General features: G+C 31.6%; 2 protein-coding genes across 2 annotated transcripts in view; both read right to left on the bottom strand.

Annotated features, from left to right (window-relative positions):
- Positions 1-8,943: 8,943 nt before the first annotated feature.
- Positions 8,944-50,837, bottom strand: LOC129957285 (cytochrome P450 2C44-like). The gene is made up of 12 exons (XM_056069547.1): positions 50,698-50,837; positions 48,564-48,914; positions 44,846-45,173; positions 42,420-42,613; positions 39,983-40,246; positions 39,468-39,647; positions 29,739-30,086; positions 22,933-23,260; positions 21,308-21,501; positions 16,490-16,753; positions 12,652-12,831; positions 8,944-9,716 (listed from the first exon to the last, which is right to left on the bottom strand). Exons 2-12 carry the CDS (start codon positions 48,907-48,909, stop codon positions 9,586-9,588), a joined length of 2,757 nt encoding a protein of 918 aa, XP_055925522.1. The 5' UTR covers positions 48,910-48,914; positions 50,698-50,837; the 3' UTR covers positions 8,944-9,585.
- Positions 50,838-52,945: 2,108 nt separating this feature from the next.
- LOC129957106 (isatin hydrolase-like) overlaps positions 52,946-60,948 on the bottom strand; it is a 10,963-nt gene continuing 2,960 nt past the window's right edge. Inside the window, exons 2-3 of the mRNA XM_056069255.1 lie at positions 58,851-59,050; positions 52,946-53,677 (exon numbers count right to left, since the gene is read on the bottom strand). Of these exons, the coding sequence (XP_055925230.1) occupies positions 53,062-53,677; positions 58,851-59,035 (801 nt within the window). The 5' untranslated portion in view covers positions 59,036-59,050 and the 3' untranslated portion in view covers positions 52,946-53,061. The remainder of the gene's footprint in view (positions 53,678-58,850; positions 59,051-60,948) is intronic.

Below are 60,948 nucleotides of genomic sequence, written 5' to 3'. Positions count from 1 at the left end.
AACGAAAAAAACTTTATTTGTAGCATCCTAAATTAGAATAAATCGATGAAATATCAACAAATAAATAAAAAAACTAAATCTGTAGAGCTTCATTAATTAAAATGCTTTTTTTGCAGCCTCAAACCATAAAATAACTTAATTGTTGTTTTAAATTCATGAAATTTTTATTTTGACTCATACTAGCGCCGAAGTTAAACTATTATTTGTCATTTAACAAAAAGTAAAATCTTTTTTCAGTCATGTCAAAATTTTAAAAGATAGTAAATTCATCACAATTAACTAATGATTAAATTTAAAGGATTAAATCATGATAAATAAAATACATTCAGTAGTAAAACCATTTGAAAATCGTTGCATTAATGCTTTTTCTGTAAGTTGGCAAATGTTGATATTGTGACTTTTATTCTATTTCGAATACTTATTGTCCAAAGACATCAAAAACTTGTGTTTTAAAGGAAGATATACAGTTTGCTCATGGCACGATTTACTGAAGTTGAAAATTAAATTTTTGAAACCATTCCCTCCATTTTATTCTTCTTCTTGATCCAATTTAAGCCCTGCTAAAATTCTCGCTACATTTATAAAGTTTTCCTAGTAAGGATGCTTCTTAGTTTACTCAAAGTTGAGATAATGATAATGAAAATTATAATGTCCGAAATAAGATATAAAAAAGCCCATCAAAAAAAATGAAAAAATGAAAAAAAAAAAAAAAACCCAGTAACTACATTGAAAGAAAACGACAATTTTAAACTAAAAAAAGAACAGATTTATTTCTTAAACTTAAAAGTTATAATAAATTATGAATTATTAATCCATAAACAATCGCTCCATTTGACACTGAAAGTAATAATAACTACTGTTGTGAAAAAAAAATCAAGCAATTTTAATCGATATTCAGTATACAATAATTACAGGAAATCAAAGATTAAAAAAATAAGGAATTTCTAATTTCTTTCTTTAAGAGAATCTATTAAATAGCATTAATGCTATTGAGTAAATTAACAATTTTAAAAGATGGTTCGATGTACACGGAACAAAAAAAAAAAAAAGAAAAAAAGTAACAGAAATAAATTCGAATGACGGACGATATTTTATGTCACTAAAGAATAAAAGAACAGAGAAGAAATAAAATGTATGAAATTTACTATAAATGAAAAATAATAATAATAAAATACATTTGAAAATTAGAAGATCCATTTATTTTGATAATTAATATTTGTATTGAAAGAAATTGCGGGGCCAATCTGATGCAATTAAATGAATCCACCGCTTATAATTAAAAAGGGCAAAAAAATATGTTTATTTATCTTATTATCACTCCTCAGGCCATTGATGTTATCACTCATAACTGTAAACTGTTTTCGATCTGTTAATAGCCTGCTTTGCAATACTTCGTAGCTGCGATTTTATCTCAAGGTTTGAAGGTAACAATAATGACGTCACAGTGCGAGCTGTCACATTGTGAATATATTGACCTTCAAAGGGAAAACACTTGCTGGTTCGTATCCCACAGCTTCGAAAATAAGAATCATTTCGAATATTTAAATTCGAATTAATGGTAGGTGTTGGAAACTGTTCCAACACCTACCATTCAAACTGATCTTATTTGAAAGAGCTTTATATGAAACTTTAATATTCATTACCTTTTGATAAACAGCGGGAGTAGTCTTTCCAAAACTTTCTCGCAAATTCTCTATCAAAAATCAATTTGCGTTTCAAATGTTTTTTTCCCCAACCGATTGAAGTCAAAATTTGACACAGAACTACAGTTACAGTTTCAAAATCATTTCCCAAATTTGATACATTTCAGACATTTCGGTTTTAAATGAGAGGGTTTACGGGTTTTTGAAAACACAGACCGACAGACATTCAATTCCTTGTTGGACTTTTCACTGCTCAAATTTGATCAAGCTCAAAAGTTGATAGGTTTCTGCATTATTGATATCAAATCTGTGTATCTAATTTTATTCATCTAATTCCCTTCGCTTTGTAGTTATCGTGCAAATTTATATCCGAATAATTAATGAGAGAGACGGGCTCTGAATACACTTTGCTTAAAATTTGATAGAAATCTATATATATATATATATATGGATTAAGGACCGTATGCCGAATTTCGTCTATACAGCTTAAAGCGTTTTTGAGTTATCTTTGTCATAGACATACGGACAGATAATCATTTTCCAAAATGTGTCTTCCGAACTCAGAGAGATCTAAAACGTGGAGATTCTTCAAAATTTAGAGTTCGAATGCTTTGATGAATACCCTATTTTCTCCATACAAGAAAATATAAAAAGGCAGCGAATTTTTTTAAAGGTATTACAAAGTGAGTTATGAAATCAAATATTATTCTTTTATCAAAAATCCGGGAGTCAAAAGAAAGGCGTAAAGTAGTGAAGGTCCATAGAAATACTTAAAATGAATTGACTAACATTGTGCTCGGGGAATCATTCTATGCTGCATTACAGATTTAGTTAGAAGTAAATACAACAAACATTTCCTGCTGGGCACCAAACATGAATAGGCAGAAATGAATAAAAGATATTTTGTAGCGTTTGCATCGTAATTGTTTTAGATTGGGCGGAATTGTCAAAACCGCGGGTTTTTTTTATTTGTTTCTGAAAATGTTCGAATTTGTAGACGATTTAAGTCTTTTTTTTCTTTCCTCTTCGCATATGGGACAGTAGGAGTAACTCGAGTCATCAGCCGTGAATTTTTTTTTCCTGGCTCGGAAGTTTTGTTTTGTGCTGTTGATAGAAAATTTCAAAATATTTTACTAGACAAAATTAAACTAAAATATTTCTCCTAGTTATTATTCCTGGTTTATCTCAAAGCAATAAAGTTCATTGAAATTTGAGCACTGAATATTCAGTCATCAGCTCAAACACCGAATGTGTCTGTTGAGTAGGGAAGGAGATAGAAAGACAAGTTGTCCGCAGCGAGATTCGAAAAAAAAAAAAGACAATTCCCATATGCAATACAAAACTTATTGTCTATTCATGTTTGTATACAAATGGGAAACATGCAAAGTGTCTGAAGTTTTCAGGGTTTTTTTCTTTTTTCTGGAATGGTCTGCAAAACGCGATTTAAAAACTGCGCATGTTGTAGACTTTCTCACATTTACAGAGGCGATTCAAACGATTAGAATTCGTATGCTTAACGTTTTAATTGTAAATCTTCTTTCAATCCTTTTAAAAGTTAATGAAATTGTTTTTACATTTTAGAATTGTAACGGTAAAATGAAGGTTACTTCCAGCTTGTGAATGGGAATCACTATTCTTAACTAATAGCCCTGAAACAGTTTCGTTTGATAGTGTTGAAGGTCAGATCCATCTTCACAGCGCATCGAAGAAAAAATTAGAATGAAAGTGTTTCATTGAATCGGCAACTTCCTTATTATGACCCGATAGTTACAATGCGAACAATTCACGGAACGATTTCTGGTAGAATCCGGTTGGCAAATGGGAGTCAATTTGCTTTACAAAACCGACATGGATAGCAATAAAAAAAAATCAAAAATCAAACTGAAATTTCACAGTATGAAAATGAGATGCTAAAAAAATAGAAGAGTTACATGGTATTTATAAAACAGCTCAGTTTTGTTTTTTACTTTCTCGTACAGGAAGTTTATAAAAAGAAATATTTTATCTCTCAAAAAGTTCGATCTCCAGATTTCGATGAATCTCCGTCTTTTAAATGGCTAGAATGAGCGCCACTAAAAATACTTTTCAGTTCAAACAGTGTGTCATGTCCTTTTAGAAATATTCCTGCATATAGGAATACCAGAAATAATTTATAGCAAGTTTCACTCGTTAAAACAATTTTAGATAGATTAGAGGCAAGAACCCGTTTTTCTTTTCTCTCATACCGCACGTCGAATGTTTAATGGAAAAAGAGAACAGGGTTTTCAAACAGATGTTAGAACCATATGTTCTCTTCATACCCTGCTGACTGGGATAAACATATTCATATTTACTTTTTGGATATCGGACATGCTTAATCTTGGCATTGGATTATTCACATTTTGAATTATATATGGATACCATTCTCTATCCACTTTAATATCATTTTTTGTTCCGGTGAGATACCCTTGGGGGAGAGTTGGGAAAATATTGCCTACTTAAAGGAGTTTTTAGCAATACCATTAATAATAATTTTTATAGACCAATCTTCAAAATACATTAAATGCGACTATTAAGTGTTAAGTGAGAGTAATTATTTTCCATGTAACCAATTAGTTTTTTTTTAAAGTTCATTTATGTGGTATAACTCAATGGCGAGTATTTTCTCGCATTGACAGAAGGAATATCGTAACTGTGACTTCGAGCTGAAATTTTAAAATTTCTGCTCGAATTCAGTACTTAAAGAAGTAAAAGCATTTTTTTTATGAATATAACTATAAAGTATTAATATAATTTTTTTAATCTGAAATTCGCATGTTTTACAAAAATAAAAAACAAATTATTTAAAAAATAAAAATTACTAAAACAAATTGAGGATAAGAAAGTTGAAGTTCACACAGCTTTCGCAAGTTGAGTTCCAACACAGCAAATTGAGAAACTAGTCTGATTATGATTTTTGTTTCAAAAATTAGATTTCTACAACATTGAATGAAGTGTAGCTTCTGTCGCATGTAGAGATTGCAATACCGGACCAAAATTTCAATACCGGTATTCAGTATTTTTTAAATCTTAATACGGGGATACCGGTTTCAATACCGGTATTAGAAATTTTCGAAAAAGAAAGAAAACACAGGCGTTTCTTTGTTTTATTTGCCAGTTTTGTTAGAGAGTGTAAATATCACAAAAAATAATTTGTAACTTATAAATTATAACAGTATATAATCACAAAAAGTAAAAAAACATCTTATTTATTTAAATCACAAAAAAAAGTGTAAATATCACTATTCAGTCTGTGGCACTATTACAAATTTTTGAAATGCGATCTTAAAAAACATAATGCATGAATTGTACTGTCATTAAGCCTGAAAAGTAATTTTGTGTAAAAATTACAAGCTGTCGAAAACGCTCTTTCGGCATCTACGCTAGTTGGTGGTACTGTTAGCAATGCGCGATATATTTTTTCCAAGTATTTACCTCTAAATCCCTCATCTTCAAATAAATCGATTTCTCATCGGATGGTTTTGGATATAGCTGATTTCTGTATTGTATTTTGGTTCGTTGAAATTTTGTTATATATCGCTAATTCTAATTTTTGTTCAAGAGGCAATTCCTTTTCACTATCGACAGTAGTGACATCATAATCTTCGATAATTGAACCGAATTCTGAATTTGGATAGGTTTGTGGGAAAAAAAATTTAAGAAACTTTACTCTAATTTAATCAGATTTGAATTGGTCATTTTCTTTTCATTTTCATTTTAAAAATCATTAGAATTATGTAAATACCATAAGACATTTTCTATTTCTGTATGCCTTTCTTCTGTGCGAGTTTTCAATGTAATATATAATTCTTCAGATACTAATGTGTGCTGTTCTTTCAGTGACTGCAACATGAAATTTATTGTTGCATTAGCTGTTAATAAATTAGAATCTCTCCGACATAACGCCTCAATCGTCAGTTTTAGTGGAAGTAGAGCTGATATAGTTCTGGATATTAAGTCGAATTCACTATCTGAAAAATTAATTTACAGGATTAAGTCGATTATTGCTTTTCGGATTGGATTTTTCAATTTCAAAAATCGTTCCATCATTAGGAGTAAACTGTTCCAACGTGTTTTAGAATCTAATATTAACATATATTCTGTTTTATTTTCAGTTAGTATATATTTTAGTAATATATCCTTTTTATAGGGGAACGTTTAAATATTTTAACAATTTTTCGAACTTTATAAATTATAGGAAGCAATTCTTGATAGGTTAATATTTCATCCTCATTAGTAATATCTTCTTCAACACTTACATTGTCATTATCTTCGTTGTCAAAATCACTCTCACTCTTACTCTTTTCAAAGTTGGAATCCGAAGTTTCTGTATCCACAGTATTTGGATTCTTCTGTTCTTTATATTTTTGGTATAATACATCTATTACTCCTAATTGAAATTCCATGTGCATAGCACAACTGCTGATTTGCACCAATCAACTTTCCAACTTTTTTCATAATTGTTGCTCCATTAGTCGTTATGGATACAATATTTTCTTTCAGTCATAATCCATGTTTCGCTAATTTAGATTTAAGCAATCAATTAAGCCATTTATTAGTTAATTAATTTCGCCCGTTAGGGAGACATAAAAACAAAAACGTATACTATTTTGCTATGTTTGCGATACCTGAACATATAGTGGAGACAATTTTAAAAATTTCTGTTAAATACCGAAATATCGGTATTTAAACTTGTGAATACCGGCATTACAAAATTGTACAAATGGCTCAAAATACCTTTATTCGGTATCCCGGTATACCGGTATTGCAATCCCTAGTCGCATGGATTTACTGCGCCATTATAAAATGGCAATACTAAGTTACCACGGAATCCAAAAATAATAATAATAAATTAATAAATAAATAAAAAAATACAAGCGATGTTTATTCTCTTTTTGGTTTCGAATATTCTGTAAGTATAAAGTATTTGAAATAAGTGTAAATAAAATAATGTAAGTAAAAAATAATAATTTTGTTAGAATTGGAGAAATAATTTGTTAGAATTGGAGAAGTATTATTACATACTTCGCAGAGATGCTTCATTGAAAGCACATGCCTCTATGGCATTCCAGGTTTTTAGGGTTCTCAACTGTTATGTCTCTTTTTTGTCTCAATACTTTCGCAGAATTTCAGAACTTTGGGATTCATCCACATTGTAGCTCAATCTATTTGTATTTTTCAAAAATTGCTCTTAAGTTTATTCCGGGTGGTAGTTTTTGACTTCATTTTAATTGAAACCCTCGATACTCTTTACGCCTATTGGGTTTTTGTTAACGATATGGTCATTTATAGGAAATAACGCCAATCAATCCAAATCGATAATTTTTATTGATTCATTGAAATCTGTTTGAGTGGGTTGAGCAAAATTGTACTCCAGTTTTGGAATGTTAAAAAAAATAGCCTACTTAGCTTCAGAGTGTTTTCAGAGGGTTCTTATTCTCGGGAAATGGAAAAATCCGGTTTATTTTCAAAAGATTTGATTGTACAAATTATCCCATATAAGACAGATTCAGATATTTCAAAGCATCACTCTACTTCCTTGATTTTGAGCCTTCTTTTTAAAATACCTTCAATAGATGTGGAGCTTGGCTCCGGAATTCTCTCTTGGTATTTCGTGAATTATTTCAAGACATTTATAAAATAAAGTATCCATTAGGTAAAACGTTTTTAGTACGCTGTAATAAATACCGCCCACTCGTTTTCATACGAGATAACACCAAGTATCATATTATATAAAATTATTTCATGTTTCAATTAAAATTCGGTAAATTGATTTAAAAAATGTTCTTTTATGCTGAAAAAGGCTTGGTCTTAAATATTTACGGCTGATTGTTCTTTTTATTGCCCGCAAAAAAATCTTACCTTAAAAACTGGAGTTCTGAAAATTATTAAGAAAATGTTTATTTCTTTCAGTATCCAAATACTCTCTAATAAAAACAAGAAATTCTGAAGGCATGTCGACAGGGGATTCTAAATCATTTCCTGTGGTTTTTACTAACGAAAACAACTGTTCACGGAATTGTTCTCAACTTCTTCAACTCCCCCTCTCTCTTTTGGACAAAAAAAACCCTGTAAAATTTAAAATCACAAAAGAACTTGCCAATGTCTGGCAATGCAGTTGGGAAGAATATGACTTGGAATCAGGAAGAAGCTTCAGGATATACGTATCTTGCACGGGCACTCATTTTCAATTAATAATACATATTTTTAAAAAATTTCTTTCATTGACAAAACACGGTTTATTCCCATGTTATCTATGCAGATTCTTTATAAAAAATTAGATTTACCTTTATGCCCATGCAATCCATCGGGGATGTTGATTATTATGCGTTTCAATGCCCACCTGCTAAAACGTTTCATTTGAAAGAGCGTAAACTTGACACTGTGTCGACTCATTTACAAACTTACAGTGATACATTGTATATCTAGAATGCCCGGAGAAAACTTGTACATTTTATAAGGGTCTATATAACCAGATCCAGTTCTTTTCATTCTTATATTTCTGCCTGGGCCGGTGTGATTTGGATATTTTTTGGAGTGGTTTTGTTGTTGTTTTGCGGAGTTTTCTTGTACTGGTTGGAAGGGGATGCTCTTTTACTATTTTTTTTTATATATTTAGGCATTTAAAATGTTTTTTCTTTTATACAGCTCTTCTGGATTTGTTTCATATGAAATCCTTTTTATTGAATTAAGGTAATTTATATTTACTTTTAATACATTTTCCAAATTTTATATTTTATACAATTTATATTGTAAAAATGTTGGTGATGATCGTCTTGAATGTTTCAAAGGTGTTTTAATAATTCAAAATATTTTTTAATAAATTTAAATATTTTAAAATAATTTTGTGACAAGCACTGTTATCTGCACTTTTATTTATGTAAATGTTTCGTTGAATGTCTTGAATCGCTGCATATGTAATCATATAATTTAAATAATGCTTTGTTTTTGCAATTATTACCTTTGTTTTACCTTTGCTTTGCATGTATACTTTTGTGTATAATTTCCCCACTGCCGCACTATAGGTCTTACACCAAATCGGTTAGGTTGGATCTGAGTGGTTGTTAAAAATTTTTAAAAATCATATAAGTTGTAGAAAAAAAACTTGGCATGGTAGAAAAGAAGTAACTGCAAGTTTCAAATCAGCATGAATATTAAACTCTGAAATGCTCAAAACTCGAACAGAAACTGGGTTGCAAATCGTTCCCCCCCCCCGTATCCTTTTAGAGTATTGAAACTAATTTATGTGCTTTAGTAGAAGGGAAAAAAAAACAAGTTTTGAGGAACAGCTCACTTTATTTTTCATTCAAAAGGTAAAATTTCACTTAAAATGATATTTTGAATTTTAGGAATAAATGAAATGATAGAAGCAAACTATTTCTCTAGTAGAAAAACAAATTTTGACTTACCCTTTCGTGAGGCAAGCTTATCAATACAAAAACAAGAACACATAAATGTCAATCGAACAGCAAATATCACATTATATACATCTGTATTTTAACTTTACAATGGATACTAAACATTGGTATTTAAATCTTACATGGGTATCATTTACAGTTTTGTGTTTGTAAAATTAATTCAGAATTATAATGCCATACTTAATAATGAAATACATTATTCGCGACATTTTTTTTCTAGATCTTATAAAAAAAATCTTGTATAATGAAGCAAGTCATTCATTTTGAGAGTACATGAAAAGGTTAATTGACTATAGATAATTGATTCATTAAATAAAATTAAAGAGAATTGTATATTTTTAATAAATTAAATATTAAAATTAAAATTCAAGTTTAAAAAATTATTTTCCCAAATTCATTTTACAGTAATTTACTTAAACTTAAATTACTGAGAAGGAAAAAAAAATCCGAGCCTAGTGCGATTGAAGAATGTATGTAAATTTCTAAGCTGCATTCAAAATTTGGATTCAGTCTCTTGGTACGACTCGCAAGCTGTCGATGTCTTCCGCATAAGGTAGAGTGAAGCTTTGCAGCAAACTACCAATCAGAAGAAAGATTTCCACTTGTGCCAATGATTCTCCGATGCAGGATCTTTTTCCTACAATAAATAAGTGTTTTTTAAAGCATCTTTTAATCATGTATTAGCATTTGGGTATACAAAGCAAAGATGTTAAAAACAGACAATAAATAAAATACAAACACCAAAATTCCAACCAAATAAAACCACTGCAAAATCATATGACGCTAAGATCGTTCTATTTTATTTTCCTCATATGATGAGGAAGCTTATGTTGAGCTTTGCGCGCAGGAAAAGTATAACAGTCGAATGGAATGAGTTCAAATTTTCTTTTAGGAAATGTGTGCATTCAACTGGTATATTTTTCTTTGCTTGATATTTGATTTATTCCCAATGATGATTTTTGAATTTGTTGTTTGGTCTTTTTTTTGTGGTTTGACTTGATATGATTTTGCTGTGGTTGGAATTTTGAAATAATTTTGGGTTTGATTGTGTATTTTGTTTATTGTTTTGATTTAAATGTCTTTTCGTTGTGTCCATTGATTAAAAAAAATCTTCTATTGCTTCAGATTTTCCGGTCACGAAGGGTTAACACTTGGACGAAAGTCAGACTCCACACAGAAAAAATCCCAGGTTTGAATCCCTGCTTCAAAGTGACCCATGATAAAATCGGATTAATTTTTTCCTTCATTTTTTTTACAATTTAAACTTAAAGTTTCGCTAATTTGATTCATTCTGAAGATATTATAATAGTGAACCATCGACAATATAAAAGGACAAACAATTTCAAATTTACCATCGTTTCAATCTTTCATCGGGGGAGGGAAAACTCGAAAGAGAAATTCCGCGAAGAAGCATGGAAACAGGAATGATGTTAAATGATAAGAATATGTAGAGATTCAAGCAGATTTATTAGTATATAAAAGAAAATAAATATTTTACCAAAATATTTTGACTCAACTAAAAAATTGCATGCTGCCGATTGACTCAAAATATAAGTAAGAGGATGGGTAAAAAAGTGTCCGGCCTAACAAAAAAAAAATCTGTTTAATGATTGCTTTATTTTTCAACATAGTCCCCTACCAAAGATATACACTTGCTACAGTGCTGCGACAATGTTTGAATCTCCACCCTGCAAAACCTTTCGTCTAAAGCCTCAAAGTAGGCATTCGTCGCTGAGATGACTTCGGTATCAAAAAAGAACTTCCTTCCAGTCAGAAACTTTTTCTAGTTGAAGAAGTGGCTGTAGTTCGAAAGGGCCATATCAGGGGAATATGGTGCATGCGGAAGAATTTCAAACTTCAACTCGTGAAGATTTGCCATCACAAAGATAGCTTTGTGGACGATGGCATTGTACTGGTGAAACAGGACCTTCTTCTTTTTCAAACCTGGTCTTTTGTCTTTGATTTTGGAATGAAATTTATCCAAAAGATTATCATAATGTTCAGCACCGATTGATGGTGCTGCCTTTTTTAAGATAATCCAATTATAAAATTCCCTAAGAGTCTCAAAAAGCTGTTGTCATAATCTTTCCAGTAGATGGCACACTTCTTGATTTTTTTTCTGTGCTGATTCGACCTTCGCTGTCCATTGTTTTGATTGCTGCTTGATCTCTAGAGTATAGTGATAGATCCATGCCTCATCCACAGATACGAAACGTCACAAAAAATCAGTTGGCTTTGAATTGTACAGCTTCAAACATTGTTTCGATATCGTCATACGCTGCAGTTTTTGATTCAAGGTGACCAAACGTGGCCAGCATCTTGATGACAACTTTCTCATTTCCAAAATAACGGTTAAAATATGATGTGCTCATTCTATGGATATTCCAACAGACTCAGCATCCTCTGCCAATTTCTGTCGGTGATCATTCATAATGTTTTTGTGGATTTCTCTAATGATTTCATCTGCAGCGGCTGATTTCGGTCTTCTAGAATGCTCCGAAGCCAGAGTTCTTGTGCGAACACGTTTAAAATATGCAACTCATGTTTTAACATTTGTAAACGGATGGGAAGATTCCCCCAGTGCAGCATCTAGTTCAGTTTTAATATCCGTTGGGGATATGCCTTTTATAAAAAAACATTTTATCACATCTCGCACTTTAGTTATCTCCATACTCGGCTACAAATAGAAGAGGAAATTTTTAAAATAGCACAGTATAAAAACAATCAATCACAAATCTTTTGAAATGCACAAGAAGTATTAAACAAAGATGGCACATTGAAATGTCCAAGTCAAAGTAACTCTGGGAGTGCCCCCTCTAGGTGAGGCTTAAAACTTTTCATCCCATCCTCGTAGGAAAATGTTTTTGGTATTTTTTGAAATAAAAAACAGGTGGTCAAAGCAAAAATCATAAAAGATTGAGGTACAGATAGAAATGTTCTATGTGAATCGTCATTTTTATCGCATTAATATCTGCTTGAAAGTTCATTAAGTATTTTTCTACCTTATTATATTCATTTAGACTTAACGTTGCTATCAACTATTTTCAGTGTCTTATGCTTTTATGAATTTGTTTTATATTTGTCATATAATGATATTTTCTAAAAATTATCATTTACAAGGTATTTAGTGCAGTTCTACTCTTTACTTTTATGAATGCGACAAAAAAAATCATATTCGTGGAACTTATGACGTAGTTTATTTTATTCATCGAGTAAATGAATTGCAACTGTTTTATTATCACTTTTCTGACATGTTGTCAGACTGCAATCTTTCTAGCAGCACATCAGAAAGTTTTTTAGTGTTATCAAGAGTGTGGTTTCTTGTCTGACAGCTAAATTTCTTACTGAAAAGATAGAAAATTGAACATCTGCAAGTCGTTGCTCCAACATAAGTCTTAGTTTATGTATGCTATACCAACAAATGCAGATACATCTGGTGGTATAAAATGAAAATTATGGGGATCAATAAATAATGATATTATGACAAAAGGTTGCCAGATTTAATTCACGTTCCTCTTTCGCGTGATATTTATTTTTCAAATTGCTCATTTGAAAAAACACCGGATATTTACCCAATCCAAACAGGTAGGGTCCTCCTTCCACTTTGATCCGCTTCCCCTCGCTGTTGAGGAATCTCCCGGGATCGAACTTGTCAGGATTCGGGAAGAGTTTCGGATCGAAGTGGATGCTGTACAGGTTGGATACAATGGCAGTCCTTTCGGGTATCCTGTATCCCTCGATCGTAGTTTCCTCTGCAAAGAAGTGGACAATGAATGCACAATCACTTTAAACTGTTGACAAATCAGAACAGTTTAATGTAATCGAATTCACTTCACTTGGTTTTCATTAGAATTAGTTTAGTACTATTATAGAACATTATTTCTATGTATCTATGATATTTTCCCCCAAAAAGTATTGTGAAATTATTGATATATAAATGAGCCTACAGATTTCCTTCGTAAAAAGGTATATAAATTAAATAATAAAGAGTAGTACAATAAAGAGATTAAAAAAAGATCGAAAAGTTGTTTGCAAAATAATAATAAAATCATAGCATTTGATCATATATTATTCATAGTTTCTATTCCAAAAATCTCCTTTCCTCATTTGGAGCAAGATTTTTACTACGATTTAAATTTTGAGTTTAAGATTTCTAACTATGGGCGTGGCTTCTAAACGGCAAACTATAGTGATACATAAAGAAATATAGTTTAATAGAAGATGTAAAACATGAGATAAAAAAAAGCAAAAAAAAAAAAAAATGAAATTTCGATAAATGTTATATACACAATCTTAAAATCTTTCTCTAAACAATTTTTAATTTATTTCCATGTTGAACATTTTAAGTAAAAGAGACTTGGCATCATCATAGATTATACGTTCATTTGCTCTTAAAAGTCCCACTGTGTACAAAAATCTGCTTATTTCTATTTTTTTTTTTACTTTCCATTTTTTTGTAATTCCGTTTTATACATAGAGGATTATCATTTATACAACAGCTTGCAAAAAAAAAACCCCATTAAATACCTTTCCAACAACCGTAATCATTTTCATATTTAATCTGAAGTAACTTGCATGTTTCTACGTTGCGTTCATTCAGTTTTGAGTTTTTTCTTCTTTATAATTACAATAATACTTGAGTAGGAAATTCTTTTTCTGGTACAGGAGAGAAAAATGAGGACCTGATTTTGATCGAATTATTTATACTGAATCGGAATCTGTAAGTCATTTGAATGAATGATGAAATAATGAACGTATAACGATTTTTTCCCAATGTTTAAATGATTTGCTTTTCATGATATAATAATATTTTTCTTATAATAATATCTCTATGTTCCATTCGCACAAAACACAACAACATTTAATATATCTCAGTTGCAAATCCATTAACAATACAAATATTTCAACGTCGCAATATATGGACCAAAATCACTTGGAAAATTGAATTTTAGCCTCTCCCATTTTCATAGATTTTATTCATTATAATTGTGTGAGCTGTCGAAATGGGTAAAGGTTTTCGGCCGTTGCACTAGTACCTCCACAAACTAATTTTTGATGAATTTAGAAAAAGTCTCCATTCTTTTGGTAGTACTCCATTCTTTTGGTAGATAGTAGTTTGTGAGTACTCTCTAAGAAAAAATATTGTTTGCGATAACTTAAATCCTTTTTCTCAGAAAAGAACCTTTTTCTCTCGGTGTTCACGAAAACAACATACTTTATTATCTTTTCGAAGGAGACTCTAGAATTGCAGCCTAAAATCAAAATCTCGATCGTTGGGATTGAATCTTGTATTAGTCAAGACTAACATGAACCGATACTTGCTTCAAATAATATTGCTTTCGGATAATATTAAACGCGTGCCAGGAATGAATCGCCTCGAACGATGGATGACACAACAGATTCAGTAAAAAGGCTATATTCAAGCCACAGGTTAATATTTCGTAACTATGGTACGCCAGTGCCATGCAAGGCATTCTCTGCGTTAAGGTGTATGTACACACTAGAAGATTTTTTAAAAATTTTAAATTTAAAAATTCAGTTTTTTCACAGTAGGTCATTAATATATGTTTAAACTCATTTCAGTGAGAAAACACCATATTACACTAATTATTAATTAATTAAATAATATTTAATGAGCTAATTAGTATATTTTTTGAAACATGATATCTTAAATTCTAATTTGTACAGACACACAATTCTAGTTTGAAATTATGCCTAATATTAGTCTTCATGTTGTCTGCCTCAATCAAATTATAAAAATATATAGTTTTTTTTTTTACAATTTTTTCATCAACAATGAACAGAAAAAGCGAGACTTTTTCTGTCATTTTAACTTTTAAATAGCTATTAAAAATTTATTTCTATAAATATAAACTTGATTTATATTTATATTTATCTGCTATTTCATACAAATTATTTTGATATATAAATGACTGTATTTGGTTAATTTCTTGTTAAGTTATGATTGTTTGAATGAAGCAACCTAGTGGAAAAATATCATTATTCATAAAACGAGGTTTTAAAAAGCCGTAGCTAGAGTTTTTAATGGAAGCACCTCAAGCAAAATAATTATAACTCGAGAAATATTTCGAATATTGACAACATCCTGGTATCATTTGAAAGCTAAAGGATAAGAGAATATTATTAAGCAATAAAAAAATATTCGATATTTTGAACGATTTTCGAAGTTTTGAGTGTGTACATACACCTTAACACCTTTATTAGAGAGAATGCGAGAGAATTTTGAGGAGACCACCCCAGCTGTGTTTACTTCAAAGTATAGCTTCGTGATTCGTGCCGCACAAAAAGAATGGAAGAGCTCGTGAAATTTCAAGAGCCCTTATTCTAGTTCATCAAATAACTAACTCAAAATATTCAGCTGAAATGAGAACCCGCTTTACACCCAAAATAGAGTTGATAACTTTTTCTTTAATCAGGGAATTTATGATTTGACGTTGCTTCTTATGTAATGCTTCCCCATATATAATGAAAGTTATCTGGGAGAAAAGGGGAGGAGATTTTCACACTTTCTTGATATATTTAATCCCTATCTAACACAAATTATGTGGAATCCAGATATACAATAGGTTAACCAGAGTAAAACCGCTGTGGTAAGTTCCATAAGAACTGCTAGCTTATTTATATTGAAGCGGATTGTCTGAGATCAACAGACGTCTGACGAGACATGGTGATGAATGAATAGTTTGTTCTGTCGGCATTTAGTTTTAGTAATATCAGATCATATTTTTATAAGTTAAATACCTCGTTTCTTAAACGCAATAAACATGATGCAAAAGCTGTATGCTGGAGAGTCATTTTGGTTATATTTTTGAATTCGTGGAATTTCAGCTTAAAAAGTAACAGTAAAAGCATAACTTGGAGTTAACCTAAATTCGCTCCTTTAATTTCGTAAATAGACAATTATGTAAATGTTAAGTGGCAATTAAACAGATAAAATTATCAGAGGCGATCTTCACACATTCAGCTCGATAATGATCGTCCGAAAGAAATATCAAATAAACCGTGAAAAGAAAAGTATTTTTTATGTTTATTCCTAGTAGTTAGCTATTAGGTTTAAAAGTAATGAGGCTTCATGTTAAATCATCATTTAGAAGAAAAGGAACCAAGTCATCAGCGTCATTAATTCTGATGAGAATGGCCTGAATATTCTGCAAAAGTAATTCGAACTGCAATGCGCTAAAACTAGAGTAAGGCAACAAATGGAATGAACCTAATCCTTAATGTATTTGTAATGAATGTCGAGCTTTTAAGTTTAGTATTTTATTTTTTCATTTACTTCTATTATTTTCTTGGAAAGTTTTTATTTAGGATTTGGGAAATTTAGCAGGAATCGGAATATTGCACGACGATGAAAAGAATAAATAATAAAATCCAGAAACTGAAACTCACTAAAATTTGAATACATTGTAGTAACGAGAAATAACGCCGCTATACGGGACAACTCTTGTATAGTTGCGTCCAGGTAGGGCAGATCCGGTTTGTCTATCCAGGATGGGAGTCTCTCCCTTCCAATGATGCTGTCCAGCTCTTCCTGTATCTTCATCTGTACATCCGGGTGCCTGCTCAGTTCCACCAATAATTTAGCAACAGTGGAGCTCACGGATTCTGTGCCCTCGAAGAACAAGTTGAAAGCATTCGCCCTCAGTCTCTCGTCTAGAAAGGAAAGAAATAACGTGTCAGTGCTTAAACCGGTGATTATTCACAATCAGATACAAGTTTACATTGGGTGATTATGAATAGTCATCGGTAAGTCACCGAATTATTCACATTTACCATAACGTATGCATTGTTGTAATAAATGCAATAAACAATTTTTTAATTAATTAAATGGAAGTCAAAAACGTTTCAGTGTTTTCATAATGAAGTAGAAATGAATATGTGTGAAATTAAGATTAAATACTTCTTTGCAATTAAAATAGTTCACAAGAGGCAACATGTATATGAATACAATGAAAAGCACTTATTTGATTTAAGCCCCAATCACCGATCAATGAAGTTATAGATACCTCAACTAATGTGAGATACCCTACTTTTGTTTTATTTTGACATCCAAGGTCATTTGAAGGAAAATCGTATCGATATGAACAAAAAAAAAAAAAAAAAAAAAAAAAAAACTAAGAATGGTGTCGTAGAGTTTATCTCTAGTTTCAACTTCTTCCGAAGGAGGTTTGTCCGAATAATCGCAATGAATATTCTCGAATTCCAAATTCTTATTATATTTCAGGGGCTCTCAAGACCTGCTTACTTTTCCGGGGACTTCTCATCTATGAATTCCTCTAATGAAGTTACATATAAAACTTAGAAAACTGCATAACTATTTAACAACAGATTGCAATTAAAAAAAGTACTTTACTCTTCATTTGCCTAAAAGCTTTAATTTCAAAATCACATGTAATTTTATTATATTTCAGCATTTAAATAACCAGTATATGGAATAAATTCCTTTTAGTTTTTTCAATAGAAAATGACGTAAAAGTTAAGAGACAATTAAAAATTATCATAGCCTATTTTCCCACATTTAGGACGATAATGCTTTAATAAAGGTGAATATCAAATAATCTGTGTAATAAATCATCTACAGCGTTCATCATTTTTTTGTTTATCGTAATTAAAAATGATTGATTTTCCATAAAAGTTCTCATCTAAATTCCATTTTGGAAAACGGCCCACGTGCCTTTTTAACCTCCAACGAAAGAAAAGGAATATTCAAATATAATAAGAAACGAGATAAGAACAAAAGAAAAGGAATATAACTCAAAAATACTTAAAGAGAGGGGGAAAAAAAAAGAAACGAGAGAAAGAAAGCAAACTTTCTATGTTTGGTTTTTCTAATAAAATAATCAACTCCTCTAGTCGGGTTCTTTCTGATTGCAGCTCTAACGCTTCTAATTTCAAAGATAAAGAAATTATCGCTTTTTTCTTCAAATCAAACAATCCATTTCTATGGGATGCTATGCGAAAATTCAGTCCTGCGTTTCTCTTGCTTGTTAGTAGTTCCTTTCCAGTTCGCTCTTCACATTTTTCATTGGTTTTTTTTAATGCATTTGGTTGGTTATCAAACTCCCAAAATGAAAAAGTAAATCTAGAAATTCTCAGAATTAAGAAGTAAGGAAATTCAATTAAATTTCATTTAAAAAATAATTTCAGGAAATGATATATATTTCTGCAACCCTCATGAACTTGCCTCCACTGTTTACACATGCAGGATATTTCGATATTCCACACACAGGCTTCTAAGGGTGCTGGTCCATATCAAGACTAAAGACTTTTGCAGTAAAACAGATTCGCGTATGCAAAAATGGATTGCTAAAAGAATGTCGCTTCTAGTGAATCAGTTAAAGAAAAACGTTATACCACATACACGTATAAGGAAATACAAATTCCCAAAAAATGCATATGGGCATACGAAGCTTGCATCGTTCTCTCCCTTGATTCTTACTTTCAGTTACCCTCAAGACTGCCGTCCCTGCCATCGGATCAGTTATGCAACATACGATTTTTACTGTTGGCTTTTCTTCGTCAAATATGAGGATTTGGAAATTTGTACTCCATTAAATCTGTGTTTAGCTTTGTCAAGTACACGGTTGATTTGATTTAATTCACTTATATAAGGATTGGCGTTCTAAATTTGTTTTTGAAATCTCATGCTTTATTGCAAAATGTGTGTATTAGTATTTTGGATTATCTTTAGAAAATTCTTCAGCAATTTCTTACTCACTTAAAAATTCACTGATTTTTTCCCCTGTGAATCAACAGGAGGCAAAGTTGAAACTAAATAATCTTTTCTCTCACTAAACTATATTACAAATCATGCTTTATTATGTAAATAACAAAACGCTTAGGGGAAAATTTTCTTCCCCTGTATATCTTTTAAAAATGAAGTTATGATTCTTTAAATCATTCTTGATAGATGTTTTATGAAATGAATATTACCATAAAATTCAATACTCTCTTTGTATTCTCAATAATATTTGCAGCTTTGTAACTGTTTGGATCGATTTGTTTCTAATGTTGGGCTTACACATTTTTCAATTAAATGTTTGCTAAGAATATCGTTAGCTGTATGTTGTAAAGAACACGCTCTAAAATGACGATTTAATATTTCTAAGCAATTATCGCATCCTTTTGCGATATTCGTCATTAAACGAAATCCCAATCTATCAAGCTAACATGCTGGCGATGTACTATCTTGACATTAACACTTATTATTAAGGAAGCAATCGGTAATCTATCCATATGCATAGACTTTATGGGTGTGTCCGCGATTCGACTAAAGGAAAAGAATTTATTTTGCTCATTATGAACACAACATTAAAATAGCATGTTGAAAATAATTTCTTAGACGCAGAATTTTGTGTTTGCATAAGGGATGCCCAAATGAGAAAGGGTCCTTTGGTGCAGTGATATTTTTTCTAATTACAATACGTTAATGTTCTTGTCTATAAAGCAAGAAGTTACCAATAATATCTCCCAACATGGGAAATATTTTTTTGATCGATCTCTAAATCATAAGGGATATGGGAGAAATCGAGCTGTATAAATGATTCTGTTTAATGTTTGATTCGTCTATTTTCAGAACTATTTTTAAACAATTTATTTCATTATAACAAGAATAGCATGATACGAAATGTGTATTTTATACAGTCATAAAATACGTATATATAAATTCAGAAACTAAAATAATGAATGGTATTAGAGTAAAATAAAATATATTTAATAATAGGTTGAATATTTATTATGATAAGAGAATACTCTACAGAAACAAATTTAATATCACTGATAAGATAACTTTTGCAATTTTAAAGTATTGCCAGAATGGTATTTGTGTGTAATAGATTCCAAAATTTTTAGGAGCTTTAAATCTTTTATCTTTAAAATTTCGATTTACTTTTAATTAAAAATGTAATTGAAATTTTGAAAACCCTTTTTAGTGAACACCAGGAAGTAATAACGTGCTACGTTTAGTAGCTCTAAATCGAATGATTCACCCAGTAAAAGCGTTCTGCACCATTCCATCAAAAATAAAAGCTCAGTTAAGGTCTTCAAAGAGATGGTGCAACTCTAGATTCGTCTCTCTCTAAATCACTTGTGGAGAAGAATAACCTCAACTTATAGAAGAAATTTTAATGGAAAATCTTTAAGCATCTTCCATGTACAAATGAAATGACTTCGCATCTTTAAATTCTTAAAGTAATCAGTGGAAGGACAGTCATAGAACGTATGACGGAGAAGATAATGACAATAGAATAACTGGATCCACCCAGAATCTAGTCGTTTCTAAACTGAATCGATGAATTATTTTTCCGAATATGGCAAAGAGATGGCCAGGATCAGTGCATCGGAGTCAGTTATGTGCACGCGTCGTGTCACACGTGAAATGCAGTTCAAATGTTTCGGATAAATATAACTGAATTAAGTATGAATATCAGCGCCTTTTTATTTGGGTACCCTGTGCCCCACCCCCGCATCTAGACTCATTGAGAGTCGTTATTACTATGCGGGAGGATTCATATTGAATGGCATAAAGAGAATAGCATAATACGAATTTCTGCAACTGTTTTACTTAGCTGACAACACAAATTTCTTCTAATACTGCAGTTATATGAGATTTAGCTGGGAACAATGAACATTCTTCCAGTAATGAATTCATGGTTAGAAAAAAGCATTCGCGACATCATTATCAAAATGGCGGTGTCTGAGCGAGAGAAGCATTCTGTGCATTGGAATGTGCCAAAGCATCTTCCTTTATTATCATCCAAAGTGACTTTATCACAACATGTTAAAAAAATCACTGTGTAGTTTCGGACACGGAGTGCGTATGAAAGAAAGTCAGCCCAGGACAAGCACCCTCCAAAACCGAAGTGGCTGAAAATATTCGTGAAATGTTCCCACGAAGTCCCAAAAAATTCCACCATCGAGCGAATGCAAAAAAATGGTGCAGCGGGTGTTACGGAAATATGGTGTGTGCAAACTGATGGACACATTAGAGGCGGATATTTTATCACAAGCGTGGCATGAGCTGAAACATCGCATAAATATTTGGAGAGAAACCGGAGGAGGGGTTTAAACGATTTATCAAAATAAATTAATTAACAGCGTTCACTGGTGTTCATACTTTATTTCTGCCCCATTCAATAAGAATCACCTCGTATATTAATACACATTAATAGGCTTATTTCAATAATTTTTGAACTATTTATATTTTACCTGTGAAGGAACTCTCTTGTAGTTTCCCTTTTTTCTTTAATTCGTCCATCTGTTGCAAGTAACAATCAACGTAGCTGTTCACAAAGCTTGGGTCATAGTTTTGCTTGACTTCATCAACAGCCTGATCGACAAATTTTCGTGTTTCTTTTTTTCCTTTTGGAATATCTTTATCTCCGAGAAAGTTTGTGAAGAAGCTTTAAACGAAAGTCATTTATTTTAATCTTTTCTAGCACAAATTGTTTCAATGCTTACAAAATCCAAAACAAACTATTATGTCAATGTAATCAAACAGTACTACTTTTTTTACACAATTTTAGAGTAATTCCTAGAAAACATATTGCATTGGTTCACAGTAAAGTGATGTAAAATTCACTCAAAGAGAAACAGATGAGGATGAAGGGCTGTGAACTTGGCGAAAATGAAAATAACAAGCAAACTACTACGCTTTATCTTACTTCGGATACTTTATAAAGCATTAAATCATTCCAGTATCTTATTTTAATGACAAAATTATTCGCTCACCATGTTTACAGTCTCGTATACAAAAAATAGAGAAAGTATTGTAAACGTCAAAAAGTTCGAACTCGAGATTTTGACTCATCTCCACGATTTAATCCTCCATGAGTTCGAAAAACACATTTTTTTGTTTTATGTCTGTCTGCCTATGACAAAGATAATTAAAAAATGCTTTGAATTAGACCGATGAAATTTGGTATAGTCATTCAATTTGAATATGTATTCCAAATTTTGATTAAAATCTATTCAGAGGAAGTCTGACCGGCTGTCTGAATATAAGCTGACGAGCTAACTACAAAATGAAAAAAGAAATAATAACGATGTATGAAATTCGGTACATAGATTTAACATCTTTAGTGTTGACACCTACCGAATTTTGAATCAGTTCCAACAAGGGGTTTAACATCTGTTGATCTGTTGATTCCAGAAGCTCTCTAATCCAAAAATGCAGTGACTTAATATGTAAAATGTGGAGTGCGACTTTGTGACTACCGTCCCGTGTCAAGGTGTAGTTTCAATCAGTCAGGAAAAACATCTCTGAAACAGAAATGCGATATTCGGATACTATAAGCCGCATGTTAGGGATGGATCGCCAAAAATTTTGCCTAGAGTCACATGATAGATTCATTTAAAATGCTAAATGCATGCCTAAGAATAATACTCCGCGAATTTTTTATGCAGGGCCCTGAAATGCGTTCTTTACTTTACGCAAGGTCCACAATTTTTTGCGGGGGGGGGGGGGTAGCACCATTTTGAGAGAATATGTGAAACGTGTTTGGGTATACCACTCCCGCTATTTATTTTCTGAAGAATAAATAATGATCAAAATAATGATGAAACCATTTAAAAATACATGAGGAGATTTAATGATGCTTGCTGCATCATTCTATTTCTTTACTGGTAATGGCATCGTAATAGATGCTCTATTGCCGCTATGAATAAAGATCATTCAAAAAAAGTATTGAACTCAATATAGGGTGCATCGATTTTGTGACCGTATTGCAGTTCTATCATATATTAAATTCAGGCACATTGACGTGATATTACATTCCAAAATTTATACTTGACAAAAAAGTGGTATAGAATTTATGAAAATAAGATTGGCTTACTAAAATGGAAATCCTATGAGCATGTGAAGAACACCTGTAAATATCTGAACCATTTGATTCATGCTGACCAGGTTCCTTTTAAAGGTAACGTTCTTATCGAATTTCTTGTTGAACAAAACTTTGCTGATGATACTATTGAAGGTGTAGGCCAGATGAAAGCGTAAGTCATTTGGCTTGCCATCGAAATTTCTCAATTCTTGCAGGAGAATCTTGATTTCGTCCTGAATATGGTGCTCGAATTCTTGTTTCCCGAATCCGAAATTCTTTGCTGTTTGCAGAAAAAATCTTCTCTGCTCACTCCAGGGCTGACCTTCTTCTTGTGTAACGCCTGCAAAACAAAACATACTTAGTGGATTTTTAAAATCAGTTTTCTGGATTTGAAAAACTTTCATGGAAATCAAAAGAAAGACTTGAATCGTTTGATGGGACTAAAAGGATATCCGGAAGTATAGAAAATAACAATTCTCGTTTAGATGTTGGCTTGGTAATCTGAGGGATGGTTCGCGGAATTCTTGAACTCAAAGTTTTTAACTTCTGGATATAACAGATGATATGGGTATTGACATGGCAAAGAAATGAATTAACAAGTGGTTGCTCATTATAAAGGTGACTGGCCATTATACTGAGTAGTAAAATAAATATTGATAACATTTCATTAGGAAAAGAATACAGAATTTTATATTCTGAATTTTCGGCAAAATCGGTCAAGAATCATGTTGGTGCGGTAAACATAAAATTAGGCTTCATGTATGGATAAGGCGATGGGGTATCTTGACGTTCTTCGGAAGCTTGGGGGGGGGGAGGCGGCATGGTTCAGCTTCTTTAAAAGAGATGTTGTCACTTCTGTCCAGTTAATCAAAGAATCTTGTCGATAATATTTTTACGGTCATATAAAGAAGTCATATAAAGAAATAAGTCATATAAAGAAATAAGTCATATAAAGAAATAAATAATATTGAGATCTTTACCAATGTCATTATTTCTGACAAATTACAGCATGCCATTCATTTGCAGCTTAGATATCATTTTCCCGCTGTCTGACTTGAGGATATATGAGGAAGTGCAAACGATATGAGGCGAAGGATGGGAGTTTCGGGAATGTTCTCTTGAATGTCGTTTTCCTGCTCTGGAGTGGTATTTCACTGAGTAACCTGATCGTCTAGAGAGATCTGATTGATCAGAGTTCTTAGTAAAGACAACAATATTAATATTTCCACTAGGCTAGATTTACCCTTCCATTTTCACTACTTTTTCTTATTTTACAGTAAAATTTCCATTATTTCTCTCTAAAATTTCCTCAGTGTTTCTTCTTTCTCTTCAGCCAAGCGCAGTGAATGGACCGAAATTTCACTTAATAACATATGAATTTTGTGAGAAAAATTCGCTGTAAGCTTTTTTCTTCTCTCTTCATACTATATTCAGAGCAAGGTTGGGCGATGACCAAACTTGATTATAGCGGTATATCGTCCAACATATATCGATATTTCTAGATATATCGTCATTTCATTATTTATTTGTTGCTATTATAAATTATAAATAGCATCTTTTAATTTACTGAATAATCAAAATGACTCCAAATAAAAGGAATTTTCATTTTATATAATAAAAATAATCGTTCCTTTTTCACAAAAATAATGTCGGTAATGAGTGTCAAAATCCCTTCAATAACGTATGTTAATGTCAAGGCAATGTCTACATTTTACAATTTATCAAGTTCCGTTTTTTCAATAATGTAGTAATTTTAAAATTTTGTCTTTATTACTAATGATTTATAAAACGTCATTCTTCACAAAAGAAAGGAAAACGATATAATAATGCCTTGAACAAGTGAAATTAAGTTGTTTTAATAAAACTCGAATTCGAAATCTGAAATCTACTGTCTTCAAAAATTAATTTTGTATATGAAATACATAAATTGCATTCTTATTTTACTAGTATTATTCGCAGATTTAATTTAAATATGGACTTGAATTTCAGCAATAGGTAGAATATATAATTAAAATTAAAGAGGCTTTCAAGCAATTTACTATTTCAAAATTCAAAAAGAAACGAAAAATAATTCCGAAATGAGCAAAACGTTAATAACAAATATTATGGAGTGTAATTTTATTTACGTAAGAATGAAGTAATACACTAAAAATGTTTAGAAAAGGTCTTCCAATTATCGCTCAATTATAAAAAAACATGATCAAATTAAAAAAAATATGCCATTATATATCAAAATTAATTTAAACAAAAAAAAAACATAACCAACACTCAAATAAAACGCTATATATCTGAATATTAAAATTGTAGCTAATTATCTATCTATTATTTCTAGCTATTCTATTGTGGCATATTATAAAATTCAAAATGAAATTAAAAAAAATGAAAATTAAAATTAAATTAAAAAATTAAAAAGATTTTTTATTTAAATAAAATAAAAAAAGAATTAAATTAAAAAAACAATTAAAGATTAGAAAATTACCATTAAACTAATAGAAGTAATCTTTACCTTAAAAACAGAAAAATAATTTCACAAAAAATTTCTTAAATCATTTAAATGCAAGCTATGTTAAATCAATTCAAGATATTGTATATTTGAAAAAGAAAAGAAAACATTTTTCAATTGCGTGAAAATTTGAAAACAGCGCAATATATATTCTGTTCATATAAATTGAAATAAATCGGAAATAAACATTTATCCATTTAAAATAATCTTTGTCTTAAATACAAAATAACACATGTTAATAAAAATTATATTTTGACATTAGAAAAAAAACCTTTTTTAAAGATGCAAAATAAGGAGAAGAATTCATTTTTAGAAATATACAAGTATATAATACAGAAAAGCTTGCAGCTTAAAAAAAGAAAAAAAAATCAATATATTTTCTCTGATACACAATATAATGTCTTGATATCCAGTCGGAAAATATTACCAAGACTGATTCGCGAGTGTCATGAAAAATCGGTCATTATCAAAAGCTTGAAATTATTGAAAATTCGATTAATATAGGAAGTTCGATAGACGTTGGATGTTCTATCAAGGCCGATCGCACGAAGCAATCTATTAAGTTCGATGAGTATCAAAATTTGCATAGTTGTGAAATGAAGGTGAACCATTGTACCCTTAAAGAAAATCTTAAATACAAAATGGAATATTTTTAGAAAAAATATATTATGAAATTGAAAAAGAGCATTTTCAAATATAAAACTAGAAAAATTATGCATTTCTGAAAATATGAAAGACATGCCGATTAAAAGTTTTTTAAAAATGCCAACATACTATCTACTGATATATAAAACAATGCCTTAAAATCCGTTCATCATTACTTATTGCTATGACTAGATAGTCATGAAATGTTTGATCATTATCGAAAATTTGATATGTATCGAAAATTCAAAATGTATCGAAAAAATTCAATAAGTATTGATATTTTAATCAAGATTGATCTTGATTGAAACTAATTTTGAAAGGAGTAGGAATTTCTAAGAGTCGCTAATGGGCAGCGCTTTAGATGGGGCTAATTTTGTTTCATTGCTCATTTTTGTGTGATGATGTGTTTTGTTACCATTTATGCAAAAATCCTATGTTAGGACAAGTGTATAACATATGTACATATAAAGAAAGGATTTTATGGCTGAGGATTAAAGTTTCAAATTGATTCTTTTTGGCCTTGAAAACGCTGATATTAATCTTCCTTAAGTGTATTATTGTAGAGTGATCTGAAAGATTTTAAAGGCTATTTCATTTTTTTTTTTTTTTTACTCCAGTTCAGATATAGTTTACCAGATTTTTTTTTTACTCCAGATTATAAGATTACCTACTGATCTGCCGCCATGAAAAAAACCCTAGTAACCCTAAAAGTAGGTGTTAGTCGGCATGGGAATTGGACATTCTATTACATTTTGGGGGTGAAATAAAGTTCCGTGTTTCATTTGGCGCAAAAAGAATTGGTTAGCAGTGTCATTTTGCTTCGATGCCTGACGCTCATATTTTGTGATTTTCTGATCAATTCTATCTCTTGTGGATATTCGTTATATGTAATATACCTGTGAGAAGTGCTGTGAATGACTGGAGAGTATGTGTTATTCCAAAGATCATGATAAATATCTCGTAAGCTTTTAAAAGAGTATGAAACGAATAAATATTTGGCCTATTTATTTATATTTTAAATTTTTGCTGAATTTCGTGTTTTTATTTAAATTAAACAGTAACAGATTTATTATTAATTAAACAGTAATACTTTATATATTTTTTTCTTCACCCTAAGTTTATTATTTAAAATTCTCATTTTCATCTAATTCAAAACTTAGAAATTCCAGTGTAAAATGAAAAAAAAAAAAAAAATCTAGCTTTAAAACGAAAGCTTTCTTTTCTTAAAATCGCATGAATTGCCAAGAAAATATTAAATCATTTTGTTATTATCCAACGATTTTTATTTTATTGACGACAGCCTCAGGTTCTTAAAAAAATTCAATACAAAATCAGTAGAAGGAATGTTGTTGAAAGCTTTCTTATGCAGGATATTATTTTCAAGTTTAAATAGCAAGAAATTTGTAAGTTTATCTACAATTTAATAACAAAATTGTATTCAACTGTCATAAAAAACATCTGCATTAGCACAGGCGAAATGAATTACTCGCTTAACAAAGCGCACTTAGTTAGCCAAATGTTGTGGTCACTTTTAATGCCCGCTTCCCTCCTTTCTCGACTCGTCTACTTGCGGCAACCATATTCAGGTTTTTCTCGTGACGGTCGGTCAGTATAGCTTCATACATATATTAAATTTTTAACTCCAATGCTCTGCTAAAAATTCTAATTTTACGCTGCCACTTTTATAGTTTATATCTGGGCAAAATCATTATGTCAAAAAATGTATCTTTCGAGGAAATTCATTTAAATCGAATTTTATAAAAAGAATTTAGTCTTATGCATTACAATGTATATACGTAAGTAAATTTTTGAAATATATTGCGAAATTTAGAATTATAAAAACTCTTATAGAAAAAATTAAAAGAAAATGGAAAATGAAGGCAAAATTTGAATTAAGCATAACTGCTCTGAATTTAAATTTTAAGTAATGTATTTTTTAATTACAATAATATCTTAATTGGGCCCTGATATTTTAATGAATTACTGGGATAAATGCTATAAAATGTATTTAAAACTAAATAGTGTCTAGCATCTGTTTCCGAACAGATTTATTTGGAGTTCAGTTATTTGTATAATTTTAAATTTAACTCATGAAGTTATTAAAAATTATTTCACAATTCTTTCTCTATTATTTCTGAAATATATTTCGAATGCTTATAATAAATGAGGCACAAAATTTTTTTCTTGAATTGCGTAAATATATCTGAAAATTAAAGTTGCATAATTCTTTTGAAATTTTTAAATGAAACATTTGTGCTAATTTTGAGTTTACGGAAAAGAAAACAATTTTTTCCAAAATGACAAGCTTAAAAAGCAACTGTTTTTATGTATTAGAATATGACAGAATTTATTGAAATATTAACAAAAATTACGTACAAAAGTGGAAAACAATGAAAAGCAACAAAAACGAACGCTAATGAAAACCAAAACAAAATCGAAAAGGAATTCTGAGTACCGATATACTGCAGCGCGATTCATCGTGATTAAATATACTGACTGAAACATACATCGAAATATGCCGATAAATCGATATATTTCAAACACTAATATCTGAAAATCGATTTCTTTTCGATAAATTAAAAATTGGCGCAATCTTTATTCTGAGCCTATTTTTCAAAGAACTCAATTTTGGATATCACTATAGAGATGAACAAATGAAATATTAAATTAAAAAATATCTAAATCCTTTTATTAATGAATAAATTTATAAAAGTATCTCCTTGAAAATTATTATGTTTTAAAAATTTTTTAATATTGCCACAAATTAGACACAATACCGAATTTTTTTTTATCTCAAATAAAAGTTTTCTTTATACTTCTTTTTCACTTGGAAACTCAAATGCATTTCAAAGGTTTCAGTAATGATTCATCTATTCATTGCAATAGCAAGTAATGGCTAAATATTTACAGTTCTATCACACATCATTCATTTAATCAATCTGATAAAGTTTAAAATTTCATTTAATATACTTACAGATGATTTATTTCTGCCTTTTATTCTAGGCGGATTTGATTATTGCTATTAACATTGGAACTATGCTATTAATCTAAAAATTTATTTAATGGATAATTTTTATTACAGTCATTAATATGAATCTTCCATTTTATCCATCAGCTTCATAATTTAACGATTTCGGTTGGAAAATACTTCATCGAATCATTTTAATTTTAAATTATTAATATAAAATATACTTATTTTCTACAAATTTTAAATTTACTCGTCAATATAATTGAAAGAATATTGTAATGGAATAAATGTATTGGAAAGTAAGAACCTAAGAAGTTTCCAAAAACACACTTTGTTTAGCATATTAAATTGTAGAAAATAATTTTGAATTGAAAATCTAGAGGTTAAGATAAAATTTTGAAAGCATGATGTAGCAAAATGTAGCAAATTCATTAGTAACATGCTAATGAATAAGAATAAAAATTTAAAGAAAGAATTATCTTGAACATGCAATAAAAATTGAAAATCTGATTAACATTCTAATTTAATTTGTTAGCTTGCCATTCTTGTATGACTTTGGCTTAAACGTTTAAATGTCTGATCAAAACATAATATTTTGGCATCGAGCTCCAGATTTTTGACAAAAATATGATCTTCTACAATTTTTGTATTCTAATAATAACCTGTTTCATACGTTTTCTTTTAAATTTTGAAAACGCTTACCTATCCCATCAGACATCCAAGAAACTAAGTTCGTGCCATGTGGCCTTGCGATAAATTCTTCCGCTCTATTGATAAGAATGTCTCTGATGGTTTTGTGACCATTCAGAACAACAATTAACCTCCCTCCAACAGTCCGAAAACTGAAAACGTTGCCATATTTTTTACTAAGCCTCGTAAAATCCAAGTGAGTGGCAGTAAGAAAGGGGTAATAACCTAATATCGGCAAACCCCATGGTCCAGGAGGCAACTTGCTGTTCTTTTTCCACCAGTCCAGGAGAAAGAAAGTCAGAACCAGGATACAAACAGCAACCAGTAATGGTTGGGATAAAACCTGATCCAGAGCCATGGCTTATGTGACAGCATTCAGTCTGGACTGATTTTAATAGGTTAATAAGGAAGTGACGGCACCGCGATAGATTATCTTAGTTTAATTTTATTAGATAGAAATCGCTCTTTCAAACGTCATACCAGCCATTATCAGTTCACTCTTTGTTTAGGTCGAAGATTAAAACGTGGAACAGATTTATTTTCTGTTTGTGATAAGATCAGACTTTTTCAGATATGTTTGCGTTACTTAAATTTGAAGGACCGATATTTTTATGAAGGAATTTTCTTTCCGCGTTGGTTTATTTTGTAGCAATAAGTATATTATCTTATCCCTCTGCAATAATATTACAAATGGCAAGCGTAATATTGTGCGCACTTGCCATATTATCATTGATTTTTAAACACTTAATTTTCACTTCATTGCTTTTTATTTGTAAAAAAAAAATCTTATCGAATTTTCACTCGTTTTCTATTAAACTTATTTTTTTACATTTTGTGTTCTCTTACACTCAAGATGACCATAAAAGTATTATAGATTTTTGGAAATAAAATATCAGTAAAATAACAAATTTTCATTAATTTTTTAATTCATTCGAGCATTGTCAGTGCAATCAATGAATTTCGAATTAAATTAATAAAAGGATTCCATAGTATTACTGATAATGGATGAGGAAATATATTAAATTCTCCGACTGTCACTAAGAGAATTGATTTCTAAAGTGACCATAAGATTGCATTGCACCCGATTAATGAATTCTAGCTCATATGCACTCTATTTCTTCCCTTTTTTTTACACCCGAAACATACCATGTAATTCTAAAATATAGAATCGGCATCGAAATACTGTCCAATAGATGTAGAAACTCTGCAAAAAGAAAATTCAAAAAGAATGAAGCAAGTTTCTTCTGAAGCAAAAAATATAATTTTGAAGGAATATCAACGTGCTTTCATGAAACCTGTATGCATTTTACAATTAGAAAATTTTCTAAACTCCATTTGTGCTGGAAGAATAAACTAACTTGTCTTTAAGAAAAGAATATAAAAGAATTATGATGATGAAATCTCATCCTCCTTTTGAAATGTTTATTGAAATTTGTTAATTAATGTTGGTCAAAGCCCTTGCTGCTGAAGTGATGCTATTCAATTATCTTCTTGCTGTGAATGACTAATAAAAACGTTAATAAAGGCACAAACATTAGCAATCGACATCACTCACTCACAAAATGATAAACTTTCCAGAGAGAGAGTTATTTTCCCTGCGAGTGTCTTTATTTATATAGTCCCCAGATAGGCCTAGACAGTACATAGAATATTCGAGAAACAGCTCAGATCTCGGTTTCTAATAGAGATATGGCCATAATTTTTGCATTTTCTAAAACCTTCATTTTTATTGCCGATATTTTGTCGTCAAGGAACATTTATTACTTGAACTTCGTCTTTTATTTCCTCAATCTTCCCTTCCATACACTGGAAAGCTTTTTTTGCTTTCCAATCCTATTCTGGCTTTTCCTATCGTTCCTATGAATTTATTAAACTAATCATTAATTTCTTCAACTTGAACTACCATTCCTTCTATTTCGATTTGGATTCGAGTCTTTTTCTTCTCCAGGTAGCATTTTTCCTTACCTTTGCTCAGTTCTATCCTTCTTTCTCCAAGCCGAAAACACATGTCTACGTGACTTAGATTTCTCTAAATCGATACACTAAACAATCAAATCGAAAAATCGAACTCCCATAACCATCTTTGCTCGAGAATTCGTCTACACATTGCAGAGCCTCATTCCTGAAAACCATGTTCAGAAATCATTCGTTGGGTACAATGAAACTAGTTTTCCATGCCGAATAATGTAGAATGACTTTTTATCTCATGAATAACACAAAGCGTAAATTAAAAAAAAGAAAAACACACTCCCAAGTACGCATAAAGAGGAGCACTTGTAGAATATATCAAGACAGTAGCAACCAATAAATAGCTAATTAAATAATAACACCATCAACAATCGTCAACGTCAAACGCATTCATTTTGCAAGAGTGCGAGTGCGAGAAATCTTATTCTTCGTATAAGCGCCCCGCTGAATACACAGTTGAGTTACAATATTATGACCACCAAGCATTTTGACGTAAATACAGTTGTTTCCAATCATAGGTTAGAATGTTGTACCTCTACCTGTACCTGTTGATTGGAAGACATATAAGGTGCTTTCAGAATACGTGTTATTTTTGAAAACGCACTGTTCGAGAAATGTTTACGCAGTTCTGTAGTGCACGTGTACAATAATTGGACGAATCAAGTGTGTGAGCAGTCCAGGTTTGCGAAACATGGGGCACCACGGACCATTAATTACAGATGTGAGAGTCACTAGCGACGCCTGGTTAAAAGTGATCGATGCGCTACCGTCGATAATTATTCTTCCGAAGCTGACGTCAGATTTTTATCACCCATGTTGACAAGTTTACATTGCAAGAAACGCCGTGCGCCAACAAAATGGAGCAAACAGTGTGATAGTCTGGAACATGTTTCCTTGACGGGGTTTAGGTTCATTAATTCCTGTGGATATATGGTATTCTTCCATTCTCATGGCCACAGATGCCTGTCACCTCAGTAAATATGCGTACATATCCATCGTTGCCGAACATGTACATCCTTACATGGCAACAGCGTATCCTGCGAAGGATAGAGTGTATCAGCAGAATAGTGCTACATGGCATGCATCTAAAATTGTCCTTGAAGGGTTCGAGAACGACGTGGGGGAATTTTAGTTGCTACCCCGGCCTCCAAATACCACCCCAGGTCTTAATCCATGTGAAAATACATGAGAATGTTTCAATCGACACATCAGACAGAAAATCCCTTCACCTTGGAATCTTCACGTCATATGGTATTCTTCCATTCTCATGACCACAGATGCCTGTCACCTCTTTCAAACACACGTTGAGTCTATATCCAGCCACTTAATTGCTATTTTGATTGCAAGAAGAGACTACTCCGGCTATTAAATAGGTGATAAAAATAAATAAAGTGACTCAACTACGCATATCCATTCAGAATGTAAGGATATCTATAAAATTCATTTTTCAATTATATTAATAACGTGGAAGGGAAACAGTAACACAGCTTCAAAGCATTATTGATGCTGAATCTATTTGGTGCTAATTGATCTTAAAATTCATAGCTATTCCATTATTTAACATTTTACTAAGTGTTTGTACGGTGATGTCATTAACGCTTCCCCTAGCTCTGATCTTAAGATTTATTGAAATAACGTTGATATAAATACTTCGCTTATTGATCATCTTCAAATTCTCACATTTTAAATCATTTAGATTTAAGTTTTTCTGGGAAATTAATTCTTTTACCTTCAAATCGAAATAGAGTGATTCAATCAAATGCCGATGTCAAATCACTATCCTTTATCTTTAGACTTAATCCATTTATGAAAGTATTTGTTTTCTCGGTATTTAAAAATTGCAAAATTTCAATGAATTTTTTTATGTAATGAAAAAGTTATTTTATTCTTGTCTGGAGATTTCAAATGTAGAATATATTTTTTGGACCAAGAATGAGGATAACTTCTAGCTTATTTAAATGAATTCTTGTAGAACAAACATATTTCTCCTAGAAGCATTAGTTTTTCTCTTCAGAAAGAAATCAGCTCCTAATCACCTGATAAATATAAACAGTGGAGCGTTTCCTTTCTATTTTCTTGTGTACAAATGCAAATTGGCATGTTTTATATTTCATGTAAGGCTCATACATTTAATGACTTCAAAAATTGTACAATTAAAGGCAGTACAACACGGTATTAGCTTAAAACCTTCATAGTATTTCGGTGTAGTCACCTGCGTCGTGTGCAGTTTGTTTCTGACGGTGTGAAAGTAGTAGAAAAAGTGAAGCAATGCCAGCTTTGCTGATGACGCGAAAACCGCAATCTAGAATTTTGAAAAGCCTTGGGTTTATTTGTTTAGAATGTTTATTTGTTTAGAATGCTTGTTTGTTTATAGTTCGTCTGCATTGCATATGACTCGTTTACAGCGAAATGGAAAGCACAGAATAAAGGAAGAATGATTACTTGGTTTAAGACTATTTGGCAAATGAATACCCGCACAAGATTGTCTGATTCAGAATCCAAAATCACTGTCGATTCACGATGCTAAGGAACCAAGGCAACGACTCATAGACATGGCATATATAACTGCAATTAACGAAAATTGAAATTCCAAGTTGAATTCCGGCTCTGCTGATGCTGCGGAAAAAAAGTCCATAGCTTTAAGAGTTATTGGCACAATTTAGTAACAAACGCCACGTAATATTTTCTTCTTCTTCTTTGAAATCAAAATATAGAAGTACTTAAGTCAGAGTAAAGCAGCCTCCTCCACCCCCATTTATAGGGTGCAAACCAAATTCTGTCTCATATTGCTTTCCGACCTTTTCAAGTTTTTTTTTAATCGATGGGTTGCTTCCTTCGAGTCATCAATGGAACTAGTACTGCTATAGGTACTCTGCGACTTCCCCACTGTTGAAAATCCACTGAACAAAACGCCGCTGTTACTGCGTTGAAGGATTATATTCTTTTCGAATGAGCATTAATATGACATTCGTTGCAAATATACAGTTGCCTTTACTGAATCTACTTCCCTCACAGTATAATGAAGAAAACACAGCGCATATTTCTGATCTTTTTTTCTAGCCTATCAGCTTAACACATTCGCTGCCACTGACGCGCTGGCGCGTCGCAGATAATATATAATTGTACCAAGCCATCTATATTATTAGATGACACCTTCTCTGCTGCAGTTAAAAGATTGCAAAGAAGGGATCATCTAATTAGACAGAAGGCCCGGATATCAGGCTTGAATCGTAGCAGTGAACGTGTTAACGAAAACTTCTATCAGCTTCAGTAAAAATTTTCCAAGTTATTCTATTCCAAACTTTGATGTCGGTCTTTATTTATGATAGAGCAATACCACATTCCAAACTTCACATCTCTTGTTTGTTGGATTTTTCAGTAATCATGTTCACCCACCCCCCCGAGTAAATTGATGGAACTTTATATAAAAAAGCCTCTCTTGCTTACGATATATCTGTCTCGATTCCTGTTGCTTCCATCTGCGGCTTTGCTTCAAGTTAGATTTCCCTCCACTGCCTCAGGTCTCGACCACCTAAGCGGGAATTCTTTCTGTTATGTATGTATAAATCAGTTTGTGTAAAGGATCATTTCGAAATGTTTTATATTCATTTGTGCAAACACATGTTACATTTAATAGTTAAAACTTCATTCTGGAAGAAAGTTTCTTTTACTTTCTGGTATACGAAATATATAGAAAGTATTGTAAGCGCCAAAAATTCGACCTGCAGATTTTGACAAATCTACATTTTAGACCTCTCTGAGTTCGAAAAACACATTTTTAGCATTATGTTTATCCATCTATCTGTGGCAAAAATAATTCGAACATGCTTTGATCTGTACGGATGAAATTTGGTGTACTATATTTACACCAAATTTGTAGATTTATATTAAATTTTGAATAAAATCTGTTCAGAGAGAGTCTCTGTCTAGCTGTTCGAATATAGGTTAACATGAAACGAAGAGAACTATTTGGATAAAATTTAGTACAAAAAAAAATTTAAATCTATATTACAGACAAGTATCAAATTTTGTGCCATATCCAACAAGAAGAACGCCTGTCGGTCTTTACTTTAAGAAGCATGTAAACATGATAACCCAAAAACATGATAACTTAAATATATTAAATTTGTTGTGCAATTTTTTGACTGTAACTGTAGCTCCAAGTCAAATTTTGGTTTCAGTCTGTTGGAAATAAGCGCGAGTTTGCGGGAAAGTTTTGTCCCTCTGTTTTGACCCACAAAAGTTCTTTCGAAAAGAATTCTGTTCGTCCATGTAAAAATGTCTTGCGCAGAAGATAAGGTGGATCGGTTTTTAGAAAGTGCATTTCAAAGTTTAAAAGTTTTAGATCCCTTGCTTTACTGCTGAGGCAATGATTGAAAAATGAATCCCAAAATTCCACTTTTGGAAACACGAGACAAGTTTTAAAAAACGTATTGAAAAGAATCTACAAACTTTCACCCTGGCACTAGCGTATTGCCATTCTTTATTGACATAGCAAGATCATTAAGCGCATAATGCGTTTGGTGCAAAGTGTGATGTAGATACACCAGTTCTGATGATAAAACCACACGCTAAATTCATTTAGTCTAGTTCTTCCAATTTTTATTTATTTTCCTCACAGACTAGCTTCATTCCAGAAATGGTGTTTTCAGATTGAGGGAGATCAGAAGAAAAATAAAACAGATTCGTAACATATAGTGTTTTGCTGTGACTTTCTCTTAGGGGAAAATTAAGATGGTTTCCCCACTCCGAGAGGATAACTTGGTTAGAAAAAAATCGGAATCTGAACCCGGAAGGATAAGAAAGGCTCTAAGTCATGAGAATTAAAATGCCTCTCTTAATTTTTTCCCCTAAGGAAAGATTGCATCTATGGGAAAGTAACAACGATGTTTGATGATTATTTTATTTCTCTTAGAATACTTTATATTTGAGAAGTATTGTAATGAGTATAATGTAACGAAACTTATTCGAACTTAGCGAGGACTGAATGGCTCAGTGGTAGAATGCTATGGACTAAAAGCGACAGTTCGCAAGTTCTTATCTGACTGCAGGCGAGTTACCTAAAGATTGTTTTGTTATTGATTTACTTTCTGTTATTTATCGTTTGTTCTAGAATGTTCTTATAATTTCCGTATATTTCTAAATCTGGAAGATTCGAGTCATTTCATCTTGTGGATAAAAACAGATGTAAGATTTAATTCTTGAATAAAGTCTGGAGTCGAGAGGAGTGAGTGTTATCTTTAACTTTCGATAACACATGGTTTATTTACGCTCACTTCATCTACGTGACAGTTTGGCAGAGGCGCGGGTACGATAACAAAAACGACAGACGAGCTACTCAGAAGTCGACGATCGAAAGGAGAACCTCCAGAGTTTGGTCTATTGACTGATCCAATCAGAAGTTCGAGGAAAATGCTTGATAACAAAAAAATGGAAACAACACTATCTATTGGCACCAGTTCTTCTATTATCGCAATATTTTTTCTGACTTACAACCGATCAAGAAATCTCTGCATATTCTCCGGAGATGCCCAGCAAGATACGAGCATGTGACTGAAGAATTTTCAAAGAATTGAGATCCATAACCGTTGGGAGGATCCAATGTGCCTTGCTAATGTTATTTTCTATTTGGACGGAGCTGCTGGACATTGGTTCGACAGCAATGAGGACTTTTTCACTGATTGGACTACGTTCCAGAATTTCTTGAACAACATGTTTTGCAGAACTGATGAGATACGGTGCTAAACTGAGATTCTTTTAAATGCTGGTTCTCAGCAAAATGGTAAGACCTCTGAATCTTATATCCAAGAAGTACTCTCATTATTCAATAAAATGAATAAAAATAAAAATAAATAATAAGTTCAAATAAAAATACTCACAAAATAGTCTTTTTTAGTTTCTTTTTATTATAAATAAATAGTACAACTAAAATTTCTTTCAAACATGAAGTGTCATATTTAAAGCAATATTAAAAAAAATCAATGAAGCATTTAAAGAAGAACAAATAAAAACACAATACAGACATGCATTATTGAAAATTATGTGCGGTTTTCCGGGCGGCTCTCTGTGCATTTGAATTCATTCTCTGGGCACGACTCTTAAGCTGTCCATGTCTTTTGCGTAGGGAAGAGAAAAGCTTTGTAGCAAACTACCGATCAGAAGAAAGATTTCCACTTGTGCCAGAATTTCTCCAATGCAAGCTCTTTTTCCTGGAAAGGAAAAAAATGCATGCTAGCTTTAAAATTTAACAAATGTTTAATATTCAACATTTTGGATAACTTTAAATTCATTTATTAATTTTTAAAATGTTTTTCTAACTTTATTTCTTCAGCTAACATTTCCCCCCATTTTAATAAAACTGTTTAATAGTATTCCAGTATTTAGTTTCCGCATTCGACAGTTTTGCTAGAGCTTCTCTGCTGCAACTATTTCCTTTTATTATACGAAGAAAATAATCAGAACTTGAGCTATTGAAGTCTTAGATATTTGGTTGGACTGATAAAAAGTAAATTTATAAAGATCAGTTTCAGCTATTAACATTTGATTGCATACTGGATGAGTATAAGAGGCTTGGGAAATCTAAATGCCCGAAGAAAATCGGTATTCAGTAAATCGCAAGCATTGAGCTAAAATTTTGGTCATTCAATTAGGGAATAATGAGCTAAAATGGTGCCATTTTATAACAATTTTTCAGTTTGAGAAATGTCGAGCCAATATCAAATTTGCGTTTCTTATGGCAAATATCTCAATAACATGTCACAGCCGTGCTTCTATTCTATAGCACATCCGTAAGATACGCAGGGAATTTTTTTAAATGACGCGGCCTGTAAGAATGAATTAACTCAACTAAATGAAACAATCAGCATGATTTTAAACTGAAAAAGTCAACTCAGATGTTTTATAGAGTGAATTACGAATTAATAAATATGAATAAAAAAAATGTTTTTATCAAATTGTTCCAGAGTTCAAAATAAATCGTTCTGAGCATAAATATGCAAATTAAAATAAAATTGACTTTTCATGAGGTTTTCGTAAGTATAAACTTATATAAATGGAATGTGAAGCACTTATAAGGCTTTTCAATTTTTAATGAATGTTTAGCAAATTGTTTCAAGCAAGTTTATTTTTTCACAAATTTACGCTTAACAGCACCGCATTCTTGTAGGATTTTGTTTAGGCTTTCATATTTTTGACAAACCTTCACATATATTTATATATCATTCTTTACAATATATCTTTCCTAGATAAATTCTTTTAAATCCAAATCTGTTGATTTTTTAGTCTTTCATATATAGGATATATTTCATAATCCTTTTTTATACGAATTATAATCTCTCTCTCTCTTTCTTTCTCTCTATTTATATATAAATCTTATTGTATATATCTGTTTGGATTAGATAATAATTTTTTTAAATCTTTTTCTTTACTGCCAAATGACCTCACATGCAGAAATTCAAATTTTTATTAAAAAAAATGGCATGCATGGTAAGGTCTCGGCTTCGAAATTGGAGGATTTCAGGTTCGAGACCCGGTTCCACCGAAGAACCGTCGTGTAAGCGAGTCTAGTGCACATTAAACCCATCGGGGCCAAACATCCTCCAACTGGTGTGATGTGGGAGTTTGGAGAGAGAGGTGTCATCCTCGTCATCTGACTGCTGTTCAAAATGACAAGGTTTGTCTCAAAATAGCCCTAGTGTTACTTTAAAACGGGAAGCTAATATAACTAAGCTAAACTAAATGCATTCATCGCATTTTGAAGAATGCCCCTCCTACCCAATCCAAACAGGTAGGGTCCTCCTTCCACTTTGATGCGCTTCCCCTCGCTGTTGAGGAATCTGCCGGGATCGAACTTGTCAGGATTCGGGAAGAGTTTCGGGTCGAAGTGGATGCTGTACAGGTTGGCGATGACGATGCTTCTTTTGGGAATCCTGTAACCTTCAATGGTAGTCTCCTCTGGAAAAAAAAACAACAACAATAAATTGAAAAATCGCAATGAACGTAGTTCATATAACATCACATTTATGCGACAAATGGAGCTTTACAGAACTTTTTACTGCGATGATAGCATTTTTATTACTATCGACATTAAAATTCATTCATTAGAGACGCTTACAAAGAAACCTTATATTTAATGATGCGTTTTATGCAAGTGCCTCTTTCTAACTAAATTATTATTAATTATTATTTAATATTTTAAATGATAACATTGAAAGGGTAGTTTCTTTAATAATGTCAATGCCTTGAAATCTGCTAACAAAGACATAAAATTCCTGATTGGCAGTACTTACTGAAATTAGAGTACATTGTTAAAACAAGAAACAACGCTGCCTTCCTGTAAAGTTCTTGTATAGTTGCGTCCATGTAAGGTAGGTTCTGCTTGTCCGTCCAAGATGGGAGTCTCTCTCGCCCGACAACGCTATCCAGCTCTTCTTGCACCTTCCTCTGCACATCCGGGTGCTTGCTCAGCTCCACCAGCAGGCTTCCGATGGTAGAGGTGACGGACTCTGTGCCCTCGAAGAACAGGTTGTATGCATTGGCTTTCAGTCTATGCTCTGAAAAGAAAATTTTATTTATCTATTTATTTTCCCGCATGCAAAGTATTACATTGAAAAAGGATCGCTATCATGAAAGAACTCGACCTTTGAAATTCGGATGAATTTCTTTTTTTCAAACCTCACTTCGCCTGATAAAAAATATTTTTGTCTCTACATCTATGTGTATCTGAATGTAGTTTTCAAATCTTATGACTTGCATAAGTAACAACTGGCAATTAGTTTTTTTTTTATTTTCTCGTATACGAAGAAGTATAAGGAAAGTATTGTCCAGAAACTTGATATTGAGATTTTGACGAATCTCCGTGTTTTAGACCTTTCTGTTCACGAAAAACACATTTTTGGCATCATCTGTGACAAAGATAGCTAAAATAAAAGAAAGAAAGAAAAAACGCTTTCAGCTGTATGGATGAAATTTGTTATATGATGTTTACATCAAATTTGTAGATGTCTATGCAATTTTAAGCAAAATCTATTCAGAGGAAGTCTGACTGTCCGAATATAAATGGACACTACAGATCGAAGAAAGCTCGATGAATAAAATTCGACGCACAGATCTAGATTGCAGAAAAATATATTTTATGTTTAAATGAACACCAATGTTCCAATTTTCAGCGAAATGACACAACAATGTGAGATTTAACACCTATTGGTCTGTACTTTTTTGGGAACAAGCAAACATGATAACTGCAAACGGCAATGATTTAAATATATCAGATTCCGTATGTGATTCTGTTATAAAATTATTATAATTGTCATTTTCTATCCCATTTGGATTTATATCACTTTGGAAAGAAGCATCTATAGCCCAAATTCGATTTTCGGATGCTGTTCACCTCATATCAGGGAATTGAGATTAATTGTCAAAGATCAATTGGTAGATTCCGTAAAAACGCTAAATGAACGTCCATATTTCATAACTATTGCACGCCAATGCCTTGGAAGGCGTTCTCTGGAATATCAATTTTATTAGAGAGAATCCGAGAATTTTTTCGAGAATTCACTGCCGTTGATTTTATATCGGAATGACAGATCTGTATTTTTTCATGTTCATGTTTTATATCTATCAATCATGTCATCGGCTGCCTGTCTGTTCATGCACATATACAATGAGCTAGACGAAGCAAATTCAACATGAAGTCATTACACAAAAGTGAGAGATATGTATCAAACTTCTGACTGCACTTTCAGATAAGACTCCTCGTGCCAGCCAGTGATATGAGCAAACACGGTCGCTTAAAAAACGAAAAGCAGCTCAGAAATAAAATTTGGCGTGGAACCATCAAAAGTTTGAAATTCGATCCTTGAAAGGGAAGAAATATTTATTGTTGCTACACGACGAAATGAAGTACAAAAGCGCGACATACTATGGAAATCTATGAGCAAGTCACGGAAAAATGCATCAGAAATAAAATCTTTATAAATTCATCGTCCAAGACTCTAATATATTCTGGTAAGATTTGCCTACACTAAATGGCCTAATAAAGAGAATGAGCTCCTACGATAGAGTATCATTTCGTCGCACTTCACTTTTGATCGCAGTGTTCATTGAAAGTAAGGGGCGGGCCAAAAAAACTCGATATTAAAAGAACAAGCTCCATTCCTTAAGAAAACATGAAGTATGGGTAGAAATAGAAGTACTCCTGAAGGGCACTTGTAGGGACTTGCGAAATAAACAACCAAGAAATCACACATTCGAAAACAGCAACATTAGCTGGAGAGTTCACTCCGCGATCAACAAAAAAGAATCCATTCTGTTGTGAGCGCCTTGCCTTTTATAATCTCTCGACAGCGTATGGAATTTTTCAGGAAGAATCTCCAAAATTCAGGGCCTAATAGAGATAGTATCAAAATTCTTATATTTAATCCATTTTTTCACAGAAATTTTTAATGATCCTTTTCTAAATACATCTAATACATTTTATATAATTATACAATTAAAATGTCGAAATGTTTTAAATTACAGCTTGTTCTCTTTTTTTAAAACAAAATATGTCTTTCTCTTTCTTAATTTTACATGCTTTTATTATAATTCATTTACAATCTCCTTTGAGGCCATATTTATGGTTGTGACATCTGCGTAGAAATAGAAGACACATGATTTTTTTTTTTTTTTTTTTTGTATCTGGTTATGGTTAATTTTAGCCAACTCTAATTTTCTTTTAGTGCTTACCTGTGAACGAACTTTCTTGGAGCCTGCCTTTCTTTTTTAACTCTTCCTGTTGCTGCAAGTAAGCTTCAACGTAGCATTTGGGGTGACTTGGATCGTAACTTTGCTTGATTTCATCCACGACCCTGCCGACAAATTTCAAGATATCTTTCTTTCCTTTCACCATTTCTTTATTTCCAAAAATGTACAGAAAGAGACTGGAAACCAAAGTTTTTCAATCATTATCTGCTGAAATATTATTTCTGCTCACACAATATAACATAATTTAACAGTAAAATATATTAAATGCTTTATATCAATAAAAACTTTTTGGCAAATTTAACGAAGATAATTTTTATAACAGTGACTCTGCAGTAAAAATGCAGTTTCAAAGCTTTCAGGGATCGACCCATTCCGCGAATTGATCTCATTTAGGCCCTAAAGTTTATTTACAGGCTTATTTGAATAATGTAATTAGGTTAAACAAGGAGAGATGCGTTTTCTAGTAATATCACCATTATTCGAAAAATTAAGGTTAAAAAGCTACCGTTTTAGAGAAAATTCTTACTTTTTATAAAAAATATTTTCGCGCATGAAATTGTCCCCAAATTCCAACCTCAAATCTTTGGCTCTTATAGAATGTTAGTTAAAAGGCTAATTTGAGACGAATGTCGTTTTAATTTTGAGCTGTAGTCAGATGATGATAACGGCATCTGAACTGACATCTCTCTCTCCAAATTCCAGCGCCACAACAGCAGGAGAGCATTTAATCCTGACACATTTGGCTTGCACCAGCCATTCGTATACGGAGGTGAAGTCAGTTCTCGAAAGCGGAGCCGTAATAACATGTCATCTCGACCTCGATATTTATAAAGATATCTTAGACTAGAGATACAGACACAGTGGAATTTCGCTTAACGGGCATAATTTGTTCCCGAATAGTACTCGAAATTCAAAACACTGGTTAAGTGAAATAATTTTTTCCATAGGAATCCATGTAAAATAGGACAATAAGCTCATCTTTGCAAAAAATATTCAAACAAATTTATAATAATGCAATTCATTTTTTAATATGTATGATTTTTTTACAAGAAAATTGTCTAAAGACAGTTGTCTGACTCAGCTTCAAAATTTGATGAAGTGAAATAAAGCATTATTGTTAAATGAATTTTAAGCACGCTTAGTTACTGGCTATTCAGTTCGATGCTTCTTATCATACGATGCAATCATTTCCCGTGATTCCAGCATGTCTCTTATTTCACTGGGAGGGTGTTGCTCGTTTGCATCCATCATTTCTTCCTCTCTCAAGTAGCTTTTGCCTATGACTCAGTGTTCACGCGAATGTCGCTTAACGCCAAACTTGGCAATGTTAAAATTACGGCAACCCCTTTACCCGCCCTTCCGGTCGAGTCTTTCCGGGGTTCATTAGAACGTTGACCAGCATCGGCTCTACAGCCCCCGAAGAAGCTGTGTACAACTTCAGTTTGTAAGGCTTAACAAAGCCAACCGCAATGCAATACCGCAATCAGCCATGTATTATATGATCTACTCACCACAAAAGGAGTGTATATAGTGTAAATAAAGAAGTTTAAGCAAAAGTACAGTCCACTGCTCACTTCGAATCACCACTTAGGATGCTGCTTCAAAATATTTCCCTGCAGCTCCTAGATGTCCATCCATTTCTAACCCCACAATCTTAGCCAGAGTCATAGATTAAAGCTCCACAATCACTTCAGAAACACCCAGGAACCACGTTCCACCACACTATCCAGCCTAAACTTCCCCCAATCGAGTGAGAAATATTGTCTTCAAACAAGCGCTCTACACAGGCGATTCCATCTTTTAACTCCTCGCCACTTGTTCAACGAAACATCGCTCGCTAAGCGAATTAGTTTTTTGCATTTTGTTTCTAATAGCCAGCTAATCAATAAAATTTTAAAAAAAATATTACGTATTATCATCGGTCAGCGCAATTGCATGAGTTCGAAGGCATTAAATAGGGGATTAAAAATTGATGACGAATCTCCGTTTTTATTAACATATATGTCAGATTAAATGTCAATGCTAAAAAGGTTTAAAAAAAATTGTATTAGTGTACAGAAAATTAGATACTTTTTGCTTTTATTGTTTTCTACTTTTAGACGTCCAAATTATAATTCATAAATAATATGGAATCGCGTAAAAAATTTCTTGAATTTACTACAAGGTGACGAAACTTTTAGAGAATCGAATGAATTGATTAACTGAAGTATTCATACATTGACAGTTTGAAAATAATAAAACATTGTTTTGTCATCGGAAACTGTGTTGAAATTCTGACTTGTAGCACTTAAGTAAATGCTTGAAAAATCAATTGCTGTTTATTCCAATAGACTGTTATAATTCCATTTTTAAAAAAATGAAGCAACCAAAATGAAAATATTTTTTTTGGATATCAATAATCAACTTACTGAAATGGAATTCCGATCAGCAGATGAAAAGCGCCAGTAAATAAATGGACCATTTCATTCATACTGTTGAGATTTCTTTTAAATGTCACATCCTTGTCGAACTTCCTGTTGAACAAGACTTTGCTGATGATGCTGTTGAAAGTGTAGGCCAGGTGGAAGCACAAGTCGTTCGGCTTGCCATCGAGATTTCTGAGTTCTTGAAGGAGGATCTTGATTTCGTCCTGAATCTGGAACTCGAACTCTTGCTTTCCTAATCCAAAATTTTTTGCAGTTTGCATGAAAAATTTCCTCTGTTCACTCCAAGGTTGCGCCTCCTCCTGAGATATACCTGAGAATTAAACCGTTTGCTGAATAAATGGTATTTTGTGTGAAATAGCAAAAGTCAACTTTTGTGATCACGATGGGAACCCACTAAATCTAAGGGAGAACCCCCAAAAATATGAACTTTAATAAATATAACATCTAAATTCTGATGAATTTCTGCACAATTCTGGGAAACACAGCTTTAGAATGGCGTCTTTCTGTCAATTTGTGTCTTCCTAAAAAGTGTGTATATTCGCTCTTGCACATGCGAGCATTGCAACCCAATGAAACAGAGAGCTCACTGAGTAGAATTCAAAATAGAATCCATACACAAATTGTAAATCAGCATCAAAATCTGAATCAAATGAAATATAAAAATTTTATTTTTAAGCCTATCTGTCTTTTTTTGGTGTGCGAATGCAATAATTCTGAAACTTAACGACTTAAATGATTCGAAAGACCTGTCACCGAAAACACAAATATGCGTCAGTGTCTATAATTAACCAAAAGGATATGTAAATTCAGTCAAAGTGTTCGTCTAATATTTTTTTTTCTTTGTAATATGTTTGTCAAATTTTTTTCCATCGTTCCGGGAAATTATTTCTAAAAATTACTTACAAGCGATTTAATTCTTCAAAAAAAATTTCCTTTCGGCGCATTGAAAATGCATTTAAATATTTTAAAATGCATGTTTAAAACATTAATTGCATTAAGTAGAACTACGTTATAATTTTGTTTCATCAGTAATTAGAAAAATAATAGTGTCATTAGGAAATTTCACTTTCCGAGATATCCATTTCTTCATGATTAAAATTTTGTAATTAAATATCTTTTACAATTATTCAGTAGTGCTGAAATAACTGGACTATGCAGTTGATACGCCTTGTAACTGCAACAAATAAAAATAATTGTCAAAATATTTCTTTGTAAAATAAATATTTCTTTTCTTTATACAAATTTGGCCTCGAAACATGACTCAAATAAGTTATTTAGACTTATAATTAACCATTTGCAACTGGAATTTTTGGAATCCCTCTAAAAAACGTTCCTATAGAATATTAAGGACCATTTTAAAATAAATTAAAATTTAAAAAAATCTCAACATTAAATTATTTGGATTAGAATCAAAGATCTCACTATTTCGCAATCGGATAGCGACATACCGTGGGGTAAACGAATCATTAAAAATATCATTAAAAAAATTCTGAATTTCAAAGCTTTGCAAATACAGTTGCATTGATCTTTCTTATTTATTTCTTCTGCTTTTGGCGACCAACATATTTGCTGAGGTTGCTGGTCAATATAAAATTTTTAATTAAATGCTTTCTTCAGCAAAACACCTTGAAATTTCAAATCTTGATAGTCGTATAACTCGTACTGTTTCAGACACTATCTACTATTCCGTGCTACATATTTTTTGAATTTTCTATCAGTTCCTCGATAGTAAATTCTTAATTTAAAAGGGGAATGGACAAACTTCAATGAATTCAAAAACGTTTTTGTTGAAACTAATCAGGATAATAAAAATTATAAATAAATAGAATAGAATCATTCAGGAATGAAGTTTTCTGTATAATACTGAATATTTCTTTTTAATTTTTGAAATGTCTCAGATGATCTCTCATATGTCTTATTCAATAAAAATTTCTCTGATTCAACTTCAATTCAGCTTATCATAATAAGAAAGCAATTTTCAGGAGATAAGAACGATCATATATTGCTATATTTCTAATTTTATTACAGGATAGAGCAGCAATTTTTAAAAATGAATACAACGTTGAAAAATTTTCTTCACTGCTTGGTTGTAAATTAAACTGTAGTTCAATTACGACAAATTTATGAAAGTATGCTAAAAGTCAGTTTTAACAGAAATTTACTAATTATGGAAATATTAACCCTGTCTTCATACCTTCATCTTGAACAATGAAAAAAAAAGTCCATGGTGAAATATGTGTAGCAATAATGTAAACGTCTTGAGTTATTTTATAACAGTTAAATATGTTGCAGTTAAAACGGCTCAATATATGCTCTTGAATTTATTACAAAAAGATAAAATTTCGAAATAAAAAACAAATAATCATTGAAAAGACAATTTTTGAATTTTTAGACGATGATTTTGAATTTTTGGCAAAGAATTAAACAAATATTTAATTTTTATATTAGATTACTACGTTATAAAAAAATACGATTTTATAAACTCAAACTTAATCTTTTAAAACGAAATCCACTTCACTATTTTGGATTTATACATTTTGAAGATCTCCCCATTTTTAAGTATACTTATTAATGAAAGCCAAGGAAATTATTTCGTTAAAAAGTCTCTTATCTTATGTAAATTCTGTACAAATGTTTAGTGTATTTTTTAAAAAAATAAGTTGCATAGCAATCTCAATTCGAAATCCTTAAATAAAAGCAAGTTATAAAAGAAAAACTTGCCAGGTTTTAACTATATATTTTTTAATATATTTTTTGATTAACTATTTTCTTATGTTAGAAGGTTATAGAAACTTATGGATCAAATTAATAATAATAATACGTATATGTGTACATTCCAGGTATATATAATTTTAAGTTATTTAAAACTCATTTTGGCTACGCATTTATTCTCAAAATCTCAAAATTAACGGCTCAGAGCGCATGCGAAATTTCAAGATGCTTAAAAGGATATAAGCATAATGACATCAATCATATCGTCCACTGATAACGGACACTCATTTATTATCTCACAGCTGGAGTTGGGGAAAGGCAAAAACCAGTAACCGAAAAAATACGGGCCCCACAATTTTAAGGGAGTTTTCGTTTCCGAGTTCTTACGGGTCCGCCCTATTGAAGGAGAAAAGAACGCGAAGTTTTTACTCGCGTGACATTAGGAGCGTTAAATAAACGAGAAGTTAAAAGGCCGGAAGTTGAGGTTAGGATTTAAAAGTAGTTCAAAACCCGACGAAGACATAATAGGGGCTAACATGCTTTTAAAATCCGTATCATAACTCCGACTGACGAATTTCAATCCATCCAAAATAATAATAAACCAATGCATAGCATTATTTAAGTGTACCAATAGTGTGCAACTGAGTTTCATTTAGCTTAATAAGTTTTTTTTACAAATATTGCATCTTGCAAATTAATTCATAGTTTTTATCACTAAGAAAGATGATTTCATTAACCGAATATATTTTCTAAAAGTGATATAATTGATTAAAATAAAGTACAGATATAAACTACAGACATAATTTCTATGATTTAGTGATTAAAACTATTCATTTTAACCTGTAATGTTTAATTAAAAGTGAAAGTTAACTAATACAAATTGAATGTTTGAACTAATTGTAGGGGTTTTGAATCCAGTTGGATTTCAGTTATTGAGATCATGTCTGGTCACAGACGAGCAAACTGTTTCTGCACAAATAATGCTCACCTATTCCGTCAGATATCCAAGAAACAATATTCATCCCATGTGGTCTGCCAATAAATTCTTCCCCTCTGTTCAACAAGACTTCTTTTATCACTTTGTGCCCGTTCAAAATAGTTATTAACCTACCGCCTGCGGTACGAAAACTGAAGACGTTGCCATATTTTTTACTCATTTCCATAAATTGCGTATGAGTCTTCGAAATGAAAGGCCAGTAACCCAAAATCGGCAAACCCCATGGGCCGGGGGGCAACTTGCTGTTCTTCCTCCACCAGTCCAGAGCCAACCAAGTCAGAAACAAAGCAAGAGTTGAAATCAGCAGCGGTTCGGACAGATACTCGGCCAGCGCCATGATCCCTGTAAAAAGTATTGTGTGGGAAAGCAACATTTTAAAAGTAGGCTCTTCTTAAAAAACTGAGATGTAGAATTATTTTATTTTGATTATTTTTTACTTTTCAGATTCTAATCTATAATACATAATAATAAAAATGATAGGTCTTGGAAACCATTTGCTTATTAAATTCACCAACAAGTGGCGCAACCACCAAAAATGAAAATATACGTGAATGAATCGATTAACTGGTAATTTAACTCTGAAAATATTAAAATTGTGTTTTTTCCTCGACAATACGTAAATATACAAAATTTCTGTCAGATCAAGAATAATTAAAATAAATAAATAATAATATTTAAATAATAATAATATAAATAAATAATAATATAAATAATAATTTATTATGAAATGCGAAACGTACTCGTATGAAAAAGTATAGGGATATACACTCCTGGGTTTTTTTATAGATGCAGTTTGATAAGTATCGTTGCAATGAAGGCCTCTTCTATACAGATATTTTTGGTTGGTTAGAGAAAAGAAAAAGAAAAAAAGAAAGAACAAATGGGATATTTTTTTAACAGATGGTATTTGTAGGATAACTTAGTATTTATAAAATGCGTAATGCTTGATGGAAAATAGTCCAAATCATTCCAATGCAACGAAAATCACTCAAACAAAGACCACTGAACTTATAGCCACCACATTTCAAGCAAAGTTATTTTTTTGGTAATAGATGCTTAACAGTTTCTTAAAAAATGTATTCGATTTCTTATTGGAAAAAAAAAGTTAATCATATTTTTTACGTTTTTGTTAAATGACCGCGGATATATTATCACACATTTTTGTGGATCAGTTTACTATTTATAAAACTATCTTTTCAGTGATATTTTATTTCCATACGTTTTTCCTTCTATTAGATAATTGCTTTTAAACACACACGTTATCAAATATTGAATACATTTTTTGTGCACAAATTAATGCAATAAGTGAAAATTTTTAAAAATAATTTTAAAGACTGAGTCAAAACAGAACTAATATGCTGCATATACAAACATTTTATACAAAAGTAAAAATTAATTTTGTATAAAATATTACGATACATAATAATTTTTCAACGTCTGAGAAGTCTCTTAAATAAAACGAAAGTTTTAATTTGAACCAGGCGATTTTTAAAAAATGCAACTAGTCAATTATAACCAAGTATAATTAAATGAATCCTTAATATATCTAAGCGAAAAGCTAATTAAATAAACTTCTCAAGTGTTTTAAAGCCAACATAAAGTGACAAAAAAATTGAAAGAATTAAACAGAAATACTAAAAACTAAAGTTGGAGCAGAGCAAAGTCTGGTCGTTTCCCAACAAAAGAGTATCAATAAATTTCCTTGCTTTAAAAATAATCTGTATCCTTTCGTTCAATTTTAAAAAATAAATAAAATTTGAAAAAAAATTAAAAAATAAAATTTTGAATTTTAAAATAATATAAAAATACTTGTATGTGGTATTTTACTCTGAAATTACTTTAGATAAAAAGCAGGTTGTTTCTAAATAATTGAATACATAAATAAATTTTTCATTTTGAAAATGTGACACTATTCTGTCCCTTGTTTTAAATAATTACTATGGCAAGTTTGGGTAAACACGGTTCATTTGTTTAGGAGGGATACATGCACTCAGCCACAATATGTTTTTTCTTTATTTCTGTTAAGATCAAGTGAAATAGTGATTAAATATTCGGGACAATTATTAATAGCGAATAAAAGGATTTTCTTTTCCTGAAAAGAGAGACATTAAACAAGAAAACTTACTTTTCCAGCAATCGAGTTGAAACTGCCGTGAGCTTCCCAACGGTCCTGCGCAGATTATAGGCTTCCTGCCGACCCCGCACTTTTAAATGACAATCAAGTATCATCAAGGTTAAACTATCCTCTTCCTTTTCTCGAAGCGCCCCCATTATCGCCTTGCAAATCGGTATTGTAACACCGGGTGATAATGCAATCAAAATTACTATACTGAAAGGAAAGATAAGTTATTCTAAAAATGGTACGTCTAATGCTAATTCTTACGGTTCCAAGATGAAAGAGATAAGTTGATTCAGATTGGATGGGTGACAGATAAAGATTAAAAAATATGTGCTGGAAATAATTTCGACGTAACGTTTTTCAAAAATGCCAAAAAATTTCAGGCGTGAATGCTAAAGTTTGCATTAAAGATATTCTTTATATTCGGTTGTATTTTTTTCTCATCCTTCTTTCCAACTTCTTTGCAACGCATTTTTTCTGATTTGTTTACCAGTATTTAAATAAAATATTTATAATTCTCACAAAGAATAATTTTGACCGTTTCAGTTATCCTCTTTCAACCATTCATTTCCCTTAAAAGTTTTAATCTTTTCATTTACCTTTCATTTGATTTTCTGGTTCTTTTGGCATTCACGATGAAAGCAATATTTTTGTGACGACATTAAATAAATTATATATTAAAAAAGAATAACATTTAATAAGAAAAATTATATTTTATTTTATTTCAGACAATATATATATATATTCTTAATAAAACATTTTATAGAGTCTACATGTCGTATTATTTATATTTAATAAAACATATTTAGTACACTAATATTTTAAGCAATAAAGTTCTACTCTTGTATAACTACTATTGATTAGATTATAAAAGTTTGAAATTCACTAAACCCGCCCCATGATTCGTTAAATGATTTTATTCGAAACAACCACAAAAATTGTCTAAAATTTCTGAAGCAGATATTTACAAGGCTTTATAAATCGATCAATTTCGCTAACAGAATCTTTCTTTCTTTTTTTTTTGGAAATATTAATTTATCAAGAATATTTCACTTAACGTTTTGCTCCCGATCGGTGACTGGGTGTGTGTGTGTTGTAAGGAAAAGGTGAGGTTTTAAAAAATTAATTTACACTTTTTACTTTATACTTCTCAACATTGAAATGAGCTTTTATATTCTGTGAATAATCATGGATCTCATTATCTTTATCTCGTTATCTTGCAAAGGGTTATTATGACTAACAAACCAGAGGATTATTAAAATTTATATTTGGTAATGAACGCAGCAGTGTCTCTAATAATATAAAATATAATTCTTCACATTCTTCACATCTTCACATCTAATTGGAACTATATGCTAGCATCTAATGGTTTAGAAAGCAATAATTATACGATTAGAGTGGAGACTCTGTATAGGCGCCTTTCTTGACCAGTTCATTTTTTATCATTTCAATTCTTTTTGTGTAACTGTGGTCATTAAGCTAAAAATAAAGAAATTGACAATATTCTATAATTTGGCTGAGATTCAAAATCATTAGTAAATAACTAATTTTAGTTTAATATATGAATTTCTACATAGGGGGAAGATTTTTTAATTTTATACTCTAGTAAAAAGATAATTTCGCTTTCCTTTTTCTGATATATCGTTATTTTTAATTACTAAGATTTATTTTCCGACTTCTGAAAGAAAGAGGTTATTATGTCATCAAAGATAGTGTTTATTTATACTAAAAATTTAGTTCTACAGCTGAAAGATAAACTAACTTCAGTGAATGGAGAGATATATATTTAAAATTTTATGTAATTATTCCAACAAATTCCTTATCCTAGACAAGATATCTTTCCACAGTTTTAAAACTATCTGGTAGTACAAAATTGGTAATTCTAATATCATTAAACTTTTGGTTTTTGTGACAGAAAAGTTCCAATTTAATTTAAATTATTTCTCCAAAAATTTATTTTTTATTGAAATTTATTAATTGAATTTTGAATAAAGTGAATTAGCAATTTTTTTCGTGTCCTATTCCAAATTTACGAAATACCCTATACTTCAAAATATGAATATTGTATTAGATACCAAATTGCATAGCTGCATCCAAATATACAGATTCTTTACTTGCAAATGAAAATAACAGAATGAATGACACAGTTTAATATATTTTAGGTTTAGACCATTAAAGTTTACATGATTTCATTCTGATAAAATTTACAAATCATTCATTTTTTTGTATGATAAATAAAATATCTGGTTCACAGTGATATTTTGCAATTCATTTATTTATTTTTTCCAAACAAGCTGAAATAATGCAATCATAAAGATGAACACTTCATTTCTTCCAAAAATAGAAATTCCTTCATTTCTTCCAAATTCCTTATTTCTTCCCAAAATAGACAAGATGTCTTGGGAAAGTAGCCACCAATCTGACTGGAGCGCCGCTTCCTTTTCCCACTTTCATGGGCATTGCAATGATAGTCGCACCATAGAGAGGAATCTTGTCCAAATTGGCCACATTTTCCAAGCCGTAAATGTTTTTATCGTACAAAATTCTGTGCGTCATGAAGTCTTTCGAGATTCCGTTGTCCACAGAGAGTGTGTCGATTCCTAGACCGTAGATATTTCGGTTGTCTACAAGCCACTGTGCAGCATCTTTAGAAACACCCGGGAAATGAAGTTTTTTGGGGTCATAGTCAGCTGTGCCGGTGTAGGCTTCTCTGTCAGGCCATCTCTTACTCCAGCCAGATCGAACCATGATGGTTGCGCCGTCTAGGGTGTGTCCGGTGTGAAACTCCCACTTCAAAAGGTCTTCAACTTCCACCAGGGCGTCTCGGTCTTTTTCGGCTTTTTCGGTAATATCTATGACAGCGGCGGGGACCACCAGGCGCTCGAGAGGGATTTCGTCCACGCACCACCGACCCTTCGCAAAATGACACGGAGCGTCCATATGAGTACCAACATGGATTCCGGAGAAATACTCTTCTATCTGAAACCTAATAAAAAAAATAATTCTAGCAATTAAGTTAAGAGGAGCATTAAAGAAATATCTTTATAGATGTTATAAATGCTTCTAAAAATTAAGCAGTTTGTTTACACTTTTGAATCTAGTTCTTTTAAGGACTATAAAAAAATATTAACCTTTCCTTCCCCCTACTTCTAAGCAAATCTTCTTGTATCTACTAACATCTAATCCCTGGTTGATTATAAAATGGTCGTTTATAAATTTAAAGGGCACTTCATAATTTTTTTAAATGTTCACTTCAAACACATAATTTATTACTTTATTAAAACTGAAACTTAAGAGAACTTTTATATTATTTTAACATAAATAAATTCATTTGCAAATTAACTGATCAGATTTATTTATCAGCAACTAAAGAGAAAAAGTTCCAAACTTAATACGAGAGGGCCTAAAAAAATAATTTCCCGTCCAATGTAAGTATACCAAAATTTACTAAAAATTTCAGAATTTAAAATAAAAAAAATAGAATAAGAGGCATTTGGACAGGATATTCTCTTACTAGGTGGCCCTTATTATTTACAAATATTGTTGTTATACTATTAGAAATGGTTAAGTCGCATCCTTTCCTTTTCAAATGCCTTTTGGAAGCACCTATTTGTTGTTAAACAGAAAATGTAAATGCTACGTAGGAAAGAAATATGAACGCAATTTTAAAGAATGTAACAATTATTGTGTGAATTTCTATGAACGGAAAATTTTATTTGAATTTTTAAAATTTTTTTTTTTTGCCACTTAAAGCAGCCCACAGAAAATATAAAAACAGCCAATCTTCAAATGATTTGTAAGATATTTCAAAATGCAAAGTTTCAATAGATTGAATTTATAATTAAGATTATCATGAGTCTTGTTAAAAGAAAAATTGACTCCTGAAAAATACTTTATATCGTTACTAACGCAGTTTTTTAGAGACAAATATCGACTTATTTTATTTTTTACATACTTTTCCGACATTTTGCATTATATTAATAAAATTTATTACAAAGCAAACTAATTTGCAGCTTGAAAAGAATTTGAAATGTCGAATTCGTAGTCTAAGTTAGATCTAAAACTAAATCGGATTCATCAGTATCAGAATACAATATCTTATTACAAATTTTCCGTTACCTATGCATTTTAATAAGAAATTTTAGTAGTTAACAAATAGACAGCTTCATGCCATTTTAGGATCTGCCCTTGAGCACTTAATGAAGACTTCAATGAAGAGTGACAGTTGGAAGAGAAACATTCATTAATAAAAAGATATAGCTTTTCTTTATTTATGACCTCATGAAAAGGGGGGCTGGGATGATCATATGATATTTCGGTGGCCTGGTGGTCATTCGACAGATTGTATGACGTTTCGTTTGGATCGTATTTTCAGTCAGAGGGTTAATAAATATCAAAAGGTGTATAAATATGAGGAAACTATGAATCGATATTTATATACAGGAGGTTCCATTAAAGAGCTTCAAAATCAGCAATTCGTAAAAAAATATTTATGAGAATATAAATGAATGAGGAACATGGTATAGCAAATCGTGTTGAATTGACTAGAATGGCCACAAGTGGCCCAGTTGTTTAAAGCTTGTATGACTGAGGAAAATGAATCGAAGGAAAAAGGTTAAGAGTTTTATTCTATTACTATCATCTTATCCAATGTTATTCCAAAAGTGATAATCTGATGTGAGTTTCACTAATGAAAAAGCAAGTTGTAGTCCATCTAATGCAGTGGCTCAAACAAATGTGAGCATGGAATCCCATGAAAGGGTTTCGGTAAAGCAACCCCCCCCCAATTATATTCTACTGCGGGGGGGACTTCAGATATAGGAATGAGACGCTTCCGGTCCCAGAATGATGGTTGGTTCTCGTCACTCTGGTAGATACAGAAATGGTGTGGGTTCAGTTACTGATAGGTGGAAGGGCCTCCTCCAAAAGAAGTTGTATCGTGGCCGGTGATAGCTCTTAGAATTCAACTTTGTTTCCCACCAATGCTGTCATTCAGATTTTTCCGTGTGCCTTCGAATGTGTTGGAGTAGCCTCTGAATATTAATTTATGATTCAAGTAATATATAGGTTGCTTTGAATCAATAAAAACTACCTCAAAACCCTTTTTAAAATAACTCAAACACTTAGCTGCAAATGTTATATATCAAGTGATATTAGAACTGCAATCAGTTGACGAAAATCACAAAAATGCGTATGCAGACTCCGATATGGGCACAAAAAATATAAAATACGATATCAACTTCAAAACGATCTACTTGGTAATATTTGAGGTGATCTTAAAAGTTGCGAGATTATCTTTTTAGCTAAGAAACTATTTTTTTCTAATTTGGTCTTTAAAGTAATACAGCCTTGTAGTATTCTAGGTATCTTCTGGAAGCCTACTTCTAGAAATGATTAAAATACCTTCCTCGATTCACCTAGGATTTCTTGTAATCTCCCTCGCTCCTGTAGTACGCATACCTTTCAAAATACCTTGCACGATTTATATCCACATTGCTGTAACTGTGATATATTACATGCTGTGTATCTCTGCAGCAAATTTTCCAAGTTTAACTCGGAACTTCACATTCATCGTATGAACATGTTGGGATTACAAAAATGGTAACCAGTGATAGCGCAAAAACGTGAAAGGTGCAATTACCAATACACAAAATTATTTTTCGCTGCTATATGTAGGTGTGTTACAGAACTAATCTTGAAACTATCGTCGTTATTACGTTGTTTTTATATTAAAGTTTAAACTGTGCAATATAATATTGGAAAGAAATTAAAGAAAGTAACGCAAATCACATTCTTACTGATTAAGTTCGAATTAATGGCTGTGGATATCATTAGAAAGTCAAGAATTCCTAGGAATAGTTGTAAAACATGTTTGAAGATGCTGTGAGCGCATATTAATCCGCACCATTGCGATAATAATCTACACAATGAAACTCTACATTGTGTCTGTCCATAAGCGTCTCAAGATCAAGTGACTTAAGATGAAAAAAAGTTTAGTAAATTCAGATCTGGAAAACGTGGAGGCCATGAAATGAATTCAGGGCATCAATGTTTCTGTTTGATATTATGAATGAAACCGTGAAAATATTGAACAAGCTATTTATGTCCGACTAAATTCTGTACTAAAATTAGAATCTTCATGCATATTTTCATGATATATTTGCTGACTAGATGTGCTTTGTGATACTTTTTCTTTCTAAATTCCTGTTCCCTTTAATATCCTTTATTAATATCCTGTTTTTTCATCACATTAATTGAATATCCTGCGAAAGATCTATTGAAATCTTAAATTCATTTGAGGTGCATTTCGTTTGACTTCATTTATCAAATGTTTCATCTATGCCAAATGCTAAAACTAATGTTAAACTAAATGCTGATATTGATTCTGTGTGAAAAAAGTGTAAAAATACCGAAAAATATTTTTCCGTAATACTTCGCAGTTCATGAAAAAAGAAAATGAACTCGACGGATTATTATGAATAGGAGAATATATTATCAACAATCTAAGAGAATTGCGTTGATTTTCACTTATCAGCAGCAAAACAGAACTCACTTTAAAAAAAGATCTAAGAAATTTTGAGTAATACCAGCCACCATTGAAGACCAGTTGGTTTGTCAGGAATATTATTTTGTTAATTAAATTTCGTATACGTAATTAAATTTCAATTAACCTTTAATGAAATTTGTATACGTAATTAAATTTCAATTAACCTTTAATGAAATTTGTATACGTAATTAATTAAAATTCAATTAAATTTCGTATACGTAACTTTATATGTCTGATTCCCTCCGGGAAAATAGTTCTAAACATCAAATTCTTACAGATATCAAGCCCGTGTTGCATTAATAGCCTTACACTTGCACCATTATTTGCGTAAATAAACCATTCTACAGATCCCCATGTCCCCATGGGGATCTGTAGAATGGTTTATTTACGTTATTCCCCATTTACGTGGATAAACAGGATCGTGATGTAAAACAAATGGGGGTTATTCCCCATGTCCCCATTTGTTTTAAACCACGATCCTGTTTATCCACCATAAGTTTGGCGCAGTATGGCCAAATTTGGCTCTTGCGCCAGTAAAACTCACTCAACCAACCCCATGTCCCCATGTCTACAGAAGTCCCATGTCAAAGTATCATTAAAAACGCAATCGTTTGGTTCATCTATCTTCTAAAATTCGAGGTGCTGCAACTTCATATTTTGGTTCCTTTTGTAAATTAGAAATGTTAAACAGAATCCCTCTTCCTCAGCTTTCAATGCTGGATAAAAATCACGCGATTAAATATTTGAACGAAACAATGAAACAAAAAACTTTTTTTGGAAAATTGCTCCAATTCAGAAAAAACTTGCAATTTGAAAAATATTAATTAAATGAGTACATTTGGAATGAAAGTGTTTTAAATTTCAAAATAGTTTCAAAAACAGTTTTGTGTTCTAATATTTTAAGAAATTACGGTGATAAAGCTCCAAAACACATTCAATTTTTAATTCACAATTTGAAATTATAATTGAACTTTTAAAAAAATAGCTTCCCATATTCTCTTCTTTGTATATTCTCTTCTTTTCAAAATAAAACTGTGTCAAAATGAGTTGCTCCTGGTCAAACGGCCGTTATCGTAAAATAACAACACACATACTTATTAGTCGATACAGATATACGAGATTACACGCTACACGTCATTTCGTATATCTATATCGACTAATATTAGTATTGTGTGATGGATTATATGAATAGAGTCGATTCAACTTTCACGATGTTTTCCATTAAAAAAATATATGATTTACCTTTCATACAATTATAAAACATATTTTATAAGCATACCCATTTATACTAATACACGAAAAATTAATTTTTTTCATTTTTATTTTTTTCGGGTTATTTTGTATTATAAACATTTTGCAACCTTGAAATATTTTTTTTTTCGAATTTACAATCAAATCACTATCTGGCGAGGAATCATTTAGTTCAATCAATCCATTCATTGATAATTCTGAAACATTAAAAATAATGTATTATCGCAAAGAACAGACAAATGAACAAAATACGAAAACTCTGTCATATCAAGAAATGAGTGAAAAATTTATTACATATTTAAAACCAAAAAATAAATGAAATCAAAGGAATGTGGGAAAAAATCAGATAATCCATCATTACCAGTATCCGTCACTCATCGTTCCATTTAGGATCACTTTCAACTCAAATTTCTTTTGTTCAGGCCAGTAGAGAGTCGTGTTGTCAAACACATACGTGAGATCCACCATCTCGAAAGGAATCGGATTGCACGCAGAATCATCGATTCTGATCAGCACGCAAATTAAAATGGAAAGGGCGAACATCATTGACACTGCTCGCAACTGTGAAAAAAGAGAAAACATGCATCAAATTTTCCCTAAAGAACGAGATAAAAATGAGTGCCCGAAGAGACACCGAAATAATATTTTATTAAAGGGGAGATGCATAGATAATCGTCATCAAGAGTACAATAAATTAAATAGACCTTCATGTGACGAATCAATCTTTATAACTGACAAAGTACTGCATACTTCAAAAAAAATTCAAACTCGAGATTTTTATGAATTTTACGATTTTAAATCTCCCTCAGTCCGAAAAACATATTTTTGGAAGGATGTCTGTATGACTGCGAACGCGATAACTAAAAAATATCTTGAGCTAGAAAGATGAAATTTGGTTCGTGATCTATATAGTTTGTGGCCTCATTAGATGGTCCAGTTATATTAAAGTCCCGTTCTTTAAAGCAACACTAGGGCTATTTTGGGACCAACCTCGTCATTTTGAGCTGCTGTCAGATGATGAGTACGACACCTGAACTGGAAGCCCCCACTCCAAGCTTCAATACCACATCGTTTGGTCCCGAACGAGACGACAGAAGTTTGGTTCCGACGGATTTGGCATGCACCGAGACCGCTTACGCGACTGTTAGAATCGTTCCGGTTCTGAAGCCGAGACCTTATCACCAGGCTACCTCATTAGAATGAGCCCCCATCTAATTACAATAAAAATAGATTTAGAAATTCATCTACAAGAAGTGTTGTGTCTGTCTGTTTATCCGTTTAAAGATATGGTTATCTTTATTAATACGATCATTACAAAATTTAAAGAGCTAAAAGATGGATAAAATGGGTTGCATCATTTTGGTATTTAAGGTATCATCCCGTATCAAATTTTTAATGAAATCAGACGAAGGTTGACCCTCTTTCGGTCTGTACATTAATATTATTGTAAAAGTGATAAATAAAAAATTCAACGATTTAATTATATGAAATATAGTATATAATCTCGTTACTAAAAATTGTCAAATGGTGAATACAATAGATAGAAAAGAGTCATCCAAAATGCATATTTGATTTTCACCACTTTCCTGCAGAGTTCAGGACACAGCAATAAAAATCTGAGCATCCGTGGCTATGCCGAAAGTGCACCCTCTTATGCTTGAGAGAGGAGCGATAACATCTTTATTGGAGAATTTGCAGGGAAACTAAAGTGAGAGCAGTAGTGCAAGTGATTAAGTGAGGTAGTTTATTCTAACATCACTCATCTTATAGTCATAAAAAATTTAAAAGAAGTAATATCCATTGCAGTATTCTGTACCTAAAATCTCATGAGCTTACATTTTAAAGAAGAACTTATTTCAAGTTTTCCATGGATTTGTTTGCTCCCCATTTTAAAGCTACATTAAAAAACTTGTAGCAGAAATGAAATTTTAGAGCTGTAAATGTGTTCCTTTCGAAATAATGACCAAATAACCGTTTGGATGTCTAATGTAATATTAGTTATTTAAATAGTGAATGGATATTTATTCACATATCTTGAAAGATAAAATACTTGTTGATCTGAAATTGTTTGGAAAGTAATGTATACATTATCAATGCACTTTTTTTTCATAAAAACAGATTCATCTCGTAATAGAAGAACAAAATTAAAGCTAACATTTTTTTGAAAAGAAAATTAATAAATTTTATCTGTTATAATTAAAGAAGACCATTTCTACGAGTCATTTTTTCATTAAATTAAAATTTCTTTTGTTTCATTTCTTTTGCTCCTAAAATAATTTATTTAACGGGTATTACACAAACTTAATAAAATCAACTCTTTTATTATTATTGAAATTCCCACTGAATATTCTTTTATTATATTACTATATCTCAAATATTATTTTCCGTGATGTGAATGCACACGAATGTATAAATGAAGCATAAAGGTTTGGAGCTCCTATCGCTCTATTGACATGCAT

This window comes from Argiope bruennichi, chromosome 11, assembly GCF_947563725.1.
Source record: "Argiope bruennichi chromosome 11, qqArgBrue1.1, whole genome shotgun sequence".
In the NCBI taxonomy this organism is placed as follows: Eukaryota; Metazoa; Arthropoda; class Arachnida; order Araneae; family Araneidae; genus Argiope; species Argiope bruennichi.
Note: the sequence above shows the minus strand (reverse complement) of the source record. Positions and strands in the feature narration are given on the sequence as shown.

What these genes read in the sequence shown, in the direction of transcription:
- LOC129957285 (XM_056069547.1), bottom strand. Translation starts at nt 48,909, where the DNA reads ATGGCGCTGGCCGAGTATCTGTCCGAACCGCTGCTGATTTCAACTCTT. An exon ending in CCAAGAAAGTTCGTTCACAG is followed by an intron (nt 40,247 to 42,419) that starts GTAAGCACTAAA and finishes TTTTCTTTTCAG; the next exon opens with AGCATAGACTGAAAGCCAAT. An exon ending in ACAAGAGAGTTCCTTCACAG is followed by an intron (nt 16,754 to 21,307) that starts GTAAAATATAAA and finishes TTTCCTTTCTAG; the next exon opens with ACGAGAGACTGAGGGCGAAT.